Source organism: Lycium barbarum, chromosome 6 (genome assembly GCF_019175385.1).
Source record: "Lycium barbarum isolate Lr01 chromosome 6, ASM1917538v2, whole genome shotgun sequence".
NCBI classification, from domain to species: domain Eukaryota; kingdom Viridiplantae; phylum Streptophyta; class Magnoliopsida; order Solanales; family Solanaceae; genus Lycium; species Lycium barbarum.
In genome coordinates this window covers 106,277,077-106,349,165 of record NC_083342.1, presented here as the reverse complement: position 1 = coordinate 106,349,165, position 72,089 = coordinate 106,277,077, and the positions used below count along the sequence as shown (strand labels likewise).

Genomic DNA, 72,089 nt, shown 5'->3' with positions numbered 1-72,089 from the left:
CAAAGATGCAAAAAGGAGGAGCACATACCGTTGAGATCGTAGGAGAAAGAACAATTTCAAGCTTGATTTGGGAAATCACTCTTCCACATCTGAACAACCAAATGAGAACAGATGTGAATTTTATGGCTTTAGCTAAGAGGGTATGTTGGGAATTAAAATAAAATATAAGGGATATAAAAGTAATTTACATGGTCAACGAATATGGCTTTAAGCCCTCCAAACAAAAAAGTTAGGATTCCCAACTTTTCATTTTTGAGTGACTTTAAGCACTTTATGGCTTAAATTTAGCATTTTAAGTTGGTAGCCAAACACTACAATAAGCCCATCCAAACGGGCTCTATATCAAGAAAGCTGACTGAAAATTCACCAGGAGAATGAAGTCATTCTGCAATTCATTAACACTTCATAAAACACCAACTTGCACAATCATTTCAGAACGACAGAATCAGTTAGATAACGTGAAGAGGCACCGATATAGCAGTACCAAGTTCTCCCAAGAAGAATCCCAAACATAAGCAAAGCCAAGCAGCCATCTCTCACACAATGAAGGCATGTCAAATGGGCACATTATATCCAAATTACATTTAGACAATTTCTTTCATAGAAATGTCTGCAATCATTTACAAAGTTATCCATCACACATCAAACTAATACAGGGTATATCAGTATTGTCCAGTTAGGCATACGATAACAAATATCTTTTTCATATCAGCCAAAGATAAAATTATCACCAGCTTAGACTCTAATTTGAATCAAGTCAGAGCTTACTGCAATTCATACGAGGACGAAGTCATGTGGAGTTCCAGCAGATGTATTTAACCTAATTAGATTAAATACAAAGTGCAACCAAACCTAGACAAGGAACTTTGTAATAAGTCTGTTCTTGAATTGCGTGTTTGTTTTTCTGAATATAGCAAAGGAACACATTTATTCCTTTGGATCCTAGTATTACAGCTTAACTACTTGATAAAAAGGGCACCCCGGTGCACAAAGCATCCCGCGTTATCAAGGTAAGGGGAAAGGTCGCACCCCAAGGGGTGTGATGTAGACAGCCTGCCCTAATGCAAGCATTAGTGGCTGCTTCCACGGCTTGAACCCGTGAGGTTATGTTAACTGATGCAAGCAGCAAGAAGAAATTTCAGTTTAACATTCCAGAGCTCCAGGTACGAGACTCAATAAGAAGATTTTAGGCCTCTATGTTTAAAATTTTTTGCAGTCCTTCAACTACTTCAGAAATTTAAAGCATGAGCTAAAGATGAAACTGACTTGTGCATTAATCTATTGACTCATCAACAGGGGCATATAACTGGGATATAATGACAAAGAGTGCCCAAATGACATGCCCCTACTCCCTACACTTTTTGATCAACAGTGGTTTATTGCGGTATTGACTCATAAAACAAAGCCTGCTCGATGCTGCCTGCCTGGTATAAACAAATACAAAACAGGCAAGATGCTAGAAATTCCAAATTGGTACGTAAGTTTGAAAACTGCTGTCCTTATAGGGCCAATGAAGCAACGGCAGATTAGCTTATGAGGTCATTAAACAAGCTCATTATGAGTTAAATAAATCCATGTTTATGAAAAGACTGTCAAAGACATTAACAGAATACCCTGGATAATTCATCTTGAGAGATGAAGAGAAATATCACATTGGTGTTGATGATAGTGAATTAAATCAAATTCTACGACTAGTAAAAACGCTAAAGGGAATATCATAATTGCAATATTTCCAGCATTTGAGCATATTGGAGACCTGAATCTAAAAGTTCAATGACAAGAAACAATGTTGAATGTTTGTGCTTCACCTGTCTATCACAGAGTGAAATCAGGTTACACCGGGAAGGATTAAAGTCTAATAAGCAATAACATAGAAACACAAAGGGACCTTGTGGAGTATCTGTTGGAATGACTGAGTGGTGTGGTTGAGACAGAGTACCAATCTGGAGATCCCAGTCTGTGTCCTAGTTACAACAGTTGCTTGGTGGGTTATAGCGGACTGATTGGTACCAAATCAAAGAAAACTCTAACTACTAGATGTGACCTCCAAATAACAGGGGTCCATGTCAAACACCCAAGGCTTGGTTCAAGAGGAAAAGGTTGAGGGACTTGTGACTTAAGTCATAGGTCAGAGCTTTGCGCCATGCGAACTAAGCCTGGTACTTAAGTGGAGAAGGGTAGAGGGGTGGGCCCATTATTGTCGATTTTCGAAGGTTGTGGACTGATTTCTCGGTCATAAAGAAAAACAAATTAACAGGGGCTCAAATGTTGGATAGTGAGACGATGGGGAATAAGCCTTATTGTCTAGAGCGACTGATCAGTTGAGGTGAATGAAAGTTGACTAGACACAGAGTCATCAAAAAATCAATCTAAGGAAAAAAAAAAAACTTTTAGAAGTGGAATGTATGAAATATGAGTACAAAATATAGCTATTAGTATCTTTTCATACTTGGCATAAAATGTTTTTGGTAACTCCTACCATGTAAGCATCACAAAATATGAAAGTCAACCATTATCAAAAAAAACATTAACTACCAACATGAGAATTAGAAAACAAAATATTAACTTCTCAGAGAAAAGCAGTTGCAGCGATCCCACACTGTTGTGCCATGAGAGGGTAATGATAAAATTGAACGACAGGAAAGGAAGAACCACACCATTGAAGAACAAAATGGGATTTATGGGTAAAAACAACCTATGGCTTCAGCTACAGATAAGTAAAACAAAAGTTTGGGATAAACGACAAACAATTTATTTTATTTTTTTAAAAGAAGACAAAATCTAGCTGGAATGCTTGTGTAATAGCTGGCAGGGGCCAGGGGCAGATTGCAGCTGTTAAAATATTTTGGTAGTTCCATGGATAAGTCGACAGATACAGTGTCTAAGAGAAGGGTATGTTAAGCTTTTTTCATTTCGGAATGTGGAAATATGAATTTAACATTATGTAGACAGCTAGCAGTATTCAGGCCCATCAAACTCCCTTAAATCTCAATGCAGCAAATATCAACTGTCACAATCCATCTACGCTTGAAATACACAAAAGACTAACAAGATACAGCACATACCAATATTCTTATATTATATGGAGGGTCAAAGCAGCTATTTGCTCATATGATGCATTTATATAACATAGTCCATCAACTGTCATTAGCAATTGAACCACCTGCATAGAATTGGTCATATCGAAGTTAACATGTTAAAACAACATATGTGTATATCGTTAGTATGCGAGCTATGACCATATGTCTCGGACTGCGATAAGGTATGTTCTGCCTGCATCAAAAGATGGAAAAGTAAAGAGTTTACTGAAACAAGGTAGATACTAATTGCTTGTTAATGTTTCTTCGATTAATCACGGCCATACAAAGACGTCAACAAGAGGAAGCCTTTGACCAAGAATAAATGGATTTCATATTCCTCTCCATGGAAATTGGAAAAGAAAATGAAAGGAACTATAATGGAACAATTTACAACCAAACAGGCAAAAATGTCTATTTGTCTCGGCTCTCAGCTTGAGCAACTGAACATACGAAAAGAACAAACTAACTATTTAAAATGAAAGTATAATTGAATTTCATAGTCAATAAATCACAGCTTGCTAAAGTATACGTTAGAATTCACGGTTGAATCCAATCAAATTGACTATTCATTTTTCCAAGCATATAAAAAGAGCGAGAAACCAAGATTATGTGACTGGGCCTCCCTGAATCTCTGTGACCAAGACCAATGTAGTGTTTGGGGATCGCAGATGGGCTGGGCCGCCCATAATTTCTCAGCTGAAATGTTGGTCTTGAACATGAAGACGGCATTTCCAACAGACGTACTAAAAAGCCAGTTATGGACATCCCAAAATACTTCTACACCAAGGCCATCAACCAACATGGTATGATTACCGCGGAACTTCCACCTTAGCCTCTTTACCTGCATCATCGGCTTACTGTCCACGCGGATGACAAGGCATGGGTCATTGGTCCCACTGGTATCACATTCAATCACGAGATCATGGACTCGACCATTATCACAAAACTGAGCCTTAGTGGCAAACACTTTCTTCCCAAATATATGCTCCTTCTTAGCAATAAAAACAGCACCAGAAGCACCAGGAGTGGCACTTGTTTTCTTGATAGCTTCTTTTCTCATATCACCAAGGAGCAAAATCATTTGCCTTTCGGAAACAACACACACATAGAATCCTTCCAATGGCTCCAGACCAGATCCAAATTTCGCCGAAGAAAGGTCCCAATATACATCAATTTTCCTAGAATAAGCTTCTAAAGTCTTTGACCCTTTCTTCTTAGAGAACAACCAGGGCTTAATATCAACCTTACAGAGGCACTGATTTGTATTATCATCAATCCCAACAGTAAGACCTGGACCCATCAAACTCTTACTCCATGTAACATTAAGCAAACAAGATTTCCCACGCAATTTACACTGGTAGACACAAGTTACCAAATTCTGAGCAGCCTTATTAGCACCTGATGATGAAAAATCAGCTACTTGAACCCCAGTTTCCCCAAAACAAGAAGGAAAATCCCTCATGTTGTAACCAAAAAAAAGAATCTTTATCTCTTCTACAACTGCCCCTTTTCTTCTCTCTCTGATTTATGCACAAAGATTCAATTTTTAACTACAAACAAACAGAAATAGGAACTTTCAGAATTGGTCACAAAAAGGGGGCTAAAAAAGAATGTAACTTGAGCTGAAAAAGAAACATACCTCAACTAATCAGCAAAGAAAGACATAACACTGTATCAAGAATTGCTTCAAAATCTCCTTCTCAGTGTTTGATTTGATCTGAGAGTAATGTATACAAGATGCATTTTGCTGCACACAATAAGAAATCCAGACTTCATAAAAAGAGAAGAAAAGGATGAGGGACCCTCTAAATGAGAGACAAAAATGAGGAATGTAGACAGTAAAAAAAATAAAGAAATAAAGATTAAAAGAATTTGATAGAGAGTGAAAGAAGGAGAAGGAGACAAAAAGCAGACTACTCAAGACTCATTTCACTCTCACTAAAATAAAGATTGAAGACCAACTCTTTCTACATAGTATATAATAGAGAATACATTTTAAAGATCCGTATAAAATAAAGGGAAAATACAGATAGATATACATACAAGCAAGATGGTGACAGGCTCAAATAAAGTAACAGCAACTCAGTGTTTCTGGAAAAAGGTTGGTTTTTGAACAAAAAACTACTCAACGAAAGAAGCAGAGAAAAAGAAAAAAAAATATACTAGAGAATATAAAAAATGGAATTCCCAGACTGTCTTTGGATTTTTTTCTATTTTTTTGACTATGCATGCTTTTACCTGACATACTCACATGTAGAATCACATTGTTTTGATTGGATTTTGAGCATTAGAAACCAAATACTTGGTAAACATTTGATCTTTGAATGAACCATCACAAGATACAACATTAGAAAATGCAAAAGAGAAGGAAATAAATAAAGGTTTATTTTTGTTTTTGTATATGTAGAAATGGAAGAATATTGAAATTAATTTAACTGAGATTTTCTGCTTACTCCTTACTCTCTAAGGTTGGAGAATCTAACTTTGGTAAAAATTCTCTTGGAAGTGTAGGATTTTGCATAAATCCTACACTTCCAAGAGAAAGAAAAAGATAAATGAAAATAAAGGTAATTTTACTTCTTTAATTCACCATTTAAAAGGGTAAAATATTGTAAGAATCTTGAATTAAATAGTAAGAGTACTTCTTACCAGTTTCAACTGAAGTATGTAATGTTAAAAAAAAAATGAAACAAAAGGGTGCATTTATTTCTTTCATTCCTTATTTTAAAAGTAAGATATGATAAGAATCTTGAATTAAATAGTAAGGGTACTTCTTACCAGTTTGAATTAAGAAATTAAAGGGATTTCAATGTGAGTATGACCATCTTGGCATTTGCTTAGAGTTTGATTTTGCAAGATTTTGAAGGAAAGTATGAAAAAGGGGGGAGTTTTGTCTGATAGTTTGGGTGATAACTGATAATTGGTGGGAGAAGGGGGGTCCAACTTTCAAGTTGTTGCCACGTTGTTGCATTTAATTAGTCAAATGCATGTAATGCATTAACCAGTTGGAATCCCAAGGGGTTTTAGGAAGTAGGGTGGTGGCCCAGCAATGGTGGTGTACCAAAACTCCAAATTGTGTCAAAGATCATATCCTATTTCTTTTATATTTATAAGGTTCCATACTTCTATCGAGGGAGGAGTTAGACTCGACTTCAATCTGTATATTTCAAAATCATAATTTACGTTGATCAAGTCCAACCTAATAGCAATAAGAGAAGGATCGATGGGCAAAAGATTAAGGGCTTCTTCCCTAAGCTAAGTTTGTGAATCTGAGAAGGTTTGCAAGAGGATATCACATACGAATATGTCACAACAGAAACATCAAAACTAAGTTTAGGAAATTACATCAGTAATAGTATAGTGTTCCCTTCTGTTTCTGAATCTGATAAAAAAGCATACCCTCAATAAGAGATTTCAGAGTTCGAATTATTTGAATACCCTTAATGGGAGTTTTGAGTTCGAATTGTTTGAATAGAACAATCACTTATGGAGAGCACTTGAAAGTTGAGGGGAACTAGGGAGTAAGATGTTTATCCAAATTTCCTACATTGACAAATTATAGTATTATAAACGCAATGTCAATTTTTTTATGCATAGAAATATATAAATGATGTTAAAATTTCTTTGGCTTCTTTGTGTCTTTATTACTTTATATTTTGAATCCTTCTAGCAAAAATTTGAATTCTGCTATTGAAGGACGCTCCTCGCTGTCCCTTTAATAAGTTTTATGGGTCGTGAACCTTAATTAGTCGGACCAATGAATACACACATCACATGCCAAATTATTATATAAAAACATCTTGCAAGGCCTATTCTCACATTCCTCGTGTCTTCCTCCCCATAAATTAAAAACAAAAAGACAAACAAAAAAAAGGAAGCTTCAAAAGAGAGGAAATAAGTGCCTATGTATGAAAATGAGAAAATAAGTTAAAGGAACAACATTCTCTTGTCCTCAAGTCCTACTCAGTAGAGTGGAGCTGCTTTTAATTCAACGTAGAGCTTTACGTGTCAAAATAAGAATCGCTATTATTATTTTGTTGACATTCAAGAGTTAATAGGTTCAATTCATAACCTCCCGCTCCTTATCGGCCTATTAGACTATTACACTTTCCTTATTCCATATGGTCCCCTTCTAAAAGAAAAAACTGTAATTATAATTAAACTTTGCTTTACTCGAGAGTTGAGCCGGAATTTATTGGAAAAAAACTCTCTATCTATCGAGATAGGGGTAAGGTTTGCTGACACTCTATCCTTCCGGCCTCCCTACACCCCACTTATGGGATACACTGGGTATGTTATTGTTGTTATCAATACATTTGAAAAGTTATCCGAAAAGTTGAATCCACTCGCCTCTCATGAAATACTCAAAACATAAGATATGAGTTTAACTAATAAGTATTTATTTGTTATAACATCACAAATTTTACTTTTTTTATAGAAGATTACCTTATACATATTTTGGCTAATTGATAGTGTAAAAGTATTAATGATTATAACTTTTATGATTTCGAAAGTATGATGAATATCATGCATGCTGCTAAATTACACTCTCTCCGGATAAAAAAAAAAGAGTTCACTTAGCCATTTGCATACCTCTTAAGAAACTATTTACTTCAAGAAAAAAAATATGTAAATTGACTAAACTACCCCTAATTAAATAGACATTGGGATTTGATCACATAACATTTAATAGGGGCAAATCTGAAAAGATAAGGTTAATTGTTTCTTGATTTAATAAGTGAACTTTTTTTTTTATCCGGAAGAAGTACTATATAACTCCTACTAGTTGTGCGTGCGTTTCATCCTACATGCATGTGATTAGGGGTGTCAAATGGGCGGGTTAGGCTGAAATTGATCCAATCAAAATGGGCTGAGGTGATAAATGGGTTGGGCTAACATTGACCAAAAAGTTACTTAGGCTGAAATGGACTAAAAATGGGTTGGGTCATGACCCGCCCAACTTGACCCAATCTTTTTGAAGGGTGTATTTTCTAGAAAAATATTTTCGTGGAAAATATTTTCTAGAAATACATTTTTCGCGGATTTTTCGAAAATATTTTTGAGGAAAACTTTTTCCGTGGTAAATATTTTCGAGCAAAACATTTTTCGTGAAAAATATTTCCCTTCATATCAAACGCACTACAAACTTATAAGATTCATGATAAAAGAAAAGTGTATACATAAAGAAAAAAAAAAAAGGAGTAAACTCAGCAATAAACCCAAATTTAAGTAAATCTTAAAAAGGGGCTAGAATTGGGCTAGTATTGGGTTAAATTGAAGATCACTTGAAAATGGACTATGTTGGGTTGGGCTAAAATCAGCCCAATGTAAAATTATCTTGAGCCCAACTCATAAAATTTTGGACGGGTTAGGTGGGCAATCACCTTTTGAGCCAAATTTGACACCCCTGCCTGTGACGCATGTTTAGCTAAAATGTCTGCTACCTGGTCGGAAAAGAGAAGAAGAGACTAATAAGTTTTTAGTTTACTAAAGACTTCCGTTAACAAAGAGATAAATTCAAGACGATTTGCTAATTAATGAATCAAAAGATAACGGAATAAATTGAACAATGTCAGATATTTTATATAGTACATGGACAAATGATTATTTGACAAGGTAGCAAGGATAAGGTATTTCTTTTACTTTTTCTTTACAGAAAGATTAAACAAAAAGAGAAAAAGGATGAAGACCATGGTAATCTCAAGTTTGAAGTCACTTGGACTTTATCCTCGCGAAAGTTGGCAAATTTTTCATCAGAAAAATAACAACTACTATGAAATTATTTATTTTAGAAAGAAAACCCAACTCACGATCATTAGTTCATTCTTTCTCTCCGAATAATTGAATATTATACCAGCAACATGGGTTGGTTAAGTATAAAGTAGGTAGTAGTAGGATATGGGTGACCCAACAAATATTAGAGTTGGATTTTATTCTATAAAGAGTTGTTGACCCAATATACTGTATAGACAATATGTTTTGTATTCCATTTCCTCTTTCTTTTTCCTTTTCAGTTTCACGTCACATATTCCTTTCTTTTTCATTTTATAATGATATGATTTTTCATTCAAATCACACTCTCTTTAAAGTTGGAATGCTGTGTTTAGGTGTTGCTATTATGTGCACACATGTTCTTATGCTTGAACGACACGCCTTTTGTCTTGGCATAAAGTGGGGTCCCATTTTCTTGCAGTGACAAGAGATTTTAAGATTATGCTTCATAAACACTCAACTTAATTAACCAAGTTTGATTACTTCATTGCAATTTCCTTGACTTCACCTAAAAAAATTTAGTATTAATAAGTTTGTTGTATTACAGTGTCGAGATTAATGTTTTTTACTTTTGTAAATACTGAGAATAAAACATCTTAACTTAACCCTAAATCTCAATGTTACACCCCGGAAAAATTTCGCGTTACCAAAAATCTGAAAATCAATTTCAGAATGAAGGTTGTGTTATAAGAAGGAAATAATAGCATATATATGACATTTGGAGACCATATGGTGTAAATTAGGTCATATGTTAATTGACGAAAAACCCTCGTTGCTGCAAGCTAAGTGGGGCCCACATGTCAAAGTTTTATAAAGGACATATGAAGATACATACTAGTAGTATATGGAAAGTTGAGCAAGTCCTAAGAAGGACCCATAAGCCAAAAATGGGCATAAGCCCTCTCCAAAAGGACGATTTAAGGAAACGTTTTTGGATGATCTGACTTGAAAGGGCAAAAACGGCATTATAAGTTTGGAATTTGGGAAAACCCCCACAAATACAAGTTATAGATAATTGAAAGAGCTTTCTAACCATAGGTCGTGGGCCCTCATACGATATCGGGATCAAGAGTTATGACCATTTTACTGAACGAAGGTCCAGTCAGAAAATTTAACCCTGCGCGAACGCGCCCAAAGGGGGCGCGAACGCGCAGAAGGAAATTATTTAACGCTACGCGATCGCGCCAGAAGGAAGCGCGAACGCACAGAGCATTTTTCCAGCTGCTTCTGGCAGCTTCCAAACAATTATAAAGAGGGGGAGACCCCCTTATTTTCAACCCAAAACCACGAAACCCCCCCCCCCCCCCCCCCAAAAAAAACTCTCCAAAAATCTGGAGAGTTCTCCCCAACTCTCCACCAAATTTTTGCCCAAACCAGGTATAAAATTCCAAATTCCAGTCCGGGTAGCGTATAATTATTGGTGAAGATTCATATAACAGTGTGTGGTGGCCTAAATTTAGCATGGAAAAGTGGAGATTAAGCAATATTAAAGGGAGAAAGGTATGAATCTCTTTCTATTTGTGCTAATACTAGTTTATTTACGAAGAATACGCGATTAAATAATTGTATACTGAGTTAATTAGTTATGAAAGTTGGAAAACAGCGTGTGGGCTGTTTTATGAGATATTTTGGAGTTGGAAACAGTATAATTGATGTTGGTATTGTTGTTGTTGTTGTTGGCTGCTGAATTAAAATTTGGGCTAGGCATATAAACAGGGGAGATGCTGCCCGATTTTCGGCAAAATATAAAATAGTATAATTTGAATTATGGTACAAGTGTACGATGAAAAGGCTAACATTAGTGTGAATTATCTTAAATGTAGACTTACAAGTTCGGACACATAAGCGTAGCTAATAAGACGTGGAACAGGTATGTTAAGGCTCGTCCCTTTCTTTCTATGGCATGATCCCGATGTTATAATTTTGTAATTGTTTCCATATCGTCCGTGTTTTGAAAGTTAGATGTCTATGATTCTAAGGTATGCTTACTTCCCCGATAACCCGTCAATGTTTTCCAAAACGTTCGTATTTCTCCAAAATAAAGGTTATGGTGTCGTAAGCTCTTATGGCAAAGACGATGGATATGTTTCACGATGACAATGATGATGTCAAGATTGAGAATGTTCTATGATGATTATGATAAGAATGATTTTCCAAAAATGACTTCTGAAATGTTCATAAAAGGTTTTGAACTTCAAACGCTCATAACTTTCGTATACTAATTCCGATTGACCCGAAATATGTTTCTGAGTCTTCATATGTTCCCCATAACGTCCTTATTTTCAAAAGCTAGAAGTTATGAATTCAAAACATGATTTCCTTTCCAAAAATTATAAATGTTTTCCAAAATATACAATTTTTCTCCAAAATCCAAGTTTTACAATTTTGAAAGTTTTTATAACTAAAACAACGACTACGAAGTTATGATGACAATAATGAAGCCAGACATGAGAAAGTGTCTATGACGAATATGCCAAGGATATGTTCTTACCATGAATACGACGATATGAAATGCTAAGCTACTTTTGGATAATGACTATTTTAAAGGTTTTAAAGTACACGGGGTAATATGTTATGATCCCGTTTTATGTTTTTCCTAAGATAATGTTCTTCATTGATAGTCTCGCCTTATAATTGTTCCTTCAAGGCGTGACATGTCGACCATGATGATTCCATAATACAATCGGAGGTTACCGACCTTACGTCACTCCGATAGACACATGACTTTCCTTGGGCTCTCATGCATGCTATATATGTATATGGGAGGGGGGAAGGGATACATGTATACGGGGATATGGGGAAGGGAAACATGTTTCATCGCCACCTGGTTAGCTGGCATTATCATCCCGGACGCGGGATGCCCGGACGCAGGATATATGGGCGAGCCGACATATTTCGGCGCTATGTGGGTGAGCCGACTTGTTCGGTGCTATGATATGATATGACCGATAAGCATGCATGGTTTCCGCCCTAAGTGGCATTCATACGTACATGTACTCCAATCAGTCTATGATACATTATATGACTCCTCATGATATGATATGATACGACAGGACATGATATGACATGATATGATATGATACGACATGATACGCTATGATATGATATGATATGATATGATACGGTATGACATGATATGATATGACACGATATGATATGACATGATATGTTCCCTACGAGATGCCATATGATTCCCTTGTGATTATATCCACTGGTACCTCTCCTTGTATTGTTGTTCATGCCTTACATACTCAGTACATTGCTCGTACTGACCCCTCTTCTTCGGGGGCTGCGTTTCATGCCGCGCAGGTACACCCAGATGAGCCGAAGCCATTATAGAAGATGTTCCAGCGAAGTTGGCGAGCTCCATTTGGCCCTGGAGTGTAGCCGAGTCAGCGTACTATGCTATGATGTTTTGTTCTATGTTAGAGACTTTGCAGACAGAGTCGTGGGTATAGAGTGTCAGCTTTGTAGACGGCTTCGCCCGTCGATATGGTATTATGTTTCACGTCACGTGTCCTATATGATGATAGACTTTACTTATATAAAAAAAAAATATTGAGAGCTTACTATATATTTTATTCTGAATTGATTCTAGAGTTTATATATGTAATAAGAGTCAGCGGGTTCGCTCGGCTCCAAGTATGGGGTCGGGTGCCCATCACACCCTAGTAAGGTCGGGGTGTGACACTCAACATAAAGCAAACGTTATTACCCAGAACCAAGAATTATCGTAGGTGAACTTTAATTGATATCAAAATAATGCTAACAGTGATAGAGAAAAAGTTTATATGAAAATCTTAACTTTGACTACAACAGCAAAACAATTGGAATTTGAGCAAAGCCAAAAAAAAAAAAAAAATTGCTGATACAAATAACTCTTTGAGGCATATAAATGTAAGAAATAAGTTTTAAGAAAATGAATTAGTTAGGGAGATCGTTATATAAATTGCAAAAGTTTGGCGTAAGCTTAGAAAGTGGCCTTCACGTGTATTGGTTGGTGTTTAGTTGGCAGATTCAGCAATTTTATACTTTATCCGTTGAATAAATTATAGGTATACCCCGCTTTTTTCTTGGTTATTTTGAGGGGCCCTTACCCAAGGGTACTAAGGTTTATTACTATTTCGAAGATGGGTTCCAGTTGCCAACTTTTTCTATTAATCCTTTTATGAAGAATAAATTTCACACACATAACTAGTGTGTTCAAAATCGAACCGTAATCGTTAATCCAAATACGAAATAGGTTTATTGGATCTATTGATATCGGGTTATCGGATTAACGAATGAAGAACGGTTTGGAATTTTATAGTTAGTGGTTTAACGGTGTGGGGTTAATACTAAAAAATATCTATTTAATTTCCCACTGCAAAATGTTCAGTGACTAATTTTCATTGAATGTCGGTGGGAAAAACCTAAATATTAGCGTTTTCATACTGAAAAATAAGGAAGCTTCCCAGCAATTCATTAAGAACTTGTTTCTTACCATGCGTTTTCTCAGCGAGCTGGTTCGGTGGGAATGGAATGGGTAAATCATATTTCATAGCACAAATTTCCCGCGAATGTCGGTGGAAAAAACCTCAGTTTCTAAGAGTGGGTACGGTTTATTCATTTTCTTTATTGGTTTAGCCGTTAACCCGTTAAGAATTAATAAATAAACATTTATACCCTTTTGTACATAGAAACCCAAAAGCTATCAATTCTCAATTTGCTAATTTTCCTTCTCTCAATAGTCTCCTCAGTCCTCACCCGTCGTCGTTTCCTCACACTAGACTACTGTTCAATCGTTTTCTCCAAGCCGACAATTTTGGTTCACTAATTATCTACTAAGTATAGTATTATCTAGTTGTGATATGCCATTAGGAGGGAACAAGTCAATGTGGGCTTCCTGCAGGTTGGATTAAAAAAAAAAGACTACTCTTGTTCCAACTTTGATTGGAAAAGCTGAAATCATCAATCTTTTTACATTTCATAATACTGGTTGCTTTTGCTAAACTTTCAAGTGCTTGGCCCTATTGTGTATGATTGCTGCACTTTTATTTTATTTTTCTCAGCATCTTTTGAGTCAATTTGATTACAGTTTTAGAAGTTTTATTTTAGGCTAGAAGTAGCTTTAATTTGTATATCTTGTTGATTAACGGTTAAACCATCTAATCACGGCCCAATAATTACTAACTCGATACCGAATCAACCAATATCTTATTGGTTGACTAGCGGATTAGTACATTTAAAAACTAATAACCGATAAGTCAAACTGTTGTTAAGTGTAATTATCGGCCCAATTCGCCCAATAAGCAACCCTAATGATAACCAAATACTATTAATTAACTTTTCCTAATGAAATTAATTATGAGAGCCGATAGTTGAAGTTTAATAATGGAACGTCTCTAGTGTTGCCCTCGATCGTTGGAACTCGTACGCATATCCAATCTAAAATCGAAGACTTAAGTATAATTACTATTCCTGTAAAACAATGTGTAAAAATATTTGGCCAATTTTTTTTTCAAGTTTTAAAGTTGTGTTTGTTTCCAAACTCAAAGCTTTTTATGTAATCTTTTTTCGCAGAAGTATTTTCTTGCTGATCTCATCCTATGATTATTCAATATACATTCACATAAACGTCATCGGATTATAATAATTAGGACTAATTTATGTTGGTCCTTCTTCGAGTATTCATTTTTTGCGCACCAAACAAGCCTAATCCATTTTTCGTTCTTTTGTTGTCTAGGGGAATATATTTATCCTGTTCTAAATCATTAAACTTATTTAATTGCTAAAATAAATATTTAAATGAAAAAAGGAGATGATTCTTCCCTAACTTAATTAGTACATCATTTTCATAGAGTTGATGGAAAATGACTTAATAGATTTATTTTGACATATGAGAGCTCAAGAAAGCAATTTATCTTTATTTTTGCTTTTCCATTTTTTCTCTTATGGGTTAGCAAGAAAACTAATTTTCTGCGTATTAAATTGATTTGTATCTATCATGGGCTCTACCAATTACCATTACGTAATAAATTTGCATTCTACGTGATTGATACAACGATATTAGAATGATTATCCAAATGAAGTTAATTGTACTAAACTATAAACAATATATTATTCAATTTATACTCTAAGAAAAGCAAGTGAAATTTCAGTATAGTTAATTATTAATGACCTTGATAGAATAAGTTAATCTAAAATAACAAATATTTTAAGTAAGATGATGATCACAAAATATCATCAACAATTGAGCTTTGGGTTTTCACTAAAATTAAAATACTTATAAATGCTTGCATTTAATTTGATGACTGCAATAAATAATTATTAAGATTTTTTCCCTCTAAAATAGTAGTATATGTACTATGTTGTGATTTGTTACATCAACCATATGATATTTTAAAGTATATTTGAGCAAACAAAATCCTTTGATATTAACACAAACACATATGATAATATGGTCCATTCGAATTACTGTCCTACCTTTTGGGTTTAAGTCGGTGTAAATTGGAAATAGAGGAAAATAAAATAGAGGGAAGTGAAAATTTGAACAAAATCACTTTTACAAAGGAACTTTTATCCCTTATTGGATAAGAAAAGTAAGATTAGTATGGACAAAAGTTACAATGTCGGGTGTGGGTTTCGGGTGTGGGTTCCCGGGAACCCACACTATAAATAAGTACTTCTTCTAATTCTTAAGGAATTTAGAGCAGAGTCTCCCCTCACACCGCTATCGCTCAACTCAATTTTGGGTGTGGATGCCGCACCATTGAACTCCAAACTGTGGCTATAAATAGAGAGGCATTCTCACGGTGTTTTCCAAACAGATCTCCACTCCAAGATTGGATTTTTGACATTAGAGACCAAATACTTGGTAAATTTTGATCTTTGAATGTGCTCTATAAAGTGGATCATTATGTACTAACAATACAAGATACAACAAAAGAAAATGCAAAAGAGAAGGAAAAAATAAAAGGTTTATTTTTGTCTTTGTATATGTAGAAATGGAAGAATATTGAAATTAATTTGACTGATATTTTCTACGTACTCCTTACCCTCTAAGGTACATATTTTAACTTTGGTAAGAATTCTCTTGGAAATGCAGAATTTTGCATAAATCATCACTGTATTAAAAGAAAAAAAGAAATATGGTAAAAAAATGTAGTAAAAGAAAATTAAGTGAAAAGGTGCATTTATTTCTTTCATTCTTTATTTGAAAAGGAAGATATGGTAAGAATCTTGAAATTAAACACATGGGCGTACTTCTTACCACTTTGAATTGATATATGTAATTTACTCCCTCCATTTCATTTTACTTGGCCTTATATTAAATATAGATTTTTCTTTGCCTTATATTAAATATAAATTTTTCTTTTTACTCTTTCCGTCTCAAATTATCTGTCGTGGTTAACAATAGTTATCTCAAATTAATTATCGTTTTAGAAGTTCAATGCATAATTAATTATTTTTCTCTTTTTTATCCTTAATAGATTTTGTCATTAATGGAGATGATACATAAATAGAGTAAACATTTAATTAAGAGAATATAGCTTAAACATAAATAGGGGTAAAGTTAATCAAATATCTCTCCTAAGTAATATTTCTTATGGCCTTATGGGCATGCAAAATAAAAAGCGACAAATAATTTGATGGTTGGGGGGATTATTTGCCTATTTAGCAAATCAAGAAAAATTCATTGTTCTTTCAATATTAACTTTATCGTTAAATAATTATATAATGAAAGAGCAATGAAATTTAAATTTTCAAAGCATAATTAGTAAGAATAATTTAGTAAAACAAAGCATTACACAGGAGTAGTTTATAAAAAGGGTATCAAGTCAAAAAAAGGCAAGTAGACACAGAGGGAGGTAGGGAATTCGATATTGGTATGACTATCTTGGCATTCGCTTGGACTTTAATTTTGAAAGAATGTGAAGGAAGTATTGACAAAGGGGGAAGTTTTACATGATGGTTTGGATAAGGGGTAGGTGGGGCTCCAAACTCTCAAGTTGTTGCGACGATATTGCATTTAATTAGTCAAATGCATGTATATTTGCACACTTAGAGCCCGTTGGATTGACTTAGAAGTTGCTGAAAACAGCTTATAAGCTGTTTTTAATTTTTTTAAGTGTTTGACTGATTAACTTAAAATCATTTTGTACTTAAAATAAATTCAGAAAAATAATTGAGCCTGTTTGGCTTACCTTATTTAAAATCATCCAAACAGGCTCTTAAACTATTGGGAATCCCAAGGATTTTTCAGGAAGTGGGTTGGTGGCCCAGCCCACTCAGCCAGTGGTGGTTACCAAAGAAACTCCAAAATGTTATCGAATGTTCATTTGTGAGTTGGTATTTAAATTTTATTTTTGTTTTCAACAGAGGCAGAACCATTATTTGAAGTTTAGGAGTTCAAAATTTTAAGACAAAACAATTACGTTAAGTTAATGTATAACAAACGTCAAACTAATGAACAAGTACTGGAGAGCCTCTTTTGTTTTAGAGTGGAACATTTCTTTTGCGTTTTTTAATTGTCAATCTTATGTTTTTACAAATGAAGTTATTTTTTTAAAAATCTGCATACATAGAAAGGGCAAAAACGTGTAGCAAAGGGAAAAAATTGATTATCCCTGATGTTGATTATGGATTAATGTATCCTTAGCAAAAGAGGTAAAGGATGCCCACATCTTAGACGCGTGGGGCCTTTCTTCCCTTTTTCTTACCACTAAACAATCAACTTAACTTTGTAAGAGGGCTCGCACTTAACTAATTATATAAAAATTTACTGGATATTTTAATACAAATACAAAGTTTGCGTCAAAGTTATTGGGTTTGTCCGAACCCTCACGTTACTCTCTAGCTCCGCGCCTGGTTTTAAAAAGTTTTAAAAGGCGTTGCAAGTATAAAACCATGCTCTTCTCTCCTTCCTCACCTCCTTATTTCGGAAGTATAAACAAAATAAACAAGTAGGAAATCTGGTTTAATGATTAACTTTGTATAGTTGAAGTCGCATGGTTGGATGGAAGGTTACATTTGTATAGAGCTAATCTGTTGTATGTTGGAGATACACTTTTTAACACCTGAGTTGTAAGCGATGAACTAAAAAAATTGAGATATCCTGAAATTAGTACAAGATTCACAAACAATAAATAGAGCATTTAATATAGAATATATGATGCCTACAGATAACATCTATGATTGTTTGCTTTTGCATGAGTATGCCTGTAATATGGTGGCTGTTGTTGAGATCAAATGGCTAAATTATTGTGTTCTTTTAAGTTTGAAATTTATATGACAATATTTAGTCCATAATTTTTTAATAAGCTACTCCCTCCCGTTCAAAAAGAGTATCCACTGAGCCATTTATAAATCCCTTAAGAAAATATTGATTTTTAGGCAAAATAATTTGACTATATTACCCTAATTAAATAGATTTTGAGATTTGATCACTTAACACTTAATAAGGGCAAATTAAAATTAAAAAAAGGGTTAGTTCTTTCTTGATTTGATAAGTGGACACTCTTTTTGCTTAGTATGGTTCAAAAAAATTCTCATGTTCGTTTGGTCAAAAATTATTCAACATGTTTTCTTCAGGAAAACAAGTTCCTTAAAAATGAAGAAAATGATTTCCCAATGAAAGTAGGGAAAACAAATCCCACAAGTAGCATTTCACCAAACACCTACCCAACCAAACCCCAACAACCCTACAACTCCGATGTCCCCACCCCTACCACCGTTTTTTAAAGTTTTTTTGGTTTTTTACACCACTCACCCCACTTGCAACGCCCCTGCTTCCCTCTCCCCCCTTCCCCCCCCCCCCCCCCCCCCCCCCCCAAAAAAAAAGTAATGATTACACCTTTAATTATGTAAAATTGACAAGAAAATAAATAAATGTGTGTTGAAGTAAAATTTCAACACTAGCAATAATACAAGTACCTTGATGGGTCAAAATAAATTTGAAGCTCAACTAAAAAAAACTCATGAAGCAAAACAAGGTTATGAAGATAAAAAAGAAGAGGTAGGAAAAAAACGGCGGTGTGAAAATTTAAAATTTCATACAATACATTGCTAAAAGCTTTTAATCAGTCACAAAAGTACATGTTCATAATCTATGTTTATTAAGGGCTACTTTTGACATTTTAGATATATATGCAATGATACAATATTTTTTGGTGTTAATAAAATATTTTTGGAAGTGTTTCCTAAACCTAAAAGGTGGGATTTTAAAAAAGTACGAGCACGTGTGTTTGAGAGATTTAGGAAGAACTCAAAGGGGTTTAATTTGTACTGTGAGACAGAGAGAGAAGGGTAAAGGACATGGGGGCGGATTCATTGTTGAAGGGAGAGAAAGATATCTCAAGTGTAATGGAGGCAAATTCATGCCGGAAGAGAGTGAAAGTCATTGGTAAAGGAAGCTTTGGCCGGGTATATTTAGCAGTAATGTGAGGAGATACTCCGTTACCGTCAACCATTGCCGTCAAATCTGCGATATTCTCACGTTCCATGTGTTCATGTCAAACCGGTATTCATGATAATTAGTATTCACATATTCATGTTAGTTCAATATTCATGTTACTCACGTCCATGTTTCAGTTATCCGGTTATGGCATGTCATGCGTATTATGATGCCCAGTGAGACTTGTGTTGTACTCTAGTTAGTTGGGAGGTGTTTGAGAAATGTTGGGATTGCCTATCTACAAAGAAAATTCTGCTGAAAATTCGGTAGAATTCCAGAATTAGTCCCACTTCTAGCCATGACCATATTCGAGGACAAATAATCCCACGGGGGAGATAATACAACACCCCGTATTTTTGGGCTAAGGTTTGATCCGTAATGTGGGACAATATGGGGGGGTGTAGTAAGTGTTTTAAAACACGTTTCCATCAATATAAGGATCAGGTCAATCAGAGCTATGCACAAAAATTTATGCATGTTTTACTAAAGAGCTATCAATGGTGCTCGTCCATGGGCACGCAACGCCAGCAAACTGGTGTCCCAGGGCCATGTCGCACTGGGAAGGGCAGTGAAGCGAGGCCCATTGCATGCATGAACGCGAGAGCGCGTGCAGGGAGTGCCCGTTGTTGGGCACGCAATGTGTTCTCATTGACGTGCGACCCCTGCAACCTTTTTAAGTGAGTTTTTCATTTCATTCTTCACTTCTTCAAACCCTAACACGAATTTTCTCTCCTCTCCTCATTCTCCCACATCAAGGTAAGTCCCTCCCGTGTATTTCTAAATAACTCTAACGATTCTACATGGATTATTAACAAGATTCTACTCTACAATTCTAGGGTTTTCAAGAAAACCCTTCTCAGGGATTCAAGTTCAGATTTTTGGGATTCTTCTTTGGGTGTTTTGGAGCACTTAAGGTATGTAGGGCTTCAATCTATGTGTGGTAACATCTTTGTTCTTCCCCACACTATGTTTGATTCATGAACTACGTTTTGCCTTAGATTTCTAGGGTATTTGGTCTCAATTCATGATAAACCCTAGGTATATGTTCTTATGAAATTATATACAGTATATGTTAGGTCAAACATGTTTCAGTATTTATATTCACGAATGTCATTTGATTTTCATGAATCTGTCTATAATCTGTGTAAACTTATGATTTGAAGTCCATGAGTTCTTAATTTCAAGTCATCAACCCATGTTACTCTACTCCAATGATTTTACATGCTTTCCATGTCTCATGAAAAATACATTTCATATATAGGTATATATTCATGTTAAACTATATACAAGTCATGTTTATGAAATCCATAAGTTCTTAGATACAAGTCCCGAACCAATATTACTACATTCTATGATGTTTCCATGTTTCATACAAGTCATATTATATATCTATATACATGCTAGATTATATATACAAGTCATGTTTACAAGTCATGTCATACAAATCATGAGCTCAGGTGCCATCTATATTCATGTTCATGTTTTGGGAGTAGCATAGGTTTACTGAGAATGTGCAAACTACTTGAAACTACGTATGCCAACTTAGGGTAAGATCTCTCCGCCCAGTTAGGACGATACCTTCAGAATATTGATTGGATTTTTTCATATCATGTTCCTGTCTCATACGGCAAGGTATGGGATTGCTCTGTTAGTTGGGGCAGGTACCAGACTCCACGTGCTCATGTGGTGACTTCATGTTGTCGGTTATACTAAGGCTCTCCCACTTAAAATGTTTCACTCATGTTACATCTTGATCATGCCAGATCATGATCATGTCCAAGTTTCAGTTATATTTTACAATTTACAGCCTCAGTTATAGTTTCACTTTCATATTAGTTCACATATCCATGTTATTGATTGGGCTGCTCATTCCCCGAAAATCCCACTTATTCTTCTTTCATTCACTTGCTTTACATACAAGTACAATTTCAGTGTACTTACGTCCCTTTTTCCTGGGGGTCTACATTTCACAATGCAGGTACAGATTTGCAGGACGACAGGACTGCACATTAGGATCCACATGTCAGCTGTTGGTGAGCCCCACTTCATTCGAAGTGTTATTTTGATTTCATATTCGCATCATGTTAGGCAATTAGGTATGCCGGAGGCATTTTCCCGGTAATAGTTTTGTATTCAGATAGTGTCAGAGGTTTCATAGACTAATCAGTCATATCTTGTTGGGTATTCAGTCATATCTTGTTGGGTATTTAGTCATGTTCAGCCTTATGGGCTACACCATCATATTTTCTGACTATTTCCACACTTAAGTTTTGAAAACAGTATTTTCAGTTTTATTATGTTGTTACATGTTGTATTCAGACTTTTCATGTATTAACTCATAATCTGCATTAGTACATGTCCTATATTGATTGATCAACAAGCCACATGGTTCGCTAGGCCATATGCAGCAAGGCACCGAATGTCGTGTCATTTCTAGGCCCAGGTTCGGAGCGTGACAATAAGTTGACGGAGGGGGAATTTTAGAGCAAAAAGGTAAACGCAAGGCATTTTTGTACCAAATCCTACAGTTCAAGGGCAATTTAGGCCCTTTTCCGTCTAGAAGTATATCTTACCCCTAATTTTGCACTTTATTGCTTTGCTTATATCTATTTATAGTGATAGAGGTTCTTTCAAATTAATTAAATATTAGCTATTTGTTCCAATACACTACGTTGGTTATTGTTATAAAAAATTTATTAACAGATAGTATGAAAATTTGAGTAGTTTTGTTCAAAGAATTCCAATTTTTAGCAACGTTGCCCTCCTTCCCAACTTCCTTAATCACGATCAACCATGGCTGTCATCTTTGTCGCAGAGTCTATTGTTACACCTCAAAATTTTGGGTTGTTGTGCGATGAATAGACTAATGTAAGTTAAAGTGTACATCATGTCCCTACAAGTAAGAAGGGATACTTAATGATTCTAATTAAGATTCCAAAGACATTGGAGGCAAGAGAAGAAAGTTCGTTGAAGAAAGTGGAGTATAAGTCATATTTTGGAAAGGTTTCGCAAACTATCGAGTTAAGGATTATTTAGTAATTTCTTGAGGAGAATTTATAAGGCTCCCTAGATGGTTAATAAAGTATTACACAAATTCCACGAAGGTTCCATAAGGATTAGAGGTTAAACGAAGCGACAGGAACAACTTGGGGAAAACGTGAGTTATACGACCACTTATTCGGTCCGTATAACTTATACGGTCCATATAAGGGTCCGTATAACCTGTCCGGAGAGGATTTATCTATTGATGGTATTATACGGTCACTTATACGGACCGTATAAGTTACACGAACCGTATAAACCTTGACGTTGCAGCTTTTAAAATTTTATATAAAGAGGACCTAAATTCATTTTTCTCATTTGTCATCTTCTCCATCACTCTCAAAACCTCTAGAATATTCCATACACCATATTAACACATATCCAAGAGAAATCAAAGATTAAACACCAAGAATTGGTAGAACCAAGTGTATGGATGCTCACTAGGGTTAATAAAAGTCAAGGTTTCCTTTGGAATTGAAGTTGGAGGTTTTCTCAAGTGGAGTATCCTCATCCAAAGATCATTCCTACATAATAAAAGGTGAGATTTACATCTATTTCATGTTATTACAAGTATTGAGTGGTTGAAAGACTTAGATTAGAGAAGAAAGTAGAATATGGAGCCCAAATGTGGAAATAATGACATTCTTGAATAGTAACTTAGACTTGAATCATAGTTCTTGATATTCCATGAGTATAATCTTGTTGTGAAGGGTACAAATGACATTAAAGAAGTATTATACGGGAATGAATATGATGTTATATCATAGCTATGGCTATGGATGACCTTGAAAGGGTGTTTTGAGAATTGAATAATGTTTAACTTGAAGAAGTTTATTGATTATGATATTATGGGTGTTGTTATTGATGTTTAAGAGTTGTTTATTATATAGAGGAAGTTGTTGAAACAAAGGAAATGCTACCCAATTTTCGTTAGCTCTTAGTCATCTTAGCTTAGCTTTAAGCATGTTTCTAATGATCTAATGTAGTACGAAATCTCTTTAATGTAGAGTTGTGAGCCTGAAAAAAGAGCGCTTAGTCGTAAAGGTATGTAAGGCTAGTCCCCTTCTTTCAAAGGCATGACTTCTATATTATGATTTCTTTTCTATATTTCCATGACCTTCTTATATTCCAAAAGATGAAAGTTAAAGATCCTTAAGAGCTTATTATGAGATAGAGATGAGATACGTTCCATGATAATGATGCTATGACGAGCTTGATATTCTTATCTTTATAATTTCATTTATGCTTATATAATTTAAGAATGTAAAATATATATATATATATATATAAACAGAGAATTTAAGAAGCTATTTGAACTTCTTTTGAGTGTATCTTCAAAAAGTAACTTCGGATACCTGCATGAGACTTAATAAAAATGTTAGTAAGAGAATAAATAACTATCGGATGAATTAAAGAAATAATGAATAAACTTAAAATAAAAACCCATCTTTGTACATGGAAGGCCTTGGAAATCGACGGAAATTTCTTCATCGGCCAAATATAGTATTTGTGTTCAAATAAGTAAAATTCCTATCAAGTGTAGAAATCTATTCTTTTAAGGAAACATAGTAGCAATTGCTGCTTTGCTTTCATCAGATATGGCATGTTTTCCTTATGAATAAGAGCAACAGCTTGCCAAATGTATAACAGCAGCTCAATTCCTTTCTTAAGTATAGCATTGTTCTTATCAAAGTGAAACATCTTAAAAGGCAGTAATATTTCAGCCAAATAAAAAAAACAACAACAACTGATTCTTAATATATATATATATATATATATATGACGTATTCCAGTAAAAGCACGTGACAGTGTGCAAAAAATTAGTTCACAAAAACAAAAATCAGCAAACACATATAAATATACGAAACTACAGAAATAAGAGCATTTGCCGGCATTTACGGAGGTCACAGGAGTTTTTTGTTCATCGGAGAAATCTTAAAACACAAGAACATAGTAAACGTTAGCGGGGAAAGGGAGATGGAGTGAGCAGTGGAGTTGTGGTAGTGTGGACTGATTGTTGGTTCGCTGATAATGGCTGTTCGCCGACAACGTGTGGTGGTCAGAAAACGGAGGAAAAGAGTAGAAAAATGGTGAAGGGCGGCATGGTTGTTGGCTGGCTGCTTCGGTCCACCGGAGCTGTGAAGAAGATGAGAGGGCTACTGGTTGGTTTTGTTTTCATTTTTGAAGCTTGAAGAACAAGGGAAAGGGGACGGGAGCAGCGACTGGTGGGTGGTGGCTGTTGCTGGCTGCTCGTCGTTGAAGGAGAGAAAAAAAAGAAAAGGAAAGAGTAGGAGGCTGGCGGAGAGGCGGCTGGAAAGAGAGAGATGTGGCGGAAGGAGTAGAGGGAGACGAAGAAGGAGGTGCGGGGGTTGTTTGGGGTGCGTCACCGGAGCTCCGATGGCGGCGGCGGCGGCGGCGGCGTGTAAAAAGGATGGAGAGAAAATAAAGTGTTTAGGGTTTGGTTTTGTTGGAAGAAAGAGAGTTAAAAATCTGAAAATTAAGTGTGTTGTGCAAATATGCGTTGGATCCCAATAAAATGAAACCCCTCCCCTTCTTTTATAACATAAAGTCCAAAAAAATATATATAGAGTCATACCCCTTTGTCCCCTTATTTCTTTTAACTAATCAAAACCTAAACCATCACCTCAAATGTCCACTTTTAAAAAAAAAAAGACGAGACCTTGATTTAATTGAATTTTGCTCTGCATTTAAAAAAAAAAATTAGTTGCTCCACTTTTCTCTGCACTGTCGGGTTGTACTAAAATATAGTTAATTAATACATGTATAAATAATAATGTAAGTATAAAATATAAATATTAATGTGTGAGATATGAAAAGGTATCGCTATAAAATTAAGAAACAATTATTAATTGCACAAAAAATGGTAGTATTATGCTGTACATGTGCAAAATAATGATTCTTGAAAAAATGACAATAAATTGAAAAAATTCCTAAAATAAGGATAATCATCAATAAATTGTTAAAAAAATGTAAAAATGTGTAAAAGAAATGTATTTCGTGCTCTTTAACGAATCAGGGCCCCCCAAAACGTTAATTTTAAGCACGTCAAGCCAAAATTAGGTGTCAACAACTTGTCCCTTTTCGACCGGAGACGATGAAAGAGTTTTCGGACGAAGACGTTGACATGTAGCCTATTTTGGCTCGACAAAGAATTGCTAAAAGGATATGTACGGAGAAAGAGGCCAGAGGTTAGTAGAGCTTTGACAATACTCTCAGTCCGTCGACAGGGTTGTGATAAAAAAAATGATAAAAAGGGAAGGATTGTTCAGGGCCGAAAAAACGTTCGCATACCCACGTTGTCGCTTTCAAAATTGCCCCAGTATCGAGCTACGAGATGCTGGGGGGGGGGGGGTGCAAGATTGCATACTTGCTGGGGAAAGAATGATTCTCGTCCCGATGTGACCGAACTCTGCATAAAGCTTCCTACATATCTCGTCAATCACGAGAATCAGGTCAATGTAGTTCGAAAGGTGATAACTAATGGATGTTGTGGCAAATTTTGATCGTCCAATCAAAATATTTCCCCAGTGTTGTTAGAATGGTCCTAGCAAGTGTAGGATGAAGAACGGTCGTGCTCAAATTTGAGCTACCTACATATCCCTGAGATGGGAATCAGACCGATTGTAGTTCGGGATGTCATGCTATGTAACGCCTTTGCTTCGGCGAAGAATGCAGGTGCAGAAGATGATGCCTTTGCTTTGGCGTAGAATGCAGGTGCAGAGCAATGCGTCTGCGAGCATACGCAGAGCATTTGAAGATAATAAAGCAATGCAGGTGCGGTGCAGTGCGTCTGCGAGCATACGCAGAACGCTTGAAAATAATAAAGTAATGCAGGTGCGTTGCAGTGCGTCTGCGAGCATACGCAGGACGCTTGAAAATAATAAAGCAATGCAGGTGCGGTGCAATGCGTCTGCGAGCATACGCAGGACGCTTGAAAAATAATAAAGCAATGCAGGTGCGGTGCAATGCGTCTGCGAGCATGCGCAGGACGCTTGAAAATAATAAAGCAATGCAGGTGCGGTGCAATGCGTCTGCGAGCATACGCAGGACGCTTGAAAATAATAAAATAATGCGGGTGCGGTGCAGTGCGTCTGTGAGCATACGCAGGACGCTTGAAAATAATAAAGCAATGCAGGTGCGGTGCAATGCGTCTGCGAGCATACGCAGGACGCTTGAAAATAATAAAGCAATGTAGGTGCGGTGAAATGCGTCTGCGAGCATACGCAAGACGCTTGAAAATAATAAAACAATGCGGGTGCGGTGCAGTGCGTCTGTGAGCATACGCAGGACGCTTGAAAATAATAAAGCAATGCAGGTGCGGTGCAATGCGTCTGCGAGCATACGCAGGACGCTTGAAAATAATAAAGCAATGCAGGTGCGGTGCAGTGCGTCTGCGAGCATACGCAGGACGCTTGAAAATAATAAAGCAATGCATCTGCGAGCATACAACATTTGAAAACAATAAAGCAATGCAGGTACGGTGCAATGCGTCTGCGAGCATACGCGGGGCATTTGAAAATAATAAAGCAATGCAGGTGCGGTGCAATGCGTCTGCGAGCATACGCAGGGCATTTGAAAACAATAAGCAATGCAGGTGCGGTGCAATGCGTCTGCGAGCATACGCAGGGCATTTGAAAATAATAAAGCAATGCAGGTGCGGTGCAATGCGTCTGTGAGCATACGCTGGGCATTTGAAAACAATAGAGCAATGCATGTGCGGTGCAATGCGTCTGCGAGCATACGCAGGGCATTTGAAAACAATAAAGCAATGCAGGTGCGGAAGATAACGTCTTTGCTTCGGCGTGAATGCAGTGCAGAAGGTAAGGTCCTCGGGCCATGAAATGGTGCCTTTAGGCGATGAGAATGATGCCTTTAGACTATGACGCCCTCGGTGTCCTATTGTGGGGATGGACGAGCCAATGCAATGTCCTACTGTGGGGCTGGCTGAGCCCGTGCCTTTTCTCTCAAAATGTGCCATTGGTGGGATTTTTGAGGGCCCCCTCAAAAATTATGTCCCAGTTTAAACAAACAAAAATTCGCATACTTCCCGCGGAATGTGATGTGCAATTGCGGTTTTTTTTTGTTTTTTTTTTTTTTGTTTTTTTGAAGCTACTCAAAAATGTTGTCTTAATTTCATGCTTCAGCGGAGAAATACGAGGATCTTTCATGGTAAGACCAGATGTCGATACCTCATAGAGTTAGTAACAACACAACAACATTGAACTATATTTACTGTGCAATAATAAAAAATAAAATTAAGAAAAATAGCTAAATCATGAGAGCAAAATCTAGCAAAAACAATTTTTTTTTTTTAATAACAATGATTGATATAACATGCCTCAACTTTAATTGGTACGAACAATTAGTATTGTGCATAAGAATTCACGATTATTTATCGTCCAACAAACCAAGATCGACTTATTGGTAATTCCTATAGCTTCAAGTGGTACCTCCGATATACCTAAGGATCGACAAGATTGGTTCATTTTGTTTCAAACAAAGACTTTGAACTATATCTATCCTCATGTTTCAAGTGCCCTCACCAGAAAGAAAGTCCATTTTCACACGTATTCAGTATTTTTGAACTTTGGGATGTCTAGAGAAGTACACTCAAACTGAGAAAGATGTTCAATGCTTGCAATTGTGATACCATAAGCTTGGCCGTCATGTAAGTATCCACTAATGAGAGAAACCTTAGCATAGGATCACGTAGGGCTTGCTATGGGGTTGTAATGTAGGCTTGGGAAAAGGGTAGGATATTATTTCGGTAAGGAGTGACTAATCCTTCCCTAAGCGTTGCACTATGTCTGTGCTTGGTATTTGTGCGCTCTGACGCTGATCTACTTTGTTTTATTGTCCCTTTCTTTTGTACTTGTGCGACCTCTTTTGCAAGTTAAAGCCCTTTTTTTCCTTTTTTTTTTTTTTTTTTTTTTTTTTTTTAGGGTTGCATGCCCGAGACTCTGTGGGGATTAAAAGAATTGACCTGGGTTGTATGCCCGAGGTCTTGATACTAATTCCGGGTTGTATGCCTGAGTGTGAAAATAAAAAGAAATAACGGGTTGTATGTCCGAGATCCCGAATGACTGAGTTTTTTTTTTTTTTTTGTGTGTGTGGGCTCCTTCTTGCTTTGGAGGTCGTTCTTAGCCTTTGTTTTTCTGGGACGGTCGAATCCCTTTTTTTTTTAAGCTTCAGCTCAGATCTCTATCCGCGATTGCACGTTTTTAGTGCGCTCAAGGAGGTTGGGCCAAGAGAGAGGTAGTGCATGTAAGCACTTAGAAATGGTATAGGCTTATGATGAGTGGTGCTCGGTAGTCAGCTTCAGGCACCCGTCATGGCTCACTAGTTGGGTCGTGACATCTACGTGGAAGAGAGTTAAAGTAATTGGAAAAGGAAACTTCGCACGCATGTATTTAGAGACTAGTAACACCGTTGTTCCCTAAACTATTGCGGTCAAATATGCTGGATTTTCGCGTTCTTCTTAGTCTCTCCAGAAAGAGATACAACTTCTCCGTCAGTTTCAAGATTTCCCTGAGATCCTCCGATGTTTCGGAGTCGATCTCACTGAAGAAGGCGAGAAGATAATCTACAACATATTGCTAGAGTACGCATATGTGAGGAGTTTAGCCTATCGTATGGGTTCGTTTAATTCAGGCCGAGGGTTACCAGAATCTAATGTGAAACAACATAGAATCGATTATGTTCGGGATTTGTTACATGCACAGTCGGGGTTTCATTCACTGCGATATTAAGCCGCTGAATATTCTTTTTGCCGCCTCCGCGCATACAGGAAACTTAATGCGAAGATTGTGGACTTCAGATTTTCTCTACATTAGAGTAAGAAGAACATGAGCATTGGACGACTCAAGGGAATCTTTCCTATTTTTGTGTTTACGGTTATTGTCAAAATAGAGATGTTTTTTGAACTATTAGAGAAGTTGACACAAATTCCATTCCATTCATTTAATTGTCATTGCATCTTTGTAATGCGATTTTTGAATTTCTATTTAAATGTGTTATTTTCACTGTTTTCTCTTATCTTTACGTAATTTAAGCCATTTTGGAGCTCGTTTTAGTAATTGATTTGATAGTGCCTTTTTAAAAGTATATCTTACCCTTAATTTTGCACTTTATGGCTTTGATTGTATCTATTTATAGTGATAGAGGTTCTTTCAAATTAATAAAATATTAGCTATTTGTTCCAATACACTACATTGGTTATTATTATCAAAAATTTATTAACAGATATGAAAATTTGAGTAGTTTAATTCAAAGTCCTAAAACATTGCAACGTTCTACTGTTGAAAACTTGAAAAATACACATAAATTTTGAAAAAGAGATTTACTATATTCATATGTCATGACTGTAAATGAAATAATGAAGTCTTTCTGGCTAATTGAAAGACTGAATAATGAATACATGGAAATAATGATGTTTGTACGTCAATTATAACATATTTTGCTTATAAAAAGGCTTTGCGGGAGTATTAAAAATCAATTATAACCTACTCTTGTTTTGTGGGTATGATTTAAGGTCTGTGCAGTTATTGTTTGAATGTTTTTTTTCACTTCTCTCAAACTTTTGGGTTAACTCTGAATAGACAGAAAAACTTTTTTTTTTTTGCGTATTTATTGAGGTTCAACAGCTGATCCTGGATTATCTTGGTATCAACCAAGGTGATCTACTAGTGAGATGCTTGGGAGTGCCTCTCAGCACTAAGAAGTTGCCTGTTTTGCAATGTCAACCACTACTGGAAAAGATAGTGGAAAGAATAACCACTTGGACATCTAGGTTTCTATCATATGCGGGGAGGTTGCAATTAATTAATAGCATCTTTGTCACACCCCGAACCATGGCTTGGGTGTAACAGGACACTCGGTGCCTGTCTGTATGTGACCGAGCGAACCAACTGGTTGGCTAGATCAACATGTGGTATACTGATATCTAAGTATGATAAACACATGCTAATCGAGTGAGAATAACTGACTGAAATATATCTGTGCAGAAGAAATACAAAAAAATTTGCAATACTGAATAAGTAGTAGCCAAAAGAGACTCAATAATCCAACAAAATACTGAAATATCTGACTGATTTTAAACTATGAAGCCTCTAATGAATAAGGAAATACTGACTGACTCTCGGGACAAAGCCCCAGCATACCGTAATACTGAAATAATGTCTACTAATTGACTGAATATAAAGATAAAGGTAGGGCCTCGAAGAACTGAGGCTCACCATTGACTAGCTGAATTTAAAAGCCTCCTAGCGAGCTACGTCTGCACCCTGTGTATCGGTATCTGCATCATCAGATGCAGGCCTCGAGCAAATGGGACATCAGTACACTGGAATTGTACTGGTATGTAAAGCAACCAAATGAAATAATAATTAAGTTGAACTGAAACTGAACTGAAATGCTTATAACTGGACTGAAATAGAGAAGTAAAGATATGGATACTCCCTATCCTAAATAATGAATAACGTGTTTACTGCATGTTACCTTAGGTCCAATAATAATAATACGTATGCAAAATCTGTGGCATGAAGCCTAAGTATACGTATACATAATCTGTGACCTTAGGTCCATATCTGTAGGCCTGATGCCCTAATACATGTATTCAATAACCAGCACTGAGACTGAGCTATAACTGATAACATGATACTGATTACTGATTATGAAAATAAAACTGGTAACTGTTCATAATAATTTTAAGTATTCACACTGAGACTCATGAGGTACAATTCAAAAGTCTATATTGATTACGTACTGAGTTCATGATATTCTGAGTCAATTTACTGATAAGTATGAAGAATGAGGCGTAGGGAGAATCATGAACATTCCCTAAGGTAGATAATTAGCCTCACATACCTTATTTGCTTCACAATCCTCAATCTGAATTCTGAAAGGAACCCAAAAGCCTGTGTCTCAAACCTTATCTGTGGGTTTTCATGAAAACCCAAGGTTAACAACAATGAATTCTATCTTATATTATCTAAATACATGATAGAATTTGATTGGAATGGGTAAAACTTGCTTACTTTAGAGTTCTTGGGGTTGGAGAGGAGAAATAAGTCATGCTAGGGTTTTAGGAACTTGAAAAATTAAAATTAGAATTGAAATCAGGTATTTATAGGTTCTGGTGCGGGCTGAGAAATACTAACCAAAATACGGTCTGTGTTCTGAATTACGGCCCGTAAACCTGGACCGTAATTAAGCATGCTCAACGGACAAAAACACAGCACAACTCATTACCAAATACAACCACCAAATACGGGCCGTATTTTGAAATACGGTCCATATTTAACTATGAAATTTCCTGAGCCAATTTCCCGAATGCACAGTGATTTAGATGCCACATTACGATTTGAAAGACAGGCGTATACTGAAATATGGTCTGTATTCTGGGGCATAAATCCCCATCAGACAACTGTAAAGAAATTTCCAATTCCCACATTAATTATCTGATTTTCTAAGTCTAGAATCATGATCAAAGCCTAAGTTAAAGGTCTGAGGTGTTACAATATCTCCCTCTTGGGATCATTCGTCCTCGAATGATAGATTTTGGTTAAAAGTAACTACTGAAACATGTGCACACTAACATGGCATGAGCACATGCAAACTAAACTGAATTATCTGCTGAACTGAATAACTATTAAGCTGACTGTCTAACTAGCTGAATACTGAGAACATAGAAACTATAGAAGGATAAATCTGAGAGGAGAAAGTACGTTACCTTCACCAGTTTCTGCTGACTCTTAAAAGAGATAGGGGTATCTGGACTTTATGTCTTCTTCGGCTTCCCATGTAGCCTCGTCGACTTTCTGACTTCTCCTCAAAACCTTTACTGATGCTATTTCCTTAGTTCTCAATTTCCGAACCCGACGATCAAGGATTGCTATTGGGACTTCCTCATAAGTCAAACCATTCTTAACTGTAATGCTATCAGTTGGGACAACTAACGACGGGTCTCTCATACACTTTCTCAACATGGACACATGAAACACAAGGTGCACAGAAATCAAGTCCTGTGGCAATTCAAGCTCATAAGCCACTTGAACAACCCTTCTCAGGATTCTATATGGTTCAATATATCTGGGACTAAGCTTCATTTTCTTCCCAAATGTCATAACACCCTTCATAGGTGAAACTTTGAGGAAAACCCAATTATTAACTTCAAATTCTAGATCTCTCCGCCTCACATCTGTGTAAGACTTCTGGCGACTCTGAGCCGTTTTCAGACACTCTTGAATTAACTTGACCTTCTCCATATCCTGATCGACCAAATCTGGTCCTAACAACTCTGCTTCACCAACTTCGAACCAACCAATTGGTGATCTACACCTTTGCCTATAAAGAGATTCAAACGGTACCATCCCAATACTAGCATGATAGCTGTTATTATAAGAAAACTCAATGAGAGATAAGTGATCATCCCAATTACCTTTAAAATCAAGAACACAAGCTCTCAACATGTCCTCAAGTGTCTGAATGGTACGCTCTGCCTGACTATCTGTCTGCGGATGAAAAGCTGTGCTGAGATTAAACTTGGTACCTAATCCTTTCTGGAAGGATTGCCAGAAGTTCGCTGTGAACTAAGCACCACGATCTGAAATACTAGACACTGGGGTCCCATGCAATCTGACAATTTCATTACCATAAAATTTGGCGTAAACTTCTGCTGAATCTGTGGTCTTGACTGGCAAAAAGTGTGTCAACTTAGTAAGCCGGTCAACGATCACCCAAATAGAGTCATGCCTCCTAGATGAACGAGGTAGACCTAATACAAAGTCCATATTGATAATTTCCCATTTCCAGACAGGAATATTGTTATACCCCCATTTTAACCGGGGTTAATTTAGGAGTACAACATATTGGTGATTTCTATTTATTTTGTTTTAAGGAGTCGCCACCTAATTAATTTTAAGGTGAATTAGGACACCTAAATGCTAACTAAGGTAAAGTTAAAACTAAACCTCTGTTAATTGTCTGCTTAACCAGTGTGATTCTAGGTAAGGGTTCTTTATTATCCTAAAGGGAAGGGGTTAGGCATCCTCTAGGATCCGTTAACTTACGGTTATCCGGCCAAACTTAGGTTAATTAATTTATGTTAAATATAATGTTTAAATTTTAAGAAAATAGCTTGTACATATTACTAAAGTTTCAAAGGAAAATATAATAATGTCGTTTGAATTAACTTGTAGAAAAAATATAGTAATTTCATAAAGGAAACGCTGAGATTTATGAATGCTGTTAAAACTTTGAATGAGAAGAGTAATGCTATTTAAAAATAAGACTTGTAGAAAAATATAATAATCTGTGTAAAAGGAGATTTTAAATACTATTTATAATAAGACTTATAAAAGACTTCAAATAATAATGGTATCTAAAATGAGACTAATAATTCGCATAAAAGGAGATTTTAAAACGCTATTTGAAACAAAGCTTATGAATATTGCTAAGGCTTTAAATAAAAATGCTAATAAAACTTATAGAAAAATATAATAATTTGTATAAAAAAAAATTAAATACTATTTAAAATAAGATTTATAAATGTTGCCGAAGCTTTAAACGAAAATATAATAATGCTATCCGAAATAGGATTTGAAAAAAAATATATATAATAACTGGCCTATAATAATAGCTTTCTAGCAAGTGTGAACTTTAGATAGAATTTACATCTTATCAATGGGGTGATGTAGAAATGCCTAGGCTTATTTTCTTTAAAATGTGGTGGAAATGGCATGAATTTTCTTTATCTCTTTCTTTAACTTTATTTAACTATATTCAGCTCAAAATATGTATAATCGAATTAATCTAAAGTGTTTATAAAATATACTTAGATTAATATTTGTATGTTAGTGACGTTTTAATTTTCTAAGATAGTAATAAATAAAACATAATTCTTTTGATTCACAATATACTATTTTAAAATCAATTGTTCTGAAAGTAAATATTAAGATACTATAAATAACTTTAATGTAAAAAGAAGAAAATGAAACCTATGATATTAATTGAGTTTCTCTCTTAAATTTCCTACCCATTATACTAAAGTTAACCCACTAAATTCGCTAAGGTTCACCTAAATAAAATTAAAAAAAAAAAAAAAAAAGTAATCACATAATACAAGTTAAATGCAACAACATAAAATAGAGGTGTAGAAAACATGTAATGAGATGGGCCTAGCCCATTTTGGGCTGCCACTGTTTGCTGCCACTGTTATGGGCCTCGGCCCAGAATTCCCTTTTTTATTTTTGCTGCGGGTGGGCTGACTCGAGAGGAGGATTTTGTTGGGCTTTTAGCCCAACATCGAATGCGAAGGATGACGAGTCCCTCGGACTCGTATGCGATGGTCATGCATAAAACAAAAGAAAAGAAGGATTAGTATATAATCAACGGATGAGGTTAAAACATGTAAAATATAACTCAAAACAAATCAATAGATTGTATATATACTGTATATATTTTGGTATATCTTATGTATATACATTCATAAGGATGTATAGAAGGTCAATATCGGAATCCCAGGCATGGCTAACAATTAGGCCTGCTGCCACAGAAGTAGTAAAAAACATACTTTCCACTGAAATAGGACAAACCAATCAAGCAAAGGAACATAAAATCCAATATCAAAATTATAGGACAAACTAAATTAATAACAGGAGAATAAGCACGACATGATATGACTAAACTAGACAAGGGTCGGAGCATTATGATTATAATCGAAAGATATACCATATATACGTTGGATATACAATTCATATATACCACGGGTATACAGAGCTCTGTACGCACCTGGTATATTTGGTATACCTTTAGTATACGCAGTTTGCATCTCAGCAAAACAGGCATGTAAACTTACGAAGCATCTAGTTCTATCATTTAACACATCATATATCATTATTAATTTACCTATTCATCATTGTATAAACTCACGTGAACACATAAATACTAATAAAGACTGAAAATAACTGAACGGAATCAGGACATAAACAGACAGATTCTGTTAGCTGGAAACTAGAACCAAATTAAAACATGAACGTCTAGACATCTTGACCACTAAAATGAGACAAATCAGAAAGCAATACATAGGCAGAAAGCAGTACATGACCACTAAAAATTAGAAAGCAGTACATAGGCAGAATACAAATTAGCAGATTAGCAGACCTTGAAATCCCCTTTTGAACAAATGATACAGACATGCATTACACACAATTGATTTAAGGTACTTTCCAATAAAAGGACAGACAGATTTCCATAAGTGTTGCATGGTATAGTTCGATCATATTTCAACCAAAATAAGACCCCTAACATGTACAAGTTCCTCAGATTATCCAATGAAGTTCACAGATACCATGTTTTGCAATCGGAAGAAAACAAACTCTAAAAAATCTCCATCTACATTCTAAGACCCAGAATTCTGGACCAATTAGCAAGATTTATAGCACATACTGCACAGCCCAAAACAGAGTCGCACAAAGGTCTTGGTAAAGTACTATGTAATGACTGAATGCATGTGAAGAATTATTTCAGATAAAGTATTGTATAAATAGGCAAATAAGCATGAGCAGGCAAGCTAAAAAAACAAGGAGACAGGATCATACATGGAAGGACACAACTATATGCATATTCAGGATCAGACCATTGTCAACAAGGAGTAGAAATCAAGCAAGATTTAGAGAGCATTTAGAGATGTTTCCAGACCCATTCTAACATATAGGAAACAAGTCACATGTAATTGAAATTACAGAACTAGCAAAAGGACTGTCATGATTCAAGGACATACATTTTGGACACATCTAACAGCATTTGGGACTCCCATCAACTGCAAACTCACACTTGTAACTCACTCTACACTATAGTCATGGTAACATAAGGGACCAGCAATCGTTCAACATAGACTTAAGCTGGATTATCAACAAGGCAGGGTCACAACACACATATTTAAACAAATTAAACTAAATTATCATACATGAACATACTCAACCACACAAAACAGTCTAACACAGAAACAGGACTCATCTATCCAAACCAAATTAACTTAACTAAACTAACATACTTTAATCGAAAGATAACAAACTAAAATAACATAGGGTAACTAAAGAATGCAAAGAATGAAAAAGGGGAAATGGAGGATTACAATCATATAACAGAACTTCAAACATTCACTAACTGATCTCGACAAAGAGTTTCAACTATTGATCACAAGCTTCAGCAGAATGCCAACACAAATTTCAAATAGCCAAGGGTTGAACTCAAAGGTTTATGACCCAAATAGAGAAGATGCTCTGAGATTACAGATACTAAAGCAGACGACAAATTGATAACGCAGACCACATGGTTTAAATAAGATCATTTAAAGGAGCATACAAAGACCTTGGTTACTTTAATTACTCAAGTTGCATAACATTTTCAGCCTCAAAAAATGCAACTTTCAATTTAGCAAGCATAAAGTATCTATCCTAGAGTCAATCCATGCACTTTGCAAACAGTAATAGATTCAAATAACAGACCTCTGAGATCCACAACACCCATTTAACGACAAACTCGACTACCTAGACTCTGTAATTTAAGCAAGATCACTAAACAAAATCTTAGATTGACAGTACCACATAAAGAAGTAGAGATAAACATATTTTTTATGCATTCCCAAACTCATAACGTAAAGATCCAAACAGGGTTACACATCTAACATTTACACGCTGAATATGGCTGCATCAATCAAACATACGACTAACTCAGGAAATTTAAGTAGAATAGACCATAAATCATACATATTTCCATGGACAATACATTAATCATGCTCAGGTCATACAGCAAGAATTTGAGACTAATATCCTAATTATAACACATAATGCCAACCTAGTATACGACTGAACCACATATTTAGCTGAAATTTAAAACATGTTGATTACTCAAACTGAATATATAATTAACACTTAAACAATGCAAAGGCTACAGAAATTAAAAGGGAAAGAGATTACCTTCTTCGGGTGCAGCGAAGTGGGTGCGAATCTTCGATCTACACTCGAACACCACACTCTGAATTTGTATAAATCCGAAACAGAAACCAGAGCGAAAAACGGACAGAAATGATTTGGTATGTTTCTTATCAATCACCAAAATATATGACTACTACAAATTGATATATTTTTAGGGGGGTTTTCCCACTTTAATTTCTAGGGGATCTCTCGGCTAAAACGACCTGTTCTTGGGGAATTTCTTGAATCGAAAAAATCCTCCCTTTAAACTGATTTGGAAACCATTATTTATAAGGCGAAATCTATGGGTTTTTTTTTTTTTGTGAAGAAGAGAGAGAAGAGCGTGGGGGGAACAAGACGAAGTGGGGAACAGAGGGAAGTGGGAGCGGGGTGCAGGCGGCGGTGGTGGGGACGAGAGATGATGAAGGAGAGGAGCGGATGGGGAAAAGCGTGGTGGGGACGAGAGAGATGATGATGAAGAAGAGAAGGAAACGGGGAGAGTGGGGTAGAGAGAGAGAGAGAGAGAGAAGGGAGAGAAATGGAGTGAGGCGGCGGATGGTGGGGATAATGAAGAGATGATGGAGGAGACGAAAATGAAAGGGAATTTGAAATGGATGGGTCGGGTCCGGGTCAAAATTAAACGGGCATGGGTTGGTCCGTTTGGGTAATTATTTGGGCTGAATTGATTGAAAATGTGGGCTGGGTGGAAGAAATAGTTTGGCTTCTAAATTTACATAAGAAGCCCATTTTAAATTAATCATGTACTGAGTGTGCTAAAATATCACCTGATATAAAAGTATGTATTTATTAATATTTAGATGAAAATAAAATGACGTCGTAATAGCCGGGCGATAATATATTTGAGATTCAACAGTAAGTAAATGCTATTATTAAATTACGCGAAGATAAATGCGATGCGTGTGCATAAGCTGGTAAAATGCCGAAATGATAAAAATTGTGAATCATAATAATAATAATAATAATAATGATAATAATAATAATAATAATAATAATAATAATAATAATAATAATAATGGCTAGTAACTATAATAGAATAATGAAACGCCGGTATTGATAAGAGGCTAATAATTATAGTAAAATATAAATATATTTTTAATTTTCTAAAAATATTAGAAGCGTAAATAGGTATTTCGGAGGAGAGGCGGGACAAAATTGGGTGTCAACAAATATCAATAGTCTAAGCCAAGCCACCAGGCCTCTGGTGTTCGGTTTTCACTTGCTGACAGTTCGGACACTTAGCCATAAAATCTGCTACATTCTTTTTCACGTCGTTCCACCAATAAATTTCTTTAAGATCATGATACATCTTAGTGGAACCTGAGTGAATAAATACCTGGAGTTGTGAGCTTCTGACATAATTCGCTCTCTGAGCTCATTAACATTTGGAACACATAATCTGCCTCGGTACCTCAAGGTACCATCATCTCCCTCTTGTTCGAAAGTCGTCGTCTTATGCTTGTTAATCCCCTCCTTCAGCTACAACAGGTAGGGATCACGAAACTGCTTCTTCTTCTTCACTTTAACGACTAGGGAGGATTGAGATCTATCTTGAACAACAACAACACCATCCTCAAAATCCAAAAGTCGAACCCCAAGACTGGCCAAACGGTGAACTTCCTTGGTCATAATTCTCTTATCTACATCAATAAGAGCTAAACTTTCCATAGAACGTCGACTGAGAGCATCTGCTACAACATTCGCTTTCCCTGGATGATAGAGAATATCCACATCATAGTCCTTAAGCAATTCGAGTCATCTTCGCTGTTTAAGATTCAACTCTCTTTGCCAGAAGATATACTATAGACTTTTATGATCAGTGAAGATATCAACATGCACTCCATACAAATAGTGACGCCATATCTTCAGTGCAAAGAATACTGCTGCCAATTTTAAATCATGAGTCGGATAATTCTTTTTATGAACTTTAAGCTGTCTAGATGCATAAGCTACAACCTTACCATGCTGCATTAAAACACAACTGAGACCAACTCCTGAAGCATCACAATATACTACGAACCCTTCGGTTCCCTCTGGTAGCGTCAAAATTGGAGTATTTAATGTTATGTAACTAGAAATTTGAAACCAAGCTGCCATATGTAAACACTATTAAAAAATATTCCAAAAGAAGGATCGACTATGAATCAATGGATCCATAATTACTACATAAAGGGACAGTGTGTTTGGGATGTCTATCCAAAGCAAGCGTCATGGGTAGTGAGGAAGATCATGACGGTTAAAGCTACTTTTGAGAAGGCAGGATAGCCATTTGGTCTTCTTAGATAGGATCAATTTTCCATCAAGCAGCTTTACAACAAGAAGACTTCCCAATAGTGGGCAGGAGGAAACTAATTAGCTATAATGGTGGGTGACCAAAATGTTTATTCATTCTACAGCTAGTGCTACAGGGCAAAATCTACACGAATGTGACGTCTTGGGGAAAGATTCAAAATTAGAAGTGTGTTCTGTGTGATGTGGAAAATGAAAGCATAGAATACTTATTCTTTCAATGCACTTACTCAGTTTGGAAAACATTACTATAATGGCAAGGGGTTGGGAGGAGTCCTATGGGGTGGCAACAAGAAGTGTAATGGGCGATAATTAAAAATTTGTCTTATAAGGCAAAGTTCTGCCCTCTTCGGCACATTTTTAGTTATACTTTAAGACAAAATCTACCGCATAAGACAGAACTTTTTGCAATGTCTTGCCTTGCGATTTTTTGTTATTTTTATGACTAAGGCGAAGTTCGAACTCAGAACCTCGGGTATTTTAGGCGAAGAATAAAAATTAAAGACCATCAATTTGAGGGCCAAAAACTAAAGACCACCCCAACGAAGGTCAATCGTGCAAATTACCCTTAAGGGCTTAGAAGGATTTAATCATCTCGATTTCCTAGGTTTGATGTATATTAAGCTGTGACATGAGGGTGTTTAACATTTAGGATTTAAACAACTTTTGATGTTTTAGGCTTTTTAGATGTCATGAACCCATGTTTGATTGTGCTTTTGGGACTATATAGTTAAGGTCACAAAAGGATTTGGGTTGTTTGGGATGTAATTAAGATGATCAGTTTAGACCGAAGATTATTAGGCTGGAAAGAGAAGTTATATGGGAGTATTTCGTATTGATTAATGTCAAATTGGACTGTCCTGGACCTACCAGTTGAATCGTGTTTTGAGGATGCTTTTAAGGGTTTAGATTAAAACCTCTTGATATTCTAAGCTTTGATGCATATTGAGTTGTGATCTGAGGGTGTTTAGAATTTAGGATTTCAAGATTCAGCTATCCCACAAATCATTAAAATTCCACCTGAAATTAAACTGACAGCCATGTCCAGTATATTATTCAGCTACAGTGTATTGTTTGGTCATTGATAGACTGTACAAAATGGGAAATTTCTCCATCAATTTACCATCCTCCAGCCATATACTAGTCCAAAACGTAATTTTTCTCCCATTCCCAATCACCAGTTTTACATGTTGATATTCTGGCCATAATTTGCACATATGTTTTCATAAACCATTTTAGCGGGCATGGTAACTGTGCAGGGGCTCCAATATCCAATCCTCCCATATCTAACAGCAGTGATATTTTTCCAAAGCTTATTTCCGCTCTCATTAAATCTCCATAGCCATTTAATCAGTAACCTTTTATTGAGCAAATTTAGGTTCCGTACACCCAATCCTCCACCCTTTTTAAAACTGCACGCTAAATTTATCCATTAGATATGAGGTCTCAGTCACACAATTCAATATATAAATACATTTTAATTTTTTAATCTCAGCTGATTCTGTACTTGTGTAGTGGATTTAGAACTCCATTTTTTGTGTATGTTGACGATCTGTTGGTTATCACACACACTTTGCACCTTCTGAACCCCAAGTCTACATGATACTGTCATGGGTGAGGTAGAATCTGCCCTACTTTTATTATCCGCTACAGTCTAAAGAAGGCTTTGGTTTTAGATTCGAAGTTGTTGGTGCCTTGTGATTGGATATAGAGTTGATAATATAGATCAATAAATTGGTGAGGGACAGAGAAAGCAATAGAAAAGACAGTCCAAAGAGCCGTGAACGCACAATGTATATTATCTGGGACAATGGGATGCTATATTAACTTAAATGCTAAATCTTATCTGATTGATTGCTAAGTCCATCACATTAGAGCGTATGAACTTAAATACTAAATACGTATGAACTTAAATGCTGATTGTGAATGCTAGGCCTTCTGCACCCATTGGCCATCTTGTCTCAGGTTGCGTATCCCCAGGTCATAGTGAGTGAGCCTCTCGGATTCTCACTAGTTCCTCCAATTAATTGAGGACTATATTTCTACCGTTAAACCACGAACTTGGTTGCTTAACTGAAGGTCGACGACTGGGGTCTTTGGACGACTTTTTCAAAATACCCATTCTTCACTCATAGCTGTGGCAGGTGATGCCTAATTTGTGTCGGGTACTATACTCGAGCAGAGTTGGCTACATTTCAATTGATCTAGCTTGATCCAATGCCTTTCTATGGAAAATCTGAGATTCTGAAAAAATTTCAAGGAGCTATCACTGATTTTATTCGTCTTTGCAAATACAATTATATGAAGGCTTGTTACATGTTCTTCCATCATTGATTCAACTCTTCAAGGTGACATGACTATGCTAAAGTGACTTGTCTATATTGCGAAGTGATGACAGGTCATGCTCATCCATACCTCAATAACGAAAAGAAAGTTTTTAACTCCTGTGTTTTATTTCTACTGTAACACAGCCGGTCCCAAGCCCGGATAAAGGAGGAGGCTTATTGTTCTTTTAGAAGTCAGTTCCTTCATAGATATGAACCATACAAAACCTGTAAGTTAATAGTGAAAGGAAGACTCTCTCTCCCTCTCTCATTGCATATTCCCGTCCTGGAGAACCTTTCTCATGTGAGCAAACCTGCTCACTTCTTTCTCTGATTAATTATTAATCTTGTAGCATACTGTTTAGCCTGAAGAATGCTTGTGCAGGTATGTTTTTCTTCTACCTGCTTCTCTACTTTAGTTTTCTACATAGGGAAATGCTAAGTTGAGCAGTCACACAAATGGACATATATATGTATTTTCCTGTTTTATGTTTCATCTATTTTGCGATGGTAGTATGATGAAAATATCTGATGTTGCTTAGCTGTGTTTAAACTTCTTACCTGCTGCATTCCTTCTTACCCTCTCAATAACAACAACTTCTGATCTACTTGAGGGACGGAAAACCAGTAAGATCAAAAAGAACTTGTGACAAATCATCATTTTGTCAGGGTCGATATGTTTCTCTGCTGAAAATCAATCACTTGAAGCTGACTGCAGTGAGTAATAGCTAAACTGCGATAACCACAACTATTGACTTAATTTTCACGTGATTACCGTAAGAATGAGTTTTCTTGTTTGGAGATGATCTTTTCAGCTCTGTTCCATGTGAATGTATTTTTTTATTTTCTTACTTTTATCTAATATTTGGTTTCTAATTAGTTTGTCAAGCTAGCTAGTTATAATTAGTATTACCCTTTCCTTCTCAAGTCACACATATAAACTGAGAATCATTCTTCTACTATTTTAATCTCCCCTTAATCATGAATTTGTTTTGACCTGTTACTTTCGGTGAGGGATCCAGAAATTCTCAGTGTGGAGTGTTATTCATGAGGCAATTTGTATATTGCATGGCAGAGCCATGAAATGATCAGACATGTTAGTAAAACAGTTGAAGATTATAATAGAATTGCTAAGAATGGTCAAACACTTCAAGATTGTAATGGAAATGTTGAAAGTTCTCAAATGATGTGATAACCTCTGTTAGTACCAGCAGTGTTAATGAAGCAATAGAAGATAAAGATTTGAAAGAATACCCTCATTCTCAAGGACGTTAACAGATCAGAAAGAGGGAATTGAGGCTTGATGTATTCTGAGCTCTGACTATCAACTCGTCAGTGCAGACTTCTACATCTTGGCTATTACTCTTCATAAAGCTTAAGGGAAGCTAGATTGATTTGGGAAATAATTTCGGGATTAAATTTTACCCCAGCAAATATCTAACATAAACCTTTGAAACACATAAAAGTGGTACAAAATTGGAACTTTTACATTTTGTAAAGCATGAAATGAGATAGTTCCTAAAGATAGCCTTTTTTTTGGAGAAGAATCTTAGCTGGATAGGATTTTCTGAAAGCTAAGTAAGACAGATAATCCAAATGTACCATAATGCACTAATAAGATAAACTACGAAGAACCACATTGAGATAACTAATAAAAATCTCCAAAAAAGAATCAAATAAAGTCCGCATTTCTCGAAATACTCATTATATCTTTCCCTGTTTATTTAACAAGAATCTGACCAGAATTTCAGAATAACCTTAAAAGGGAAGAAAACAACATCGCTTGAAATTTTTAGAAAAATGGCACTGTTAAGGTGTCTATCTGCAGAAATGGAGACACTAAACCATGTTCTTAGGCTAATGGAAGCATTCCGAGCTTTCAACTCAGACAGCAATGGCTTAATCACAGCTGCAGATCTCGATGGATAATAGGGTCGCTCGGGTACAATCCCAATCAACACGATGTGAATTCCATGATGCAACAAAGGTGATGTTGGTTTTCCATTATAGTATAGTATTATTCAGATTTTGGTTAAATAGCTATATTGTGAAGTAAGTTCCATCTTTTGTATTTCAAGTGATTTTGTTTTAGAGCTAAGAACATCATACACGTGTGGAATCTTCAAATTGAAGAGGAAATCTAGGGATTTTTAGAGTTCAAGTGTGCACCAACATCTATATGTGCTCTGATAGGATGTTACTCTGCCTGAAATATGTCCATTTCATAAAGAGTTTTAACTTTTATACATGGAAGGTCTTAAAACAAATCTTGTTTAGTATTAAAGATTGATAACAATGTCTAACTATTAGTTGAAGCAAGTTATATGAAACTAAAAATTAAGATAGTTGTAAGGAAAGAAGTCAATTTCTCCCTATTATGAAAAATGTGTTCTTTGAAAAAACATCTGGCAACCCATCACAACAAAATGATCTTCTCACTGAAAAATATGAGATGCCTTTGATCATACAAAACACATTGTGCTTTCTTTCATTTTCTGTATTAATGAGAGTATAATTATTTTCCTACCAATTATTCTGATAAAATCTAGTTTGTAACTGGTGATAGTAACAAAGATGGGATGCTTAGCATTGTGGGGTTCTTGAACTTGAACACAAAGGGTTTGTAACTGGAGGATCTTGCATGTTCCATTAAAGGAGCTTTTGAATCACTAGAATATCAAGGGGAGGAGAAGTTTGTGACTGCTGAAGGACTTTATGGGGCTCTTTTACATATGGGAATTGATTTGTCTCTGGATGAGTGCCAGAATATTATTGCAGCCATGGATTTGGATGGTGATGGAGCTGTGGATTTTGAAGATTTCAAGTTTATATTCACTCATCTAGAACTCATAATATTTCTTTATCATGTAATATATAGACAATAATCTAAACTTCATTCGTACCAGGTCTTTCATATTGCTGTGTAAAGGGCAACTGAACTAAAAGTGCACTAAGTTCCAGTTGTGTGTGACGTCTGGGATGGGAGACCAAAATACAAAAGTAATTTCAGTGCAACTCAGAAGCAAAATACTTTACATTGGATTTATTTCAAAATGATACCTTGATTTGACAAAAACTGTTGAATCTTCTATAACTCTCATATGGATTGAAAAACAGTTGTTGCCACAAAAGGCTGTATTCTCTGATCGTTAGTGTAATTGGTGTACTTAATCCACAAGAAATCATACTAGAGTCAAAGGTGGAGCCAGGATTTGAAGTTTGTGGGTTCGGGATTATAATATTTTAAAGTTACTGGGTTATAAATTAATAATTTGTACATATTTGACAAAAAATTTAATACAAATATATGGTTCGGACAAAAGCTACTGGGTTCGGCCGAACCCACGTTCGAAGGGCTAGCTCCGTCCCTGACTAGAGTAGTAATTTGTTGCTAATACTATAAGATAACATGTGTTTAGTACTGGAAGATGACTTGAAGTAAGACACTGTTTGTTTTGAAGTAACAGAACGAGTAAAATTTCACGACCCAAAAAAAAAAAGAAATAGATCAAATTTTCCATCATGTGATCTTCACATGCCAAATAAGCCACTCTCAGTGTGTGTATATATAGTTAACGTGGTGCCTCATTAGCAAGTACATAGTGAGTCAATCATCATCTTCCTCCCAAAAATCATCATGGCTCAACAACCCACCAAACTCCCCATAAAAATCATCGCCGGTGCCGATTCTTACGGCTGCAACCTCAAAGACAGCTTAGTCTCCCAACTCCGTTCTCTCAACATCGAAGTCGTCGACCTCGGCACCGACAAATACTATTCCATCGGCGAACAAATCGGTCGCCACGTCAGCCAAGCCGCTAACAACAACCCCAACCCCGCTGTCGAAACCCGAGGACTGGTGGCTTGTGGTACAGGTGTCGGAGTTGCCATCTTCGCTAACAAGTTCCCTGGTGTATACGCTGCGACGTGTGTCAACCCTGATGAAGCTCGGAATGCTCGTTCGATTAATAACTGCAATGTTCTTGCTGTATCGGGGATGAATACGACGCCGGAGGTGGCTTCTGATGTTCTTAAGGCGTTTTTAGAGACACCCTTTAAGTCTCCTTGTCCTGCTTCGGGTTCAAACCCATGGCCTGATGAGATTGATCAGTTTTTGGATAATTCGGTTCTTGAAATGAAAAAGATTGGTGCTTTGGAAAATGGGGAGAAAGGGGAATCTGGGGGTTGTAATCTTTGTTCATTGGTTAAGGGGAGAGAGTTTAAGGATGTGGATATAATGCCTGGTGGTTCGATTAGTATAGTGAGGGAGAGTCCTACTGCAGCGTTTGTGAGGTTTACCGCAGGGAGTGTTGAACCGGCGCATCATCATACATTTGGGCATGATCTTGTGGTGTTGAAAGGGAGTAAGAGGGTGTGGAATTTGAGTAAAGGGGAGAAATATGATTTGGGAGTTGGGGATTATTTGTTTACTCCAGCTGGGGATGTGCATAGGGTGAAGTATTTTGAGGATACTGAGTTTTTTATCAAGTGGGAGGGGCAGTGGGATTTGTTACTGGATGAAGATCATGCTGCTGCCAATGCTGCAATTGATAAGGAAATGGAGAATTGATTGATCCAAGTGAGGCCTTTGTTGCTATGTTTTACTATGTACTTGGGTTGATTTCCTTGGTTAAAACAAAGCTAGTTGTGGTTTTTGACAGTTTATGTTTATTTGTATCCTTTGCTGTTGCTATGTGATCTTTAATTGAACATGTCTGTGGTAGTGGGAGACCACTGCTTATGTATAAATTATGCTTCTGAGTTTCATAACCTCTTGTTTTAGGTCTTCTAGTTCGTGTCATCTTAGCATTTCATATAATTATCTTGTTCCTTGCTGATTGCATTACTACAATGTCAGTTGCAGGTAGATTTTCTGAAAAGGTTATCTTACAAATGTAATTTTGGCCCCTTGAGATGTGAGCTAACTAAACTTTATAGCAGATTTTCTTAAATTGACATAAAAAGTATAGCTCAATAAAAGAAGAATGAAAAAGTAAAAGACATACGCATTAGTTGATCACTTGCCAGCGTTGAGTGGTGAGCGACCGCATGTGCTTGCAAGTTCTAGTGAATAGTTGATTTGTCTTAAAACGCAATTATCCAAATAGAGAGGATGCTTACACAAACAGACTCATTGAAATCAAACTCCACTATTGCTCGAGATTGAGACAGTTGATCTTGATCTAGCTTAAGTTTGAGACATAGTTGAACGTATTTCTTTGTTGTCAATTGTCATTATTTAAAAGGTCTTGAATAGAGACGATCAGTACAATAAAATTTTCACAAAGTAGAAAGCTCATAGTTTCAGGTGTAACAAAGTTCTTCTCATTGATTGATGAAGCAATAGGATCCATTTCACTAACCTGAAAGGTGGCAGAATAGATACATCACTATGAGGATTTACTAATATTAGATACAACATATTTAGACCTTTTTTATTTCCATCTTGTGGACTCAAAAACTACAAGACCTCTTCCTTGTGCAATGCCTGAGTTATATTTGTATCTGCATCTTGGATTAACAAAGTGGGGGTAGTTCTTCGGTGCTCATTGGATGATTTGCAGTCATTAGACAAGACTCAACTCATCAGATAGCGACACACCTTTAGAGATCTCATTTGATTCGGCTGATGCAATATTTTTCCGCAACGCCACCAGCTGCTCTCCGGCATTACATATGTATGCAGAAGCTTGCCTACCTGAAAGAGTTGCCCCTTCCATGCTATCGATGTAGTCCTGAAGAAAACAAGCATTTTCACATCATATGAAAGTTAAACAACCACAAGATAACCGGCCTACTCGAAAATATCAATATGTTGTATCCTCCGTGCAACGAACTATCACAGGTTTTATTGCATAGTTGGCTGCAGCTCATTGTTAAATTTCACATGACATTTGCACTATTCGTTGCAATTGCTGATCCGATAGTTTAAAGTTTCAAAGCCTCTAAACTGTATTAGTTACATATGATCTCTTTTTTTACAACAATCAAGACCAAGAAGTTTCTTGTGATACTTCTCAGAGACCATTTCAATCAGATTCGGATACTATCAATGCATAACTCGTAAAGAATATGCACATCTATAAACATAATTCAATTTTCAGCCATACAACTTCTTTTTTCTGGTAAATGTTGGCCAAACAGAGATTCAACTTGACCAATCAAGTTTTTGAGGTTCATTCACTTTACATGAACACAGTAATATCCCTTTTCCTCTAGTAGCAGCATCACATGTTTAATACATGGATCAAAGTATTAAGAGTACTGGATAATAGCAGATACCTGTTTTGTATATGAGCCAGCAAGAAAGAAATTTTCCACTGGCGTCTTCTGATCAGGTCTGAATGGGTCTTTACCAGGTCCTTCACGATACAAGGATTGCCCAATTTTCACTACTGATGACCAGGTAACCTCAAGACCTTGGGAAGAAGGAAATAGAGACAAAACCTGATACCAAAATATCTTATACGTTAAGGAGCCATTTGATTCACATAGTAGTTACGCAAGTATTATGATGCAGAACAATTACTTTGAGATCACTTTTATCGTCAAATAGCTTTATCCACATACTGCTAACGCGCTCATTCTCACTAAATGTTCTATTCGACATAAAATTACACATAAATTCTCATATAACTTAACACAAATATTGTTTGAGATCGCTAACCAAATGCTACATTAGTTATGTGAAAATTATTTTTTCCTATGCAATCAATCAAATGCTACACTTTTTCTGATAACCATAGAAAATCTAGTAACAAAACGATTTAATCGGAAATATAGACAAATTCTTGTGGAATCCAAAAAAAATGAAATTAAAAAAAAAAAAATCAATTGTTCATACTAATCCGCAAGGGAAAGTGGCACACAGTTCGAAACTTGGTGGATAATTAGCCCGTCCCTCTACCTAATTAGGAGAGCAAAGGAGGAAGTTTAGGCAGCCGACCACCCATAAGTTCTGAAGCTTTTAGCAATGTTTCTACTTTCTACGAGATATAATTCTTACTTTGGGGGATGTGGAATTCTATTCCCCGATGCTTCTCCTCACAAAACATACTGCACATGCATGATATCAAAAGAACCAATTTTGATAAACTAACTCATCGCCGTGTTCTTACATTGTTGAAATTCCTTGAAGACACAAGTGTCATGGAATTTTTGTGGGGGAGTGGCAGGTGGAGAGGGGTACTGGAAGTCGAGTTCGCGCATTTTGTAGTAGACTCTCATAGGTGGCATCAACCTACAACTTATTGGCAGTGTCATGGATTTTGGAATCCATCGAGCACATAAGTGCCACAGATTTTAAAACCCATAATCAAGAACTTTTTGTCCCAAAATGAGCACCAGCAATAGTACTTAAAAGTGTATGAGATTTGCTATTCATTGTTTAGTAAACTTTGTTTTGAAGTTCAAGAGGCCCAGGATGAATATGCCTCTGCAATAGCACATACTACATCATCAAGATGTTGGCAACACAAGCTCAACTCAGATCCTCTGACTGCTTCCATTTCTAGTTTTGATTTGTGACCGCGTCTGTTGTTGATTAGTTCATCCGAACCAATTATGTCAACGAAGAACTATTAAGACTCAGTAACATGTGTTTCTAAGTTGCATTTACCTGGATTTCCATACAGCGAGGTCACATTTTATTTTCTTTTCTTTTTTCGGAGAAATTCTAAGATGAAATGATATTAAGTCAATTAAATCCATCTCGCCTAGGGCTTTAGTCTAGTGGTAAAGGCGCAACTTGTGATGTGTGGAATAGCGGACGTCACGGGTTCAAACCCCGCAGCAGATCAAAGCCTGGTATTTAAGTGGAAAGGATAGAGGGGTTATTCCATCATCCACCAAGTTTCAAATTGTGGGCCACTGGCCCTTGCAGATTTCTCAGTTATTTAAAAAATATATATGTTCTAGTTTGATTTGTCCATCTACATAAAATAGTTTTTCCTGGCATAATTTGTTACCTTGTATCATCCACTAACACACACAAGAAAATGTGGTTACCAAGGTTTTCCAGAAAAAGAAAATTGGCACGTATAAGAAGCCAAATTACCTGCTTTGACACTCTTTTTATAATTTCATCATTTGGTAGAGGCATGTAAGGGTCACCAGGCGTAAGGACACATCTGAAGGCACCAAAACAGAGGAGAATAGATCAGAGAAGAACAAGATAACCATAAGATCTTTATCTGATCAGGATATCTAATGAGTTGCTGAGCAGTTATCTGATATTTAATTAAAGATAAAAATGTGATTCCTTACTGAAGCAATGAGCCTTGTCCCTCAATATAATAATCTTCCGGAGATGCTAATGCAAGGTCTGCAAAGCAAGAGAAATCTGCATCCGGTGTATACAGGAGATTGTCCAAACCTGTAGCGCGCTTCAATTGCCTGAATTATAGAGAGAATTGTTAACTAACACACAGATTTAGTAGTTCTTTCATCATAAAGAATTTTCATAATGTGAAATAGTTGATTCTGAGCCACAAATGTATCACCTCGAACGCTCCAAGTCCTGCAACTCTGTAACCCAGCCATTGTATCGTAGTTGTACTGTAACAACAGGCACTCCGACCAATTTGTAAATATTGTCAAAGAATTCCAATTCCCTCCACTTCTGAGGTACTAATCTTTTAATTCCAGGGACATCACATGCTGCAATTAGATATCAGCCAAAACACTTTCAGTTACAAGCAGTTGAAAATGAGGGAAATGAAGGAAAATACACGTCCAATCATATAGTTGATTACCAACCAGCGACATAGGCATCAGCTTTTATAGTTTTCTTCTGAGTGGCCTGTACATAGACACCATAGCAGTTGATTAACACACCAACAGTTGTAAAGCAGCACGAAGTACTTTTATGTGCATAAAAGAGCCTAACAGTTGAACCTATTGAAAGATATTCTTTTCAAAAGCGATAAAATCGATGAAAGAAAGATCTTACCTTTGACATGGCAAGCCCGCTAACATACATACTTCCATCAGAGGATGTCTCATAAAGTACCTCTCTGCAACCCCACCTCAGATGGAATCTGTGAACAGAGAATAGATTCAAAACAAGTTGAGCATAGCTAGTTCATTCATTCAAGAGAAAATTTAAGCCTAAATCTGCTGGCTCATAAAAAGAGACAATTCAAGGTCTGAAACTGCTAATTCGCAGTGAGCAGCTGTTTCCATATTTGGTCTTACCTGCCCCCCTTGTCTATGATGTACTTCTTAATTGGACCACTCAAATAAACATCAGGAGAACCTTTTAGCATGCGTAATAGGGAAGCCTCCGTTTTAGTTGCAAATAATGCAAATATAGTGAGCATACACCGAGCACTGATATTGTCACAGTCAATGAATCCAAGAGCATATGCAACAGGGTCCCACATCCTCTGGATGCTAGCACGCGTCCCACCTTTAGACATAAACCACTCAGAAAAGCTTACCTGAAACAGATATTACATAATATAAGAAACAAGTAGCTGGGAGAGGACACTTCCTTGCAGAGGAACAGACTATCTGACTAATTAACAAGGAGGAAAAAAGGAAATAACCCTTACACTATCTAGATCACGTATCTGCTGCAACGCGCCATCTGGATCAACTAAAGCCCGCACCACTGGACTAAGGGCAAGAGCTACAGCATTTCTAGCTTTATCATAAGTCTGCATTTAAAGGGAGGAACACGTTACCGACGATCACATAGAATATGAACATTAATCAGGGTTTCCAACAACAGCCACACAGAAATAACAAAGCGATTCTCTTCTCTCTTCTCTTTTCAAAGCAAACCACTAATTAATAATGGCAGACAACCAGTCCGAAGATCACTATTATTCCATACACTCTACGTATGTTAACTGTGTAACAAGGAGCTGATGAATCGCAAGGTGCAGTAATTATTAAAGCCCGTGTATGTGATATCTCTATTTAATTAAGCTCTTTCTCTCTCCTCTGCTCTCTCCCAGATCTGCCCACCCGCCACTCCGTCCGGCGACCATACGTCACCACTGTTCAGGTGACGCCGGCCACTTTTCCGGCTAGATTTACTTTTCTTCTCTCTTTCCTTTTCTTCTTCTCTTCTCCTTTTTTTCCCTTTTTTAATCTGCTTCTGGCGCTGCCAGTACGCCGCTGCGCCATCGCCGGCGAATTTTCCGGTGACTTTTTCCGGCCAGCCCTCTCTTTCTCTCTCCTTTTTCCCTTTTTCTTTTCTTCTCCCCCCCCCCCCCCCCCCCCTATTCTCTTCTCCCTTTCAGGTATTTGTGAACATTTTTCCGGCAGTGAACAGTAACTTGACCGTGAACTGTGTTTTCCGGCGACAACCAGGTTCAGTTCAACTGGAGTTGGTACCTCCGGTTGCCATATTCATTATTTGTCCATACACTTGCAGTTATATTTTGCTGACTTTAGACCTTTGAATAAGTTATTAGTTCATACTTATTTTCGTGGCTCTGGTTAGTGATGGTAGACTAGGGTCATGTTCTCGTTCGGGGACGGGGGCGAGGGTTAGGAGGGGTAAGTGGGTTAAAGGAGCCTCTAGGTTGAGAGTAGGGTCTTGGAACATTGGGACGTTAACGGGGAAGTTCATAGAGCTAGTTAAGATTCTTAAGAAGAGGAAGATTAATATAGCTTGTGTCCAAGAGACTAAATGGGTAGGACCTAAAGCTAAAGAGGTAGACGGGTATAAGCTATGGTTCTCTGGTAGGTCGAAGTATAAAAATGGGGTGGGCATTTTAGTAGATAGTGATTTAAGGGACCAGGTGGTAGAGGTTAGGAGAGCCACTGATAGGATGAAGTCGATTAAAGTGGTCGTTGAACGGCTCACTTTGAACATTATTAGTGCATATGCGCCGCAAGCGGGCTTAGGCGAGGAGGAGAAGAGGCGCTTTTGGGAGGATTTGGACGAATTAGTGGGAGGCATACCGCCTACTGAGAAGTTATTCGTGGGAGGTGATTTCAATGGGCACATCGGGCCTATTTCGGGAGGTTATGATGATGTGCATGGAGGCTTTGGCTTCGGGGACAGAAATGGAGGAGGAGTCTCACTTTGGATTTTGCAAGAGCTTTCGGGTTGGTGATAGCCAATTCGAGTTTCCCAAAGAAGGAGGAGCACTTGGTAACCTTCCGTAGTTCAGTGGCTAAGACCCAAATAGACTTTTTACTCCTTAGGAAGGACGATAAAGGTCTGTGCAAAGACTGTAAGGTCATTCCGAGCGACTATCTTACAACCAGACATAAGCTCTGGGTGATGGATTTAGGGATCAAGATGACGAGGAAGAAGAGGGTCGTGGATAACCGACCTAGGATCAGATGGGGGAGTTTGACCACGACTAGTGCAGTGGAGATGGGAGAGAAATTGAAGGTTATGGGGGCCTGGGATAGTGGTGGGGATGCAACAAGTATGTGGGATAGGACGGCTAGTTGCATTAGGGCGGTAGCAAGGGAAGTGTTGGGGGTCTCGACAGGTAGTCGTGGCCAGCATCGAGGGGACTGGTGGTGGAATAGAGAAGTTCAAGGGAAGGTGGAAGCAAAGAAGGTGGCATATGCGAAGTTGATAGAAAGCAAGGATGAGGTGGAGCAATGGATGAATAGGGAACTTTATAAGATGGCGAGGAAGGAGGCGAAGTTGGCGGTTTCGACGGCAAAAACGGTAGCTTTTGAACGCCTTTATGCTGAACTAGAAGAGAAAGGAGGGGATCAAAAATTGTTCAAGCTAGCCAAGGCGAGGGAGAGAAAGGCACGTGATGTGGTTCAAGTGAAGTGCATCAAGGACGAGCATGGCAAAGTATTGGTAGAGGAGACTCTCATTAGACGGAGATGGCAGTCATACTTCTCCAAACTCTTAAATGAAAAAGGAGACAGAGACATTGTGTTGGGAGATTTAGAACATACAAGAAGGCGTCACGATTTTGGGTATTGCAGGAGTATTAAGGTTGAGGAGGTTAAGGGTGCTGTTCGTAGGATGTGTAGGGGAAGAGCGACCGGACCTGACGAGATTCCTGGGGAATTTTGGAAGAGTGCGGGCCCGGCAGGTTTGGAGTGGCTGACTAGGTTGTTTAATGTCATCTTTAAGACGGCAATGATGCCTGAAGAATGGAGGTCGAGTGTAATGGTCCCTCTATACAAGAACAAGGGAGATATCCAGAGTTGCAACAACTATAGAGGTATCAAGCTGCTAAGCCATACTATGGAAGTGTGGGAAAGGGTGGTGGAGATGAGGGTGAGGAAAGGCGTGTCTATTTCAGAGAATCAGTTCGGATTCATGCCGGGACGCTCAACTACAGAAGCCATCCATCTTGTGAGGAGACTGGTGGAGCAGTATAGGGAGAGGAAGAGGGACTTACACATGGTATTCATCGACCTAGAAAAGGCTTACGACAAAGTTCCAAGAGAGATCCTATGGAGATGCTTGGAGGCTAAAGGTGTACCTGTGGCGTACATTAGGGTGATCAAGGACATGTATGAGGGAGCCAAAACCAGGGTAAGGACAGTAGGAGGAGACTCAAAGCACTTTTCAGTTGTGATGGGGTTGCATCAAGGATCAGCTCTTAGTCCGTTTTTATTTGCCTTGGTGATGGATGGATTGACGCGGCAAATTCAAGGTGAGGTGCCATGGTGTATGCTTTTCGCGGATGACATAGTCCTGATCGACGAGACTCATAGCGGAGTTAACGCTAAGCTGGAGGATTGGAGACAAACTCTGGAGTCTAAAGGGTTTAAGCTAAGTAGGACCAAGACAGAGTATTTAGAGTGTAAGTTTAGTGAAGCACCTCAGGAGGCTGGCTTGGAAGTGAGGCTTAGTACCCAAGCCATCCAGAAGAAAAGTAGTTTCAAGTATCTTGGGTCTATTATGCAAGGCAGCGGAGAGATTGACGATGATGTCACACATCGTATTGGGGCAGGGTGGATGAAATGGAGGCTTGCTTCCGGAGTGCTATGTGACAAGAAGGTGCCACCACAACTTAAGGGCAAGTTCTACAAAGTGGTGGTTAGACCGACTATGTTGTATGGGGCGGAGTGTTGGCCAGTTAAGATTTCTCACGTTCAAAAGATGAAAGTTGCTGAGATGAGAATGTTGAGATGGATGTGTGGCCACACCAAGAGTGACAGGATTAGGAATGAGGATATTCGGGACAAGGTGGGAGTGGCCTCGGTGGAAGACAAGATGCGAGAAGCGAGATTGAGATGGTTTGGGCATGTGAAGAGAGACACGGATGCCCCAGTGCGGAAGTGTGAGAGGTTGGCCATAGATGGTTTCAGACGAGGTAGGGGTAGGCCAAAGAAGTATTGGGGAGAGGTAATTAGACACGACATGGCGCAGTTACAGCTTACCGAGGACATGACCTTAGATAGGAGGGTTTGAAGGACCCACATTAGGGTAGAAGGCTAGTAGATAGTCTCATTATCCTGTCTTATTAGTAGTCGCATTATCGTAGTATAATTTCTTGTGCTCTGATTTATGCTATTATCTGTTATTTCCTGTGCTTTGATTATTCTATGTTATCTGTGTCGCTTGCGTTACTTCATTTCCATATCGCTTTGAATCTCTTGGCCTTATCTGACCTCTTTTTATGTTTTTTTATTGAGCCGAGGGTCTTTCGGAAACAGCCATCCTACCTTGGTAGGAGTAAGGTCTGCATACACTCTACCCTCCCCAGACCCCACGTGGTGGGATTTCACTGGGTTGTTGTTGTTGTTGTTGTTTGTACAGAGAAAAAAAGTTGTTCCTCTCAGGTTTGCCTTTAGTTTTGCCTATCAATTGTGCCCTCAAAGCATTCTGTCCCTGTCTTATACCCTTCCCCACTAACAATTATTCTCTTCCGTGATTGGATTAGGCCACTGTGTCTTTAAAGTTTTACATGCTCAAAGTACATATATAAAGTAACAATACTTGCAAGCACTTTAGAACAAAGGGGGAAAAAGAATACTTTTTCGCAAGTAACTATCATCGCATACCATATGAAGCTGCCGCACAATTATTTATTTTCACCTCCCACTATAGAGTTAAAAGATAACTTAAATATTTCTGAAGGGAAATTCACTAACCTCTTCTTAAGTTAGAGGAAGAAGAAGAGCATTACTAGATGTATGCTAAACTTCCTAAGCAAGATACAATATACTAATAGATTCCACACATAAGTATGAGCAGCATACAAGAGTCAAATGCCAAAGGCATGATCCTTGGTATAAGAGATAGCACGAATTGAAAAATCAATTACGAAGGGGGCATTAGCATCTTACCTTTAGCTGATTAGTAGTCAAAAAAGCATTAATTCCATGTAAGGGTGCTCCAACTGGAAAGCGGAAATCAAGCTCTGCATTGAGGTATAGACCGCAAATTATAAATAGTAACAGACCATGTTAACTTTAATATATTGGAAGACACGTTCCTCGAGGAGTCATTTGTGAAAGCATTTTAAAGTATCCCTAGGTGAAAGATTTATTATCGCATATATAAAATCAAAGATTTTGTATTCATACCCCCTATTTCACCCCCTTTATTTACAAATGTGTGAGTGTGGTCCTTCACTAGCAGGTTTTTTTCAGCACCCACCTACATCAACCAGGAAAAAAGAAATAGAATTACTTAATTGATAAACATGAACAGAAAGGAAAAACTATCAAGACTCCTTGGCACTTCAATATCCATGTCCAACTAGCAAATGAAGTTTAATCTTAGGCATTAGTACTGGCATAAGTACTCAGTACAAACCTTACTCTAAATTTTGGAAATGCTCCTTAAATATGAGTGAGCAGTAACGCAGTTCTATTGCATGCTCAACCACTAAGTAGAAATACAATAGAACTATGAATGGTGAGCTCTGATAACCTTTTTCAACAGACGGAACAGATTATTATAGCAACCAAAGAACACGTGCAGTCCCATTTCAATGTGGTTCCCACGTCTATCAACAAAAGAACCCACTTTCCCACCAATAAAGGTCCTCGATTCATATATATCCACCTGAAAAAACAAGAGTAGAAGAAATGTTGTATTCCAGGTCACAGGGAAAAACACAAAGATAAAGACAATTTTTTTCTTTTTGCTTTTTGGTTAACAGTTTTGTTTCAGAGTGAAAGGGTGTGTTAGGCTTCTGAACCTCATGTCCTTGATCCAAGAGCTCCACAGCAGTCGACATGCCTGCAAGCCCAGCTCCAATAATAGCTACTTTCAGCTTTGGGCCTCGATAATGTTCAGGTTCAGGTGGAAATAGCCCTTTTGGAGCTGCAAGTTGAAAATTTTTATTTCAGCAGAGTAATTATCCTTCCTTATTGCAAGACACTATACCAGAACTTATTGTACCTTATTTAGATATTCCTTTTTCAATTTTTTGGTACAACGTCTTGTTTAAGTTACGCAAGAAGTATATACTTCAGGTGTCTAAAGAGAGAAGATTGATTTACCAAACAAAAAAAAAAAGAGAGAGAAGATTGAAGTGATTTTGAAGTTCTTTCATTCTCCAACATTGCCTTTGCTTTTGTTCCAATAATAGCTAAAAGAACCAAAAAGAAAAACATCCTGATATTCTAGACATATCCAGTTTTTCTTTTGGTGATGTCTAGAATAGTTTTCTTTAAAATATCAGGATATTCTCCAACATCCTGCTTTGGTGAACAGTTTTGTTTCAGAGTAAATTCGCTCACTTTGGTGTACTTGTTTTCGCATCCTTTCATATTCAATCATTCCAGTTCCATCCTCTCCCCCTTCCCCAACCGCAAACACACACGGTCTTCACAACTTAATCCAATCCGAAACTATTTGGAGCAAGAAGATTATTAAGAACCCATTCGTCTGACCTATGGCTGCTCACTCTTTTATTGGATTAATGGTTTGGATGTGATGCATTGGCAGTATTCTTTGCAAAGCAAAACTTGACATGAAATGCAAGCAGCCCCAGTTTGCTAGTCATTATTCCTTTTAGATGAAGAAATCTATGATACAAAAGAATACAGGAAAGTACAAAGAAACATCAACCTAGAAGTCTGCGGACATCCTTAAACATCCTATCTTCCACTAAAACTTCTGAATTTTACAACACAGATTAAATACCACCACTTTAAGTCAAACGATCCAAGTTTAACAGCAAGACTCAAAGAAAAAACGCAAACGCGCAATCAAGACATACACAAAAAGACCAAATTTCAAAAAGAAACAAATGGCTGACATCCAAAACATTCATTAAATACAAATAAATACTAACCTCAAGGTTTGTGGCTTAGCACCCTTTAAAATCTTATCTTCCACCAAAATTAGAAAACAAAACTCAAAGATACGCACATAGAAAAACACAATTGCTTAACACCCTTTCACAATTCACTTCAATATCTCAAACTAAACTCCAAGAATCCATACAACACACAAGCAGGGACAAAAGCTAAACACAGAATGAAAAATCAAATAGTGCAGTGAACAAACTTTACCATTAGTACCCATATCAGAGACCATGGAATCCAAATCAGCACGAATAACTGATTTTCGAGTCACTAACCGGTTTGACAATCGAGGACCACCAAAAACCAAGAATCCAGCTGACCCATTTGGGAAAACATGTTTCTTTCCAGTAGTAGAAGTTGCAGGACAACAAAAATAAGCTGAAGAAGTAGCCATGGAATTGAGCTTTACCCAAGAAAAAACACAGTAAACTTATTTGGGTAGGGAAAAAATGAAATCTTTTTGTTGTTAAATATCAAGAAAATGGAAGAAATGGGGTTACACACGAAAGCATGAAGTGAAGGATAGAAAGAAAGACAAAACAAGAAGAAAAATGGTATCTAAAGATTAGGAGATGCTATAAAAGGGAAATTTGGCAGGTTATAGAGGCTAATTGGTGCTATAATTAGGTGCCGAATGAAAATTGGGTTTGTTTTGTAGTGATGTGAGGTTGGTTATTGGATGAGACTAAAGAGAGAAGGCAAATGGTGGTGTGTTGCCGCCACCACCACTTACTAAATGATATATTTAGTGCGTTTAAACACTACTAGTTACTCCATTTTAAGATGTCTCAGTTTAAAACTGAAAGCCGACCATTAGTTTGGCACCGGTTGGTTACAAAGATAAGGTTGGTTAATTAAATATAAAATGCACTTCCCTCGTCACTGCCACTATTTCATGTAAAATTTCACCGTTTCATATGCCAAAAACACATAGTATTTCAATAAATTAAAATAAGTTCAGTAAGCACATATGATATCCAGTAAATATATTTTCCATAACATAAAGGGTTCAATCCACATTTTTTCCAATGCTAGTCTCAATGAACGTGCTAATCCATGTCAATCATAACAGATGTTAAGTATTATTGTTTGAAATTACATACGTACTATTTATTTCATGAGGTACAAAAATATTATTTGGTTGTAGTCACTTAATATTTCTCAAACGTGCAGTAGCGCGTTATTCGTAGTCAATTTCAATCATACTAAAAAATTGTTAGAGAACATTATTTGTAATTATATAAATTTATTTTGTGAGTTACAAAAATGTTACTATAGTATATGATTTAGGATTGTACCTATGTTATACTTCGTTGAAATTGATGTTCTCAGTATTTATTTTTTTCTTCTTTTTCCCCGTATAGAAAACCTGTCACGACTAAGATAATACAATATTATAGAATAAGTGATCATATATTTGTTTATTGTCATTTACAAATACAAAGGTGTTGAAAATCATTAATAAACAAAATTACATTACAAGAATATCAATCAATTTTAAAAATATTTAGTTAATAACTTAAAAATAAAGTGATCACTAAAATAAGGTATAATAATACTTTCTATTAAGAACTCAAGTAATACATAAAAAAAAAATACATCCAACCAATCCATAAATAAATATAAATATCAATTCAAGAATTAGCACCTCATGAAAAATAAGTTAACATAATTAATAAACCACAAAAAATTGATCTGCTAGTAGTCTCTATATATGTTTTACGAATTGCGTACCTAAAATATAAACCTTCAACTGCAATTTTTCTTCTCGTTGATTTCCAAATATTTAAGAACTCCCTTCCGTCTCTTTTAACCTATTAAAAATAGAAACTTAAATAATTAGTTCCTTAAACGTACCTCAATTTCTCCAAAAGGAGTAATTAATTTAATGATATTTTATTATTAATTGAATTCAAAGTCCCAAATATTGGATAAAATATTTAAGATTATAATTTTATTCAACGTTTACATACTCATTGTCTTGAAATTAATACGTTACTTTAGTTTAACGACTCTTATTCTATCTTTTAAGACCACACATATAAAGTAATCTAAAAATACCTAACCCTATCAAATTATGGTCTAATAATTACCTAATCATTTTATTTGTTAGACTTCAAATTCTAACCTCCACAAATAACTTTCAATCACACACTTAATCCAAGGAAAATAAGGACATCTGCTTGATACTTCCTAATTTAAATGTGATAGGCCGCTTGATACTTCCTAATTTAAATGTGATAGCAACTCTTTAACTAATTTGATTTGAAATCGAAAATTAGAAGTAGTATTTGCTTTAAACTCTAGTTTTAGTTGTGACACTTTTTATATTTACCAAAATAGTCAATAGAAATATAGTAGAATTAGACTAAAAGGGTATAAAAGTCGTTTAATATTTAAAGGCTATTTTGGTCTACCAACATTTATATTCATGCTTTTAAAATAATTATGAACGTGCAGTTGCACGTTATTTCAAGTCAATCTCAACCATATTAAAAGATATTAGATAATATTATTTGTAATTATATATATTTATTTAATGAGTTACAAAAATATTACTATAGTATAGGATTGTATCTACTTAATACTTCTTTGAAATTGATGTTGCCGGTATTTACCTTTTTCTTCCTTTTACTCGTATAGAAAACATGTTACAACTAAAATAATTCAATATTAAAGATTAAGTAACCATAAAGCCGACACGTGGCAACTACTGTCTAGAGATTAATTAAAATTAGATAATTCACTTGTCTGTGATCTTATTTTATAAATTCAATTGTTAACCTTTAATCTAGATTTTAGGTTAAATATTCCGGTAATATTTGCCATAAAAAACTAAATACAAATATTACTAATCTTACATTATCTTTTAACCTGGTGAATATCAAGGACATGAGATATATCAAAGTTCTTAATTATGACCAAAAAAAAAAGGAAAGAAAAGACTCCTAACGCCGATTCTTCATTGACTTATTTAATACACTATGTTGTCTTTAATAGAAGTCACATGAGTATAGGATTACTATCCTACCTGTTACGTTCTAGCATATTTATTTGCTAATCATTCTCAACATTTTAGTCTTGGACCCTATCTCTATATTTTAACTTGGGCTCTATAAATGAAATATTTTTACTTTTTTATTCATTAACGTTATAGAGATAATTTAATTAATAAAGAGTATAAAGATCACCAACATTATTATTCGTTTTACTCAATCAAAGTAGTAGTAGTAGTACCCAGTTTTGAATATATACATCATAGGGGTGTAATAGCAATTCCATAATATAGAAGGTGTAAGTGTTTAATTTTAAAATACAGGGGATACGGAACTGAGTCGTGTTACATTGGTGTTTAATAATGTAATTAGTCCTTAAATTTTCAGCTTTGAAAATTTGTAGAAAATAATAAAATTGTTTGGCTCCTTCGTTTTCTAAATCAGTTCATACAATAGGCTCATATCAAATTAAAATGTACGGTTCAAATTGAAAAAGGATGGGAAATCAATTTTTCAGTCTACTATCGTCTTTGATGTCCATAAACAAATAGGATTATATCCTATATCATGCACGTTGGAAGTAAAATTTGAAGGATCCTATAGGCGGTATTTGGTTAAGATTAGAAGTTTATGCGAATTCATATTAGGAGTGGTTATTAAATTTACAATTTTATCCATTATAGAATTATTTTATTAAGACTCAATTTATCTTTAAAGGGTATAAAAGTCGTTCAATATTTGAAGGATATTTCGGTCTACCAACATTTATATTCATGCTTTTAAAATAATATAGATAAGGTGGTTAATAGGGGTGTCAAAAAAATATGAAAAACCGACTGAACCGACCAAACCGATTTATAGTGTTTATTCAATAAAACTGTGGTTTTTTATTTAAGCTTAAAACCGTCCCGAACAATTAGGGTAGTCTTTTTAATTTATTAAAAAAACCGAAAAAATCCCGAACCGAACCGAATAGCTTTACATGTATGAAATATATTTTATATATTACAAATATGTTAAATTGAATATATAAAATATATTTTATAAGTTATGTTTCAAATATAAAAAAGAATTTTGGCCACTGGACCTATACGTATCAAATTCAACTTGTGGTTTCTGTGGCCTACAAGCTGATGTTTGTTTTTGGCTCAATTGATCAACATTGTTGTCTTTGGCAAGTTACTCTTCTCCCTGGTCAATCAGTGAGGGATTCACATTGTGATGATGTTATCATTGTTGTCTTGCTACTTGACATAACACATTTCAGTTTAATTACTTTGCGTAGTTTTTTAATAACTTTTACATTAAATATTTCAGAAGAAATAAATAGAAGTTTTATTTGATGGTGTGCTACAAATAGGTTTGTGAAGGTCTGCGTCGTTACGTTTTAATAATGGTGTATTCGTAGGTGACACTTTAAAATTAAAATAACCGAAAATTAACCGAACCGTACCGATATCAAAGAAAAACCTAAATAATGGGACGGTTTTGAAAAGTCTAATTTTGGTTATACAAAATAAAATAACCGAAAAATTGGGATGATATAATTTTTTTAAAATAACTGGCCGAACCGTCCCATTGACACCCCTAGTGGTTAATAAGTCCGACCACACCTAGTATAAGTGTTTAGATGAAAAATCAATATTTGTCTATGTATTTAGTACAATACACCCTCCGCCCCAATTAAAGTATCTTAATTTGACGAGATACGCAATTTAAAAAATAAAAAGTAATTTTTTTATTTAATAATTTTAAATTAAAAATATTTATAACGTACTAAAATCTTGCGGTTACAAGAAAAAGAAGCTCTGGTTGGACAGACAAAAAAAAAGTAACATATTTTATTTTGCTTTGGGAGAAGTCAAGGGGGTCTGGAATTAAGAACAAACTGACAGGTAATGAAAATGGCGGGTATTTCTTGCTATGGTATGCTTTCACAGACCCTCGTCAACAAGGTTTGGTTTATGAAAATTGTAAAATTACCATTTTCTTGAAAAAATATCTGCCTTCCCCAGTTCATCTTTTTCAATTCTTGTTTTGTTTTGTTTTGTTTTTTCCATCAGAAAGTGGAAGGTATCTACTGCTGCTCCCCTGCACCCAATAATAACCAGAAGGTGAAAACCCAAACTCCCAAGTTCTTGAAAATTGCTGTTACTGGTGTCACTGAACTACTCAGGCTCTTCAGCTTCTCCTCACCAAGAACAAACATGAGGTTACTGACTTATTTCTCTTCTTGCTTCCTTAATTTCAGATTCTACAAAATAATTAAGTTTCATTGTATGCATTTTCTCAAATTGGGTGGATTGCTATTTTCAAGATTTGATATGCTTTACTTTATTAATCATAATGTTTTGCCAGAGTGGAGATATCTGATGATGAAGGGGCTGAAGAACCTTTGGTCTCTAATGTAGATGATGTCCTAAAGATTATCAAGTCAGATTATGAGAAATCTTATTTTGTTACAGGTACCTTTGTTTGTCTCTTAGTATATACTGTACTTCCTAAATAGCTGCAGTTCTGAAGCTAACATGAAGTGAATACATAATACATGGAAAAAAGCTTACAAAGTGACGCTGTTTGGTTAAAGTCTTGAGATAAAATGTCTGTAGTAAAGATTTTTTTTTTCTCTTGATTAGTCAAACTGATAATAATTTCATTATCTAGTACTCCACGCTTCACAGTATGGGATGGTGATCCACCAATTCTTTACAATGTGAAATCTTTCATTACCTGGATGTGGGTCCATAAACAAAATTTTCTTTTTTCTGATTGTGAATAACGTATTCCATTAGAGATTAAGCTTATTCATGTGGTTAAAGATTAACTGGTTTTTGGCTGATTTTGAGCTTTTATTCATTTAGGACTCTTCACTAGTAGAATTTATGCAGAAGACTGCACCTTTGAAGATCCAACTATAAAATTCCGTGGTAAGAAGAATTAATTTCTATATCTGATGGCACACTATTTGATATTTGCATAGAAATTTACTTGCTTATTAGTAAAAGAAGTCCACATTTAGTTTAGTAAGAAAAATATATCCCTTCACTCGGTTTTGAAGAATTTTATAGAAGTATTAGGCTGCTCGATTCATTGCCTTACACCTTGGGGTTGGATACTGATATTCATTCAAATAATATCACAGATTTAATAAACCCGTTCCATTCACTAGTACGTTCGATCTTCAATTCATGTTTGAACCTTAGAACTAGATTATACATATAGATCGGTGCATTTTTTGATTGCATAAGACATGACCAGACCATCTATTAATATGACCTCCTCTAATTTTGTCCTCTTATGTGTCGTACTTGCACATTCCATTTAAATACTGGCGTTTTCTTTTGGTTTGCATAAACATCTTAATTGTCAGCTTCTATCACTGAAATTATTCTGTATGTGACATGTTTGTTTTGTAATATCCCTTGTTTTTTGCCTCTTTTATGCTGTACTGGCGTTTTCTTTTGGTTTGCATAAACATCTTAATTGTCAGCTTCTATCACTGAATTTATTCTGTATGTGACATGTTTTTGTTTTGTAATATCCCTTGTTTTTTGCCTCTTTTATGCTGTAGCTGTTGCTGGTATCAGTACTCTAAACATCTATCTCAGTTTCTGGACTTAGCTTAGTAGTAGTATGCTCCATTAGATGAATAACAACAGGAATTGTCAATCTTTCAAAGCTAGAAGTAAACTGAGTTTAACAGCAAACAAAAGATAATTCATCTTATCTTATGATTCTGTCATCCAGGAAGGGACTTGTATTCCCGCAACTTGCAGTTGCTGGTACCGTTTTTTGATAGTCCATCAATCGAATTAGAAAAGATTGAGAAGGTATGTACTGCCAGTTCATAAAATAGTATTAAAAAATGAAAGGATGAAACAGAACAAATCTAAAAAGTTGCTGAATGCTTAAGTGTTATCAAGCATTTTTTTTTTTTCATTAGTTCCTGCCCCTTCTCGGGATATGAAGTGCGTCAGCAATCTGATCTGTTTCGTTTCTATCCTCTTCAGAAATAAACTTTCACAGAGAAGATTACTTCAACTTGAGACTTTGCTGATAGAACTGGTTGTGCTTTGTTATTTATATTTTATAGGATTACACTGCTCGTACTTTTTATTTGTACAGATATGAAAGGGCTCACTTACCAAAGTGATTCTTCTGAATATATTGTTGGAGTTCGGAAGAAATTTTGCATTAAGTTTGCATGCTTAACTGATCGAATATGGGAGCAATGTGACTATTTCAATTCCTCTAAAGGAGACCTCAAAGGTTGTTTTTTTTTCAAAAAAAAAGAAGAAGTAAACTTCGGGTTCTCCTTTCACTAGATTGTGTAGCGTCTTTGACCCACTTGACTGCTAAATGGGAGGAGATACATTAACAATTATTGTTTTAAGCCCAAGTTGATAGTTTAATATTTTTCCAATCACCAATGTGGTATCTACATTTGTGTACTGTGCTTCCATAGTGTTGAATCTACTAGTAAGATTCTTAGCAAGTCTTTCCCAAACTGCCAGAGCAGAATCTGCTTAAATTTTTAGATGTAGTGTTATGATTTTTCATAAGAAATGGGAGCTTTCAATTTTAGTTTTTAACAAGGTCTACGATCTTGGACCTGGCAAGAAACTGTGGTAGGTTCTTAAATTATTATGAAAGCACTTTTCGGTATATACTTGTAACATAGTTATTCAAATGTGTCCATACATTCTTTTATATTTACTGTGATATGTCGTTTCTTTAGTGCATTTACAATATTCATTTCTTCTTTTATTCCGTCAGGAATATTTTGCTTAATACTTATCCATCTGATATACAGGGTAATGATTCTAATGTGGAGGTCATAGTGGCATACTGGAAATTGAGGTGCTTGGTTTTATTCTCAAATTTTGTTAGCTTAAAGGCTGAGTATTTGTTTACACGGTGTTCTTGACTGCTCTCCAGCACAAAGCTTTAACATTTGCTTCTGTCAATTATGCATGTTTGATCCTGATAAGTGATCAATTTTTTTAGAGTACCGAGTATCCAAAATCCTTAGCTAAGAAATTCTCTATTTGAGTTGTGATTATTATCAGATTGTTTGCTTATGTAACTAAACCTGCTTTGAAAAGGTTAGCCATTGTTCAACTGAATTTTGGAATAACCTCTAAACCCCATTGAATGATCACGTAAAGGTTGCTGCACTTTATCTTCACTCGCCTACAGACATCCATTTCTGTAATCTTACAAACAGCATCTAGTGTTTTTGTATTATGGTTATATTCACGAACCGTTTTATCCATGTACATAACCATTTATCTAGATGGAAGTTCCACCGGTTGCCTTGAACCTCAGCGAATTTGGAAAACTGAAATTTTCTCTTCTGACATTGTGACCAAGAACTCATCCGACTTAGTTTTCAAGTTACAATGAGAAAATGATATATTTCTGGATGTAAAAGAATACCAGAGTTGTCATAGGATTCTTATGATTGTACGCATGCTGATTTGTCATCTGACTTGCAGAACATCCCTCAAACTTCCATGGCGGCCGCTCATCTCTGTTGATGGAAAGACAGTCTATGATCTAGATGAAAAACTCAAAGTAAGTAGGAAAGAGTTGATCTCTACAATTCAAAAACTAGAGCATCAGGTGTAATTTGTTACTGGGAAACTTTCTTCCCTCATCTTAATTTCTCCTATCTCTAAACAGATTGTTAAGCATGTCGAGAGCTGGAACATTTCTGCTTTTGAAGCCGTTGGTCAGATATTAATGCCTGGTTTGAGGAGCTCCGGTGAGTGAAAACTCTACAGAGGAAAGTTCCTGAGCTGATATTATTTCTAAAAGACTCGTAAAGAATTAGATTTTTTATTTGAGCTTACTCTGATCTCAGAACCACCCTCTAAAGTTTACTCACAGCTTGAGTTGGAAAGACGGGTATATAGGTAATAAATAGGTGAAGTGATTTCTCTTAACATCCATTTATAGTAATTACTCATTCAGTGTATCATTTATTACGTCAATTTATCTTGTACATCATTCTTGCCTCCAAATAGAGATCTAGATGACTTGGAGAGTGTGACTGTCCTCCAACGGAAATTGTAGTAGCTTTTCCACCTACATGATGCTGGAGTTCATCAGCCCTCCATCAACACTTTCCTTGTGTAACAATGCCATCGTTGCTATTGCTATGATAAACTCTTCCTATTGTGCTTTGCCTGTGTGAATTTGATCCTGAATATAAACTAAGAATTGCTCCTAAAATCCACGCATCCCAGCCATGTTTTTCATATGGAACATATAAATACTTGGCTTCTGTCTCATTCCACTTGCACTGTCTGTGGATCTAGTTTGCGCCTTGTTTCTTCTCCAACAATGGCTGCTCTTCTATAGTCATGGTTCTTAAATTTGCTAGTGATAGTTCAATAGAGAACTGTTCCTAATGACTTGGTAAGAATCAATTCAATTGCAGGAGCAAAAATATATATACAGGCAAAAATCAAAGCTTTTTTCCCTGGGCTACTAGGTTATATTTCACATAATCAGGACTAACAAAGTTACAGGTTTCTGTTATTACAACTTAATACTCACAATATAATCTGAGTAACAGAAAAAAAAAAATCAAATTAACCTCAATCCTTCCTCCACGCATACAATAACAAAGAAAATCCCTCACTAATCTCACTTGATCTCATAGATGACCATGAACTCCTCCCACATTCACTGCTCTCCTCTGCCCACTGCAACACACTAGAGCACGACGGCGACGACAACAAAGATACCGATGGTGATGCCGACGTTGGTCCATCCATCGCCGACAAACTTTTCCTCATCAGCTTCTTCTCGGCGCCACCCATTTCAGGCCAAACACCACCATCGCCTACTTGGAACACAAAAACACCATGTCCTTGGCTAAATTTATCATTGTCACATTTTTTATTTACCCAATTGAAGACATCCCAAAAAAAGGTTACTTCCACTTGACCAACTAAAATTCTTTCGTTGCCCCTGAATTTCCACCCAAGTCTTTTCACTACAAGACTTGTTTTCCCATCTACTTTCACTTTTAGCACTCCACCACCACATTCTATCACAAATTCATGTTTGACCCCCCTAATCCGAGCCCGAGTAGTATAACTCCTCCGTCCAAACACATGTTCTCGCCGTGACAACAAAGTTAGGTCACCCGAGCAACAGCCTGACACCAGCCTGGCCCGGCCCGTCAACTCTGTCAACATGTCACCAAGAAAGAACTCCAGTCTTGCATTGCAAGTAATTGCAATGTAAAAACACCCCTCAGGCTCTGCTGAGTTTTGATTAAACTTGGCAACTGTGAAGTCCCAATGGATCTTCATCTTTTTATGATCATGTTGGATCGGGTGGATGGATTTGGATCCGTGCCGGGCCTTGAATATGGCGAAAGACGATTGGTGGAGGGGAATGGTGATGGAGAAAAGATCAGGTGCATGAACTAACAAAGAATGAGAATACATGTTCCTGGACCAAGTGAGTGTAAGATAAACTGGTGAGCCACAAATGTGAGCTTGGTAAATACATGTAACAAGATTTTGAGGTACTTGTGAAGGAGGAGATGAAGAAGTTTTTGAAACCTCAGAATGAGGAATACTAAAACAAGCAGGAATCATATTTTTTATCCTAACAGAATGTACACTTCTAAATGTTGGAATGAGTAAAAGAATCAAGCTACAAGTCTCAATCTATTCGAAATGCACTGGTTTTTTTTCTTTCTTGAAATTAGCCATAAGTGAAGTGTAATGATGAGTACAAGAAGGAGGGGGTTGTATTATATGAGGTGGGGTTTCATGTTAGAGCTTGATTAGCGCCATAGAAAGAGAGAGAAAGCTATATATATGATTTGCAGCTCATGATGAGTATTTATATGTGTGTGAGCTGGGAGGCATTAGCAAACTTCAAGACTTTAGTTTCTTGCTTCAAAGTCACCATAGCAGGTAATACAGACGGGTCACTTACTTTATCCACTTCTTATTATTTCTAATTTATACAAATAAAAAGACAACTGGTATCCCAAGCCTAAGACATTTTTCAATTGTGTGCTTGTTATGACCAAAATAATTTTTGATGTAGAATGTTTTCTTGTGTTTGGTTGATAAGTGAAAAATATTTTCCAAAACACTATTAGAAATAGAGGTTTTTTCCATCGACATTCGGTGGGAAATTTGTGCTATGAAATATGATTTTTCCATCACATTCCCACCGAACCAGCTCACTGGGAAAACGCATGGTACGAAACATGTTCCCACTGAAACGTTGAGAGACTTCACAATTTTTTCGTGTGCAAACAGTACTATTTAGGTTTTTCCCACCTACATTCAGTGGGAAATAGCCACTGAATATTTTTCGGTGGAAAATTCAGTGGGGAAAATAGAAATTTTTTAGTAGTGAAACGTTGTACTAATAAAATAATATCATCAAATTGGAGTGTTCAGATGAAATTTTTGAGTTGTAGAGATTAATAATAATGTCTAAGTGTTTGGTGAAGTAAAGTTAAGGTAGTAGTAAGAAAAATGACTTCCTCACATAAGTTGATGGAATTGTTTTTGGTGAAAAATGACTTCTATCAACCAAACACCAGAAAATTACTTCACCGGGAAAAACATTTTTGTGGAAGTCATTTTCCCTCTAACAAAACACACCTCCTAGAGATTATATTGTTTGACTTGTACTTGGCAATAGGGCAGTGAATTATAAAAGGGAAGATGGCGCCTTGCGAAAGGGGAGATGGGATGTTCCAATTTAGGACATGGATAGATCCAAGAGTGAAATTTAAGGGAGAGTTCAATGCTTCAATTTTCTTAGTATCCATTGGATGTAGACATTATGGCAGAGAAAATTCGAAATAAGATATTATGGGACGTGTAACTTAAGGTTGTAGACTTTTAGTGAAGCGGTTCAATTGAATCCCTTCATTGAAAAATTATACTGCGTCAAAAAGGATAAAATCATACTACTAAATTATTGAATTCCCTAATATATTTTCAAATTTTAGGCATAACATTCTAACATTTTGTCCGGAACTCCTTAAACGAAGTTCTGGTTCTTTCACCGGAACAATATTATAATAGCATCCATATTGAATTGTCTTGCAACTTCAAATGTACAAGCCTTTTAACTAAGAAGTCAAAGAAGGCCAATTAACTTTTAGCTGTAAATTTTCTGATTTCAAAGTCATAGGCTGGCAGCTGGCTTCCATATTCCTGTCTGATTTGCTTAAGTCCAGAAACTAAATGGGTTTTAAAGTCTACAGTCTGATGTGTGAAATTATTCCCCAACAATTAGAGGTAATGGTCATGTGTAAGGTAGGATTATGCACAGCTATATATAGTCTAATCTAGCTGCAATCTGTCCTTTTTTTATTCTAAATTATATTGAACCTTTTTCTTGTTAATTCAACAAAAACTTATCCTACTAACATAATTTAGTCTAATCTAGCTAGTCTCAATTTCAAAAAGAATGTTTATATAAATAGATTAAAAGATAGTCTGAAAGAAAGAATTTCCCCTACCCTCATGCACAGCCGCACATTTATTTGTCATACAACGTTGGAAAGTTCTTTGGTTTAATAATACTATAAATTTTTACGATGATAAAAGAAGAATAAAAATTTCGATGTGTCAAGAGCAAGGACATTCTACTGAAAAAAATTCGATGTATCTAGTTTTGCGGAAAGACCATGAGTTCGCGTATCTAAAAATTTATACAGCCCCTGCTCCCCACCGCTCACGAATCAACTCCCTATCACTTTGCGGTCTTCAATATCAACTCTATAGTGTTTTTCTAAATTATGTATAAATATTCTCGTGATAATATTTTCTGTTTACTTATTTAATATTAATTTTTTAAAAAAAGTAAAAAACTCACTTATTTTTAAATAAGAAAGGCACCAAACACACCCTAGGCAGGGGCGAATCCAGGTATAAAAAATGGGTCACTTGAACACATGGTCACCCGACTAAACTCAGTATATTATGTATATAATCCGTAAAATATATCTAATATTAACTAAAGAAACACATAATCAAACTTAGACCAAATGGTGCACTAGCTAAGTGCTACCTTTAGTTCCTTAAGATTGTGAGATTGAACCCTATTAAATACACTTTTGCGTCTTTTTTAAAAAAAAAAAAAAAAAAAACTAAGGTGAATTTATCCTCTTGAAATCCTGGATTCGCATCTGACTCTAGGGGTTTGATCTTTTTCCTAGTCTAGTAAAATTGGATCATTGTCCGACATCACATTGTGCTGAAAAATCGTTCCACTCTGCAACCTTCACGGGAGACATTATCATTACCCTTAAAATCTTTGAAAAATGAAGGATATATTTTTAAATTAATTGAACTGTTCTTATAGTATTCTTTTCCCCTTTCATGAATCGAGAAACTAATATTAGTGAAATTTCTGAAGAACAAAGTAGCCCAAGTATTCCTCTATGCCCGATCGAGATCAAGTCCAAAAAAGAAATTCACCTAAGATAAAAAGCTGTCAAGGTCAACTCAAGCCTTATTCGTGCGGTTGTCACGAATTATTTGTGACAGAATTAAAGAATGAAATAATAAATAAAGAAAGGGAATATTCTTATCGAATTATAAGAAGAAAATACTTGAATTTTAGTAGAGTATTTGTTTATATAATATGGATCGTATTCATTTTCTGGACAGCATAGGCCCCCAAAATGAAATTATAAGGGCTAGCAAAGGGTCATCTACCTTTTTGTCCCTATTTTGTGCTGGTCTTTTATTTTTGTCCTTCAAATGGGCTGGTCTTTAATTTTTGCCTTTCAAAATAGAACTAATGCCTAGAGGGACATAAGTTATGCATTATAATATTCACAAGTAATGTCAGCACCATTAAAGAACTTATGCCCTACTAGGCATAAGTTTAATTTTGAAGGACAAAAATTAAAGACCAACCCATTT

At 36.2% G+C, this 72,089-nt stretch overlaps 5 protein-coding genes and 1 pseudogene across 7 annotated transcripts in view; 3 read left to right on the top strand and 3 right to left on the bottom strand.

The window, feature by feature from the left end:
• LOC132645256 (uncharacterized) overlaps positions 1-5,890 on the bottom strand; it is a 9,437-nt gene extending 3,547 nt beyond the window's left edge. Inside the window, exons 1-4 of the mRNA XM_060362140.1 lie at positions 5,859-5,890; positions 4,720-4,827; positions 3,066-4,630; positions 29-89 (exon numbers count right to left, since the gene is read on the bottom strand). Coding sequence (XP_060218123.1) covers positions 3,643-4,542 — 900 coding nt within the window. The 5' untranslated portion in view covers positions 4,543-4,630; positions 4,720-4,827; positions 5,859-5,890 and the 3' untranslated portion in view covers positions 29-89; positions 3,066-3,642. The remainder of the gene's footprint in view (positions 1-28; positions 90-3,065; positions 4,631-4,719; positions 4,828-5,858) is intronic.
• A 31,804-nt stretch (positions 5,891-37,694) lies between these two features.
• Positions 37,695-45,073, top strand: LOC132645255 (probable calcium-binding protein CML29; annotated as a pseudogene).
• Positions 45,074-45,537: 464 nt separating this feature from the next.
• On the top strand, positions 45,538-46,754 carry LOC132645254 (DNA damage-repair/toleration protein DRT102). Its single transcript, XM_060362138.1, has one exon. It carries the CDS (start codon positions 45,594-45,596, stop codon positions 46,524-46,526), a length of 933 nt encoding a protein of 310 aa, XP_060218121.1. The 5' UTR covers positions 45,538-45,593; the 3' UTR covers positions 46,527-46,754.
• A 504-nt stretch (positions 46,755-47,258) lies between these two features.
• On the bottom strand, positions 47,259-58,847 carry LOC132645253 (zeta-carotene desaturase, chloroplastic/chromoplastic). Its single transcript, XM_060362137.1, has 14 exons — positions 58,373-58,847; positions 57,052-57,176; positions 56,781-56,915; positions 56,432-56,504; positions 56,192-56,265; positions 51,511-51,615; positions 51,152-51,396; positions 50,907-50,994; positions 50,714-50,756; positions 50,458-50,614; positions 50,222-50,350; positions 50,013-50,085; positions 48,239-48,403; positions 47,259-47,691 (listed from the first exon to the last, which is right to left on the bottom strand). The coding sequence occupies exons 1-14, from the start codon at positions 58,557-58,559 to the stop codon at positions 47,524-47,526; spliced, it is 1,767 nt and encodes a 588-aa protein (XP_060218120.1). The 5' UTR covers positions 58,560-58,847; the 3' UTR covers positions 47,259-47,523.
• A 4,108-nt stretch (positions 58,848-62,955) lies between these two features.
• Positions 62,956-67,354, top strand: LOC132645252 (uncharacterized). Of its 3 annotated transcripts, none has more exons than XM_060362136.1 (8): positions 62,956-63,056; positions 63,225-63,373; positions 63,520-63,626; positions 64,023-64,088; positions 64,909-64,991; positions 65,975-66,021; positions 66,660-66,738; positions 66,847-67,354. In XM_060362136.1, exons 2-8 carry the CDS (start codon positions 63,369-63,371, stop codon positions 66,934-66,936), a joined length of 477 nt encoding a protein of 158 aa, XP_060218119.1. In that variant the 5' UTR covers positions 62,956-63,056; positions 63,225-63,368; the 3' UTR covers positions 66,937-67,354. The 3 variants fall into 3 exon arrangements, with proteins under 3 accessions (XP_060218119.1, XP_060218117.1, XP_060218118.1); XM_060362134.1 differs by having other exon boundaries at positions 62,963-63,116; XM_060362135.1 differs by lacking the exon at positions 64,023-64,088 and having other exon boundaries at positions 62,963-63,116.
• Positions 67,355-67,581: 227 nt separating this feature from the next.
• On the bottom strand, positions 67,582-69,078 carry LOC132645251 (uncharacterized). Its single transcript, XM_060362133.1, has one exon. It carries the CDS (start codon positions 68,778-68,780, stop codon positions 67,767-67,769), a length of 1,014 nt encoding a protein of 337 aa, XP_060218116.1. The 5' UTR covers positions 68,781-69,078; the 3' UTR covers positions 67,582-67,766.
• Positions 69,079-72,089: the final 3,011 nt, after the last annotated feature.

Coding starts and splice junctions, on each gene's coding strand:
- LOC132645254 (XM_060362138.1), top strand. CDS start 45,594: ATGGCTCAACAACCCACCAAACTCCCCATAAAAATCATCGCCGGTGCC.
- LOC132645253 (XM_060362137.1), bottom strand. CDS start 58,559: ATGGCTACTTCTTCAGCTTATTTTTGTTGTCCTGCAACTTCTACTACT. Junction 48,404..50,012: donor TAAAAAGAGTGTCAAAGCAG/GTAATTTGGCTT, acceptor TTTTGGTATCAG/GTTTTGTCTCTATTTCCTTC. Junction 47,692..48,238: donor CTGGCTCATATACAAAACAG/GTATCTGCTATT, acceptor TGTTTTCTTCAG/GACTACATCGATAGCATGGA.
- LOC132645252 (XM_060362134.1), top strand. CDS start 63,060: ATGAAAATGGCGGGTATTTCTTGCTATGGTATGCTTTCACAGACCCTC. Junction 64,089..64,908: donor TCCAACTATAAAATTCCGTG/GTAAGAAGAATT, acceptor TCTGTCATCCAG/GAAGGGACTTGTATTCCCGC. Junction 64,992..65,974: donor AATTAGAAAAGATTGAGAAG/GTATGTACTGCC, acceptor TCTGATATACAG/GGTAATGATTCTAATGTGGA.
- LOC132645251 (XM_060362133.1), bottom strand. CDS start 68,780: ATGATTCCTGCTTGTTTTAGTATTCCTCATTCTGAGGTTTCAAAAACT.